Here is a 66,448-nt window from a genome sequence, read left to right on the forward strand (position 1 = left end):
ACTGCCTCCTCTGGCTGCACGCAGCTGGAAGCCCCGGGCTGGAGCAGTGTGGAGAGAGGACCGGGAGAAGTAGATAGAAGAGTCCCAGTCCAGGGGTGAGGTCACGGTCGTGGGAATGAGAAAGGAACAATACAGAGACAAATTTGACAGGACTTTTAGACTGACTGAATTTAGCGATGGGAAGAGAAAAGCCAAGGATGACATCATAGGTTCAAGCCTTGCTAGACTAGAATGGATGATTACATCAACTGAGCCTGTTTTTACTAACCGTTGTACTCCCAACGCCCAGCACAGTGCCTTGGCCATGAAAAACCTTCTATAAACATTTGTTGGAGGGGAAAAAAGGTGGATGGATGATGGAAGAAGCAAATTTTCAGGAAGATGATGTGTTATGTAGTCTTAGACACACTGAATTTAGAGTATGGTAGAAGAGCCCAGCAGGTGGTTGGAGATTTGAGTCCAGAGCTCTGAAAAGGAAGGGAGAAAGATGTACCTCTAAGAATCATCTGCACAGAAGTGGCAGCTGACACAGTGAGAGTGGATGAAATGGCATAGAGAGCAGGTATAAAGAGAAAAGAAGTGGGGTCTGATGACCACACTGGGGATCTATCTGCAAAATGGGACAAAGGAAGAAAGACAAAGGGAAAAACCAACAAAAGGAAACAACAATACTTACAACCCTTTGCCGTACTGTTATAGTATATTCACATAAATCTGCACGTCCCTGGTAAGCTCTCTTTTTCTTAACACTGCACAATCTTGCCCAACATAAAGATGATACAAATGCAAGCTGGAGACTACCACATACCTATCTGCCTCAATAAGATATTTTTTAAAGCCCCAAATCCCGGTCTTACTAGTTTTGCGCACCTTGAATCTAACAGCCAACCTTTTTAATTTAGAAATTAGGCTTATTCTTTCAAGCAATCATGTACTGAATACCTATTATGTATCCAGCACTATGCTCAGCAAAGTGGAAGTAAAAATCAGTCTCTGGTCATCAAGGAAATTAAAATCGACTTGGATTATAAAGAAACACTTGAGCATAAAACAATTAAAGTTCGGTTAAGAGCTGACCTATATGATTCGAACCAAATAGCATTTCATCCAGTGAGAATACCATTCAACGCCTATCGACATCTGCTCTTTCTTCTCCCTAACTCAGAAGATTGACAAAGGAGCTAAATTCTACAAAGGAGCTAAATTGTACTTCCTATTTAAGGCCCAACCATGCCATATTGTAAATTTCTCTTAACCTGTTCCATAAGGTCTCGTTAATCTTTGTATCTAGTGCCTCAAACATGGTAATCATTCAAATGTTTGTTAAATGAATGAATGAATCAGAAGCTAAGCCAAGCCCAGAACAGCCATATCAGTGTCCTTAACACTCTTCTATGGCAAATCCCAAACACTTTAAGGGTCAAGGAAGTTACCTAATATGACCTTTGACCCAGCCTTGGCCCCAAGGGATGACTGGTATTAAAAACTTGGTGTTGAGCGTTAAGACAAAGGCTCAGAAAAACCCCAGCAAATCTTAAAATGCTTTTAGAAAAGAGGAAGACAGAATATTAGAGCCCAATTCCTGAGGCATAAAATGTGCTCACTAAATGTTTGATGAGTGAATGAACAAAGGAGAGCTGAGGAAAGCCAATGAGCTCAAGAAGAGACCAAACTCAGGGGGGCAGGTGTGATAGGTGGGGCTGTATCTAAAGCCCGCTCTAGCTGACACTCAACGGAATCTATTTCCTAACTAACGGCTATTATGTCCATTTCTATGGATTAATTCTCCAGCTAATCCCTTCTTCACTAATCCCAACTTCCCATTAAAGGAAAACAAATCCTGTAAACCATACAATCACCAGTGCCTCCTACACTGGACTGTACATATTCATCACCTAGATATTTTGTTAAAATGAAGGGTTTGAATCATTACATCTGGGGTGAGGCCAGAGATTCTACATCTCTAACGAGTTCCCAGGTGATGCTATACTGCTGGTCGACAGACCACACTTTCCCAGCATCAAGAGCTTAGAAGACATTGCAGAGAATATGTATGTAGTCTTAAAGTCACAGTTAAGATACCTCCTGCTCCCACACTTCCTGGTTGTAAAATCTTAGACAAGTCATTTTACTGAGCCTGCCTTTGGAACATGGTGCTTACTATGTACCAGGAACTAATGCTTCGAATTTATCAACTTATGAATAGGACTTAAGTTAAACAACCTGTCCAATGTGGATACAATAAACCCAGATCATATTCTAGGAGTCTGATTCAAGAACCTGGTGCTTAATCACTGTATAAGACTGCCTTTTCAGCATAGCTCCCAGAGCCATTATGAAGATTAAATAATAATTGGTACTTAGCTCACATTTACTGAGCACTCATAGGCTCCAGACCTCTGTGTAAGCTCCCTTGGAAGCATACTCACTCATTTATCTTCATGGCAGCCCTAAGAGGCAGGTACTATTAATATCCCCATCGTACAGGTTTTAAAATAGGCCCAAAGAAGTTAAACAGCTTAAGGTCAGACACTAGTGCAGTCAAGGTGGGAATCCAAGCAGCCTCACGTTAGAGCCCGGCGCTCTTTTGCCACAAGCTAGCAGAGGATGCGGCCCAGGGTTCCGGGGACCAGATATCAGCTCGCCCACTCAGGGCGGTCTAACTGCCAGGTCCGCTCACTCCCAAAACAAACCAAGCCCTCGTCTACACGTAGCTTTACGTACATTTGTGGGAAGGGTCTTTCTCGGCCCACACCCCGGACCCCCATAAACAGGTCAGGGCTCTGGCGAAAAATAATTTGTCAAGTCCTAAGAAGAGCTGATTGGCTAAACATCTTGAGAACTGACTTACACTTAAACTGTAACACAGTCGCTCCGGGACCCCCTTAATCTGCGGCCCCCAAAACATGCACCGCAAACTGGACTCCGCGCGCCTACTCCGCCTACATCCGGGCTCGAGTCCAAGGGCCGCCTCTAATCCCATTTGCTCTCCAACACCGCCCTCTGCCGGCCTTTCCTTGGGTCGCCGGCATTGTGAGTCCCTTCCGGGTGTCCCGGAAGCAGAGCTTTCTCTTCCGGGACGAGCGTCTGGGCGACCGCACGTGGTTGTAGTGCCGGGGCTTGAACCTAGCTGGCAGAGAAGTGGTTGCAACTGTCTCCCAGAGAGAGGGAGCCGAGCCGGAGCCATGGAGGGTCAGAGCGTGGAGGAGCTGCTGGCAAAGGCGGAGCGGGACGAGGCAGAGAAGCTGCAGCGCATCACGGTGCACAAGGAACTGGAGCTGGAGTTCGACCTGGGTAACCTGCTGGCCTCGGACCGGAACCCTCCGACCGGGCTGCGGCACGCGGGACCCACGCAGGAGGCCGAGCTGCGGGCCCTGGCGCGGGACAACACGCAGCTGCTCATCAACCAGCTGTGGCAGCTGCCCACCGATCGTGTGGAGGAGGCGCTGGTGGCGCAGCTGCCGGAGCCCACCACTCGTCTGCCGCGCGAGAAACCTGTGCCCCGGCCGCGGCCGCTTACACGCTGGCAGCAGTTTGCGCGCCTCAAGGGCATCCGTCCCAAGAAGAAGACCAATCTGGTGTGGGACGAGGGGAGCGGCCAGTGGCGCCGCCGCTGGGGCTACCAGCGCGCCCGCGACGACACCAAGGAATGGTTAATTGAGGTGCCCGGGAATGCCGACCCCATGGAGGACCAGTTCGCCAAGCGGATTCAAGCTAAGAAGGAACGGGTGGCTAAGAACGAGCTGAACCGGCTGCGTAACCTGGCCCGCGCGCACAAGATGCAGCTGCCCAGCGCGGCCGGCATGCACCCTACCGGACACCAGAGTAAGGAGGAGCTGGGCCGCGCCGTGCAGGTGGCCAAGGTCTCCACCGCCTCTGTGGGGCGCTTCCAGGAGCTCCTGCCCAAGGAGAAGGCGCCCCGGGGCTCTGGAAAGAAGAGGAAGTTTCAGCCTCTTTTCGGGGACTTTGCAGCCGAGAAAAAGAGCCAGTTGGAGATGCTGCGAATAATGAACAGCAAGAAGCCTCAGTTGGACGTTACGAGGGCCACCAATAAGCAGATGAGGGAGGAGGACCAGGAAGAGGCGGCTAAGAGGAGGAAAATGACTCAAAAGGGCAAGAGAAAGGGGGGCCGACAGGGTCCTGGGGGTAAGAGGAAAGGGGGCCCGCCCAGCCAAGGAGGGAAGAGGAAAGGGGGCTTGGGAGGCAAGATGAATTCCGGGCGTCCTGGCTTGAGTGGCAAGAGAAAGGGAGGGCAACACCAAGGAGGAAAGAGGAGGAAGTAAATTTCACCCTCGGACCTGCTTGTAAACCAAGAACTGTACTTAATGTTAAGTTCTAGGTACAGTAGGGGGATACAGAAGATGGGGCCGCTGCCTGCATCGAGCTTCAGGTTAAAGGGCTAGGCTTGCCTCCTCTGAAGATGGTTGTAAATGTTTGATTCGACAAATTAATGCATTTCCCACAGCCAAAACTTTTGCTGGAGATTAAAGGATGTATTTAAGGACATACGAATTGGAAAGAATTTGTTTAAACTAGGAGTTCGTTCTGTTTTTAAATAGCCTTTTTTTTTTCTCTTTAAACTTTGGATGGGGTGTAAGGGAGAGAGTTGGTCATATTTCAGAGACTTTTAATAGATTGGTATCTGCATTATTTTGATAACAAGCTTGTGTATTTATCAAAGGAGAGGGACAGAAAGGTTACATTTTCAGAACTGTTGTAAAGGTTATTTAATAAAAGTGTCTATGTAATGTTGCTTTTAAATTTTTGGCTACTGGTACAAATCTTAAGTAAAGCTTGTGACCTGGATACCTGGCACAGATTATTTTCATTTACTTTCTAGAAAACATAGCAGCTAAATTATGATTTCAGTGAGACCACTTTTATTAGAAAAGCTCATACTTCTTTTGGTATCAGATATAATATTGAAAGTGTAGTACAACTGGTGCCTCTTTCAACACTGAAAACATTTGCTGTAAATGATAAATTGGGGCTTCACTAAGTAATAGTAATAATCCATGGGCTTCCCTGGTGGCGCGGTGGTTGAGAGTCCGCCTGCCGATGCAGGGGACACGGGTTCGTGCCCCGGTCCGGGAAGATCCCACATGCCGCGGAGCGGCTGGGCCCATGAGCCGTGGCCGCTGAGCCTGCGCATCCGGAGCCTGTGCTCCACAACGGGAGAGGCCGCAACAGTGAGAGGCCCGCGTACCACACACAAAAAAATAATAATAATAATAATCCTCATTAATCCTAATTTTATACTTAAAGCTTTATCAACATTTATGTCCCCAGTTTTTTTAAAGCTTCAAGTAGGTCTGTTTGGGGAAGAGAGAAGGAAACTCACAAAGTGCTTACTTGGAACATTATCTTTTGATTAATTTGTCAAATTGACCTGAGCTGGTTTGATTAGGAGGTGAAATGTTTACAGCTATTCTGGGTCTCCTTCCCTAATTGGTATCAGTAACTCATCTTCGTAAAAATAAATATCTCCTGAAAAGGATTCATAGTACATCTAGAATGGTTGGGGGGGGTTGGTTAGCGCTTTTTTGCTGCTGTTAGAGGTCTGAGGAGCCACTCTACTCTTGCTTTTTGGTCTGACAATTGATAGGAAATTAAAATTGAGAGATCGTTTGTCTCTCATTTTTTCACTGTTGTCTCATCTTTGTTACTTTTAGAAATTGCTATGAAAGAAAAGATTAATTCAGATTTCATAATAGGTTACTAAAACACAGATGTTCAATTGTAACTGTCTTAAAATACTTTGTGATAAAGTTAACTCTGCCATCATTGACCATTGTTTCCACTGGGACCTGGAAACTTGGAGCTTCTAAACCCTGGCCCTCCCTTCCCACATAACCGTGGAAACTTTTTAACTACTGATAAAACCATTTTACTGGTATCCTGAACGACTTCATCAAAAGCCAAACCATTCATAGACCATTTAACACCTTTTAAATTCTTCTCAGCTGTCCCGGATTTTTTGTTGTTGTTACTGTTTTGTTTGGGAATTTTTCTGGCTTTTGTTTTGTGACTTGATCTAGCAGTTGGACACTAATACTGGCCTTGTAAAAAAAAAAAAAACCTCGGGCTTTTTGCAAAGTTCTTGTTTACCATTAAAACAAATTTAAATGCAGTGTCTTAATTTATTCTGAAAATACTCTTGAGAAGCCAAAATAGCATTTTAAAGGAGTCAGAGTGGAAAAAGAATGCCCTTGTTTCTCCTTTTCCCCACGTCCCCGACTTGTGAAATAGTTAGAGACTTAGGAAAGTACCCCAAATCCCTACGGAGCAGTTACCTGTGTGGCAATTTCAAAGGTGGACGGTGAGACTTTGCAGCCGGGGCAGTCGTAGTTCCGACTGGTGGGAAAATGGTCCTCCGCCAAGGGCTGTCCCTGGGGCCGGAGACCGCGGCGCGGGGGCGCGGGGGGGCGGCGGAGGAGAGGCGGCGGCCGGGATTGGCCGGCGGCGGGGGGGGCGGGGCCGCGGAGGAGCACTCCGCGCAGCCATGGCCGCTTCTCGCGAAAAGGTCGCGCACTTGCTGAGGCAACTGCAACGCGCAGCGTGAGTGCGGGCGGCGCGCGCTGGCGGGCAGGGGATCGGAGGGTGCGGCCGAGCCCACGCAGCCCCCGGGGAGCAACTCGCTCGGGCCGGCACGTTCTTCGTCGTGTCACTTTCGAGAATTTGGGGACCGGGTACCGCAGTGCGCGGCGGCCTGGACGGCGCTGTGTACCAAGCAGCCAAGCAGCCAACCGGCCAAGCGCGGGGCGATGAGGCTGCTTTTCCTCTGCCTGATCTGCGGTTTAGGAGAGTAAGGCCCAGAGAGGAGAGCGCCTGGTCCCAGATCTACGCAGGCAGCGGAGAGCTTGGAACAGTGACCCAGAGAAATGCATGTATCCAATCAACACATATGTATCGGGTGTATGTAATGTGCCCAAAACTGTTCTAGGTGCCGGGGATACAAAGACGAAAGACTCTGCAGCAAAGTCTAGCAGGGAATTGCATGAGCGGACAGGAGTGAAACGGGCCTCTACAGAATACAGCGGACAGAGGCTGTAGAAGAGAGAGGGATGAGAGAAATCACCAGGAGCTTGACTCCCCGGCATGTACAGGGCAGTCAGGGTATTAAACGTTATGACACGTCTGACTCGCCCTCCAAAAATGCCGGGTACATAGTAGCTGCCTGATAAATACTTGTTGAATGTGCAGGTGCACAAGTCCGCCTGGGAACACATGGGGAAAAAATGAGCTAACAGGTGGAGATAAATAGGGGGAAGGAGGGGACTAGAGAGGAATTTCAGGCAAAGGGAAGAGCAACACCAGAGGCAAAAGCCGTAGTTCCAGGATCTAAAAGTAGCTAAAGACTGGACCTACCATGATAGGAGGACGTGAGGAAAGAAAAAACAGATGGCGAAAGACCATGAATTAGAAAGTAGCCAAATTTACTGGGCACTTACCAAGCACAGGGCGCTGTCCTACACACTTTACATGTACTACTACTAATAACTCTAATCCTTACGGCAACGCTATGCCAAGCTGTATTATTATCCTTCTATTACAGATAAAGAAATAAAGGCACGGAGAAAAATAATTTGCCCAGTGTCATACACTAAGCAAGTGGCACACCCATAATCTGGACCCAGGTGTTCTGGCTTCACTGTCCTTGTTCTCAGTCCTATGCTAAGGAATTTTAATTGTGTCCTGTAGATAATAGAAAGCTGTTGAAGCAATAGTCCTCACTGTGAAACATACTCTTTGAGATGCCCCATGAAAAAAGAATCCCATGGCCAGATAAGTTTGGGAAACTAACCAACTGCTGCATCACCCTATGGAGAGTCAGGATATAGGTCAGCACACAAAGGGCACTGAGAACTCCTGCAGGGAAGAAAAGAAACAAAAAGTTTAGCTGTATTTAAACTCTTTGTTCTAAACCTGTGTCATCACAGAACTCTTTATCAAGCAACCCCATTCATATCCCTTGGAACCAATGTCATGTAGAACGTGTTTTTGGAATAGCTGCATGCAAAGGAGGGTGGCATGATTAGAATTAAGCTGAAGCTTTCTGGTGGCAGTGGAGAGGAAAGACTGGAGGTAATTGTCAGGCTCCAGCTAAAAGGCACCAAGGAGCGGCAGTTGGTACAAGAGAGTAGATGTAAGAGATATGGAGGTGTAAGAAAAATTGGTTAGAATCAGCAGGATTTTGTATCTGATTAGTGAGACAGGAGAAGTGGGGGTTTCTGGCTGGGGCATCGGTAAACAGTGGGGCCATTTACCAACGTAGGGACTGTAAACTTTAGGAGGAAGATGATAATCATTTTGAGTTGGACATGCCTCACGTACATCCAGGTGAAGACCCCGAGCAGGTAATTGAATACATCGTTCTGGAGCTCAGGAGCGAGTTGGAAACACACCCACATATAGAGGGCAGTTGACACCGTGGATATAGAAGCAAAGGCCTTGACAAACTGTATTCCTAGAAGAAAAGGGCTGAGGATGAAGTCCTGGGGAGCAGCACTGTGTGGTGCTTTGTTCTTTGCATTTTTTTTTTTAATCCCATGTAGAAAGTGAGAGATTGCAGGTAAAAATCTTGGAAAATTGGGAAATGGTATCATTGGGCCCACATTTTGCCCAGGGAAAGTGTGCCAGAGCTGAGGTGAAGCTGTGCCCACCTGCTTTGGGCAGGGCAGCACTCCAGCTTCCTGAGAGACAACTCCCTCCACCCCAGGGCAGCCCACCACTCAGTCCACACACACAGCAGCTGTGCTGACGCCAGTGGCTCTGGCCTCATTTCCGTTACCTGCTGGCCTCTTAAGGCACTTGGATTTGCACAGGATTTGCACTCTGTCTGCTGGAAAAGGAACCAGCATTAAAGGATAGGAGGGGTGACAAAAGAGGTGAGGGGAAGGAAGGGAAGGAGGGAAGGACAGTTTGCAGTGCTCTTGTCCCCAGGGTACCGCAGGGAACCAAGCAGCCTAACATCCGTGGGACTTAAGTGTGTGTGGGGGGGGAGGGGCGGTCAGGCAGGGCAGATAATAAACAATAAACTAGTAAGTAAAACTTAGAGTATATTTGATGCAGCTAGGTACTAAAGAGAAAGAGAAAGCAAAGGGAGATGCGGTGTTGGAGGAGAGGATGCAATTTTAAAGACAGAAAACTTCAACTACTTACAGTTTCCTGTGGCTGCTGTAACCAATTACCATGAACTTAGTGGCTTAAAACAACACACATTTATTATCTTACAGTTCTGGAGTTCAGAAGTCCAAAATCAGTTTTCCTGGGCCCAAATCAAGGTGTTGGCCGGGCCACATTCCCTTCAGAGGCTCTAGGGCAGAGTCCATTATCTTGCTTTTAACAACTTCTAGAGCTGCAGCGCCTGCATTCCTTTGCTGGTGGCCCCTTCCTCCATCTTCACAACCAGCAACGTAGCATCTCGCTTCAGCGGTCACATTGCCTTCTTCTGTGTCAAATCTCCCTCTGCCTCTTTCTCAGAAGGACACCGTGATTACCTTTAGGGCCCACTCAGATAATCCCGGATAATCTCTCCATCTCAAGATCCTTAACACATCTGCAGAGTCCCTCTTGCCACACAAAGTAATATTGACAGGGTCCAGGGATTAGGACCGGAACAGCTTTGGGGCTCAGCTCAGCACACTCACTGGGGAAGTAACTGTTGCAGAAGGACCAGTGAAAGGGGGGCGCAAACCACGTGGCTCTCTGGGGACGTATCTGGAGGTGGAGCATGCCTGGCATGGTTTCAGAACAAGGTGTCTGGATCAGACTGAGCGAGAAGGAGATGAGGTCAGAGACACGGTGGGCATGTCGGGGTGGCCAAGGATGACCCTAAGGTTTCTGGCCTAAACAACCAAAGTTGAAGTTGTCATTAAGCTGGGATAAGGAAGAGGCTTTGAGGGGAAGACCAGGAGCTGAGTTTTAGGGAAAATGTGAGACGCCTAATAGACATTCAAGTGACGATGTCGAGTAGGAAGTTGATTCTGGAGTTCAGGAGAGAGGTCTAAACAGAAAGATTAAAGTGGGAGTCATCAACATAAAAGGTGATCCAGGCCATGGGGACCAGGTGAGGTCACTCGGGGAGTGAGTGAGTGTGGAAAGAAAAGAGAAGGATCTACGGGCTGAACGCTGGGACCCTCCAGCATTTAGAGTCAAGAGCATGAAAAGAAACTAGGCCAGGAGCAGCCAGTGCAGTAAGAAGAAAACCAGGGAATTGTGTCCTGGAAACCAAGGGAAGAAAGTATTTCCAGGGAGGAGGGAGTGAACGGGAGGATGAAAATGACAGGTCTGAACTGAGAACTGCGTGGTGTATTAGCACCGAGGGGAGGGCCTTAGTGACCTGGTAAGTTTGTCAGTGGAGACATGGGGCAAAAGCTCATTGGAAGATGGTCCAGAGAGAATGGGAGAAGAGAAATTGGAGAGAGCAGGTGTAGTCGGCTGAAGGGACTACAGTTGTTGGATGATGGTTGGTCTAATATGCGGAAGTCAACACTTTCCTACTGATGGATCAGATTTGGGGGGAGGGGGATTTTGATGACGCAGGAGAGGAAAGGAAGAACCGTTGGTAGTGATGTTTTGAGTCGCTGAGCAGGGCTGACGTTTAGTGCACAGGGGAGAGGTTGGCCTTTGCTAAGACCGTGGCCAGTTTATTAATAATACCAGGAGGGAAGCCAGAATAATCGTGCCAGAGCCAGATGGCGGGTAGATAAGAGCCTTGCTCTAACCCTGCGGATTTCAGGGGGCCAAGGATGCGTGGGAGAAAAGGAAGTGGAGTCAGTGGATGTAGGCGAGGAGGAGAGAACCAGAGGTGAGCAAGCAAGCCAGAGGGGTTAAGAGGTTGAGAGTTTTAAGCATGAAACTCTTAAATATGCTGACAAGGATCAAGTAAGGGGGAAGGCTAGGACATACAGAACAGAGGGAGGTCCCAAGAAAGCAAGAGGGGGTGGGATTCAGACCACAACTAAGGAGTAGGAATGATGAATTGAGGTAGCCTGAAAACTTGAAAAATATATAATAAAAAGAAGAGGAGATGGGTGGAAGGAAGCCTGTGCTCCCACAGTCCTTCGTGTTGGATAGCTTCAAGTTTGGATTTTTCCTTCCCTTTGAGTCTCTTTTCGTGTCCTGGAGGGGCGTAAAGCAGGGAAAGACCTCGAAAGTAGTGTGCCTTGTGAAGGACAACGCCAGGGACTTGCCTAATACCGGTTTTCCTGCGGGAGCGGGCAAATGGCTCAGACCCGCCGGGATGCTGTTGGGAAACCATTCCACGTGGCGTTCTCAGCCGTGCCCACCAGATGGCAGCCTCCGCTCATGGTGGCGCGCACACCCGCCCACGCCCGCTTTCACTTAATTCACAGTTTTTGAGATCTTGCCCGTCATTGAGTTTAACCCTTTTCCTTCTTTCCTTCCCCCTTTCCCCTCTCAGATGTGTTCATTCTAAGTCTGCAGGCGGGGGACAGGGGGGTGGTATGCACGCACGTACCTACTGGACCCACCGGGACAGGGTCCCCTGGGCAATAGAGAGAAGCATAAACCCTTTTGCGAGGCTCAGTCGGATGGCGAACAGCAGGAAGAGAAGCCGGAGAAGAGACCGTCCAAGAAATCGGAGGCGACCAGGACAGGAAGGGATACGGAGGTCAAGGGAGGGAAAGTCTCGAAAGAGGAGGGCGTGGGATATCCGTAGAGGAGCGGACTGAGAACTGAGCCGGGGTGAGGGATTCGGCGAGAAGAAGGTGACAGGTGTGACAGTAGGTGTGACAGTAATTTATGCGGACTCGGAGGGTGGGGCCGGGGAGGGGCCAAGCAGGCGGAGCCGAGAAGGGACGGAGGCGCGAGGTGATGACCAGGGTGGCCTGCAGGCCCACTGAGGGCTTCCGGAGGAAACGGCCCAAAGGCTGCTGGAAGAAAGACGAAACACCCTGAAGACAACGGGAAAATAACACGGGAAGTTCCGGGGGAGAAGGATGGGGGGATAGGGTGCGAGTAGTTTACACTGGGTCAATTTGGCCAAAGCTCCTAACCTAGGAAGAGCTGAGACCCCATCTTTTTTGGGGGGGGCTTAAACAATAGAAATTTATTCTTCCACAAATCCGGAAGCCAGAAGTCTGAGATCAAGGTGTCAGCGGGGTTGGTTTCTTCTGAGGTCTCTCTCCTTGGCTTGTGGATGGCCGTCTTCTCTCTGCGCCTTCACATGATCTTCCTCTGTGTACGCCTTGCGTTATATGAGATTCCATCTTGCTAGCAGGTTCGCTCTGGAGACTCTCCTTGCTGACTTGATGAAGCAAGTGGCCTTGCTGGCCCAGGAATTCCAGGGGCCATCTAGGAACTGAGGGCAGTCTCCAGTGGACAGCCAGCAAAAAGCCAAGGCCTCAGTCCTATAGCTCTCCGCGCCCGTTCCTCACGTCCCCCGGAGTCGCCAGAATGGGTTTGCGAGTTGCTGCGTTCATGTAGGTCCCGAGGCGGCAGCGGCCGCCGGGAATCAACCCGAGGAAGCCGGGAAGCGGACAGAAGTCTTTTGGGAGAGCGCGCAGCGAGGCCTCGGGTCCCCGGCCGGAGAGGCCCTCGGGCGATGCCGGAGGGAGTCCAGCGCCCGCCCCGGGGCCTCGCCTGGCCTGCCGGTGGGGACGGGGGCGAGGCACCCTCCCTTAAACCTTCCTGTAGCCCCAGAGCGCTCATCCCAGCTCCCCGCATTTAACTATAGCTTGAGAAATAAGTGGAAGAACGATCCTACAATGCTGGGAAGACTCTGAGTCAACTTTTTGTCCATGGTGATTTCTGGCTTTTTCTATCGTGGGGTGTTTGCCGTAGCTACTACTCTGATAGCCTCTTAAGACCAGAATGCAATGTGTGTTACTTTAAGGCTTCTTATATTCTGGTTTTCTGGTTTCACGCTACTTTTTCTTTTCGTTTCCCTAGATGCCAGTGCCCAAGTCATTCTCATACTTACTCCCAAGGTAATAATACATTTTGTGTTTGGCCACAATTTCGGTTTCCACTGTTGGCAATACATTTGGGCAAACTGTAAAGTAAGAGAATCAAGGCATGTGATAGGAAGATTGGTGAAAATTTTCACTTGAAATTGGTAGTATGCAGTTCTAATTATACTATCTCAGCTGAATGTATGCTACTGATTATGTTTTTGGCTCAAATATGTATTTAATGCTATTTACAATGTCTTTCTATTTTAAACAGAATTATTTGCCAAAGCTAAAAGTGGTGACATAAATAGGATTTTAGGGTTGTCTGAGTTCATCAAACAGAATTAATCAAGAGGCAATCTCTGAAAGGTGCTAATACATCCCCAAAGAAGAGTCTGAAGAACAATGCGGTTCCCAGAAGGAAAAAATTTGTTTGGATCAATTTTTAAAATAACACTCTATTTCTTAATAATTAAAAATGACAAAAGTTTTCAGTTCCTACAAACATCTTAATTCTTACCAACTCCATTGTCCACAGAGCAGTGGGCAGCTCATTGTAGCTTAACGTGCCCTCAGAATGTCACATGAATTATACTGACACAAAAACAGATTTCACCTCTTAGGAGAAAAGGTCAAATCTAAACAGTGGTAAGGGATGGAAGGGAGGGGCCTGCCCACACAGGATCCTAAGCAGAAACTCACAAAGAAGGCTGTTGGGATTAGAACAGATAGAATAACTAACTGAGGGCTTTTTCCTGCCTAGAGACTGACTCATCCTTCAGGACCAGCCAAGGGACCTCCCCAACCCCACCCCAGTCATTAACAGCCATCCACTAAGCAGAAGCATGCCGTGCCTTCCAGGCCCTCATGGACACATGCAGAATTTTGTCTTCAGCTGATTTTCTGCAATTCTTAATTGGTTTCAACAAAGAATCAGTAATTTTCCTATTTGGGACTATAAAATTAGTAATTTAGAGAAAGATAATCTCAGTGTTTTCTAGGATCCAATTTATGTCTTTTCCTAAATTTTAGTAACAGGAGTAATAGATTATTTCTTTAAAGCCTGTTGAGATCAAAGAAATTTGGATTAAGGATACCCTTGCCAAAGGTAGATTTTTGTCCCGTTGTGGTCTCTTTGTCTTGTAAAAAAAAAAAAAAAAAAAAAAAGGTAATAAAAATTGTTCTGTAGACTTTTTTCAATCTTATTGAAAGACTGTTCAAATAAATAGATGAAAACAAAGATAAAACCCACTAAGTAGAGCCCTCTTATTGTTCCAATATAACAGAAAATCATTTTTGCCATAACTAAACCTGATATTTTGTAAAGAAATATCAGTTTATAAAAATTTTTAAATTTCCCAAAGAAAACTAAATAGTTTACATGTATAAGCTTGAGAAATATAAATATCTCACTGTGATAAGTACCCCCATAGAGAAAATCTTAATTTAAATAAATTATTACAGTTGCTATAAGTGTAAGCAGGACTCTAATTAATGACTTTACTAATAGTTGTTCCCTAATAATAATTGAACTCTAGAGTCTAGAGGATTTTTTTCTAGTGGATTTTTACACATTATGTTTTCAAAAGTATATCTTAATTTCAACGGAGAAAAGATTTTAAGTAACTTTATTTTCACACAATCTGCATCAAGCTAGCATAACATTCTCTTAAAATGCAGGTTTTAATTTTAATCTAATAGGCAACAATGAAACCTGAAAAATGTATTTTAGGTAAGGCTTCAAGGGAAATGTTTATATTCACTGCTGAAAATCCAGTTCACTATCAAATGACAAAATTTTTGCTCTGTTTTTGAGGCCTACTCTGATGCTAATTTTTACATTTCTAGCTCCTGGACTTTCACCTTCTGGGAAAACAACAGATTATGCCTTTGAGGTAGATTTAATCATTCTTTCTTTCTTTTATGAATGACTTGAAAGAAATGCAATCAGAGTATTTTGCTAATGCATTATTATTATTATTTTTTTTTTTTTTTTTTTGCGGTACGCGGGCCTCTCACTGTTGTGGCCTCTGCTGTTGCGGAGCACAGGCTCCGGACGCGCAGGCTCAGCGGCCATGGCTCACGGGCCTAGCCACTCCACGGCATGTGGGATCTTCCCAGACCGGGGCACGAACCCATGTCCCCTGCATCGGCAGGCGGACTCTCAACCACTGCGCCACCAGGGAAGCCCTGCTAATGCATTATTATCTCACTTGAAGTCTGTTATTAATAGATGTTCCCTAACCTTATTATTTGATCAGCACCTATTTAGCAAAGTACTTTGTCAGGATAATGGAATATAAATCTTCTGATAACACGAGTAATGTGTAGAATACTGTTTTCTGTACAGCCATTAAAACAGAGCAAATTCCCAGTTCTACGAACTCTCCAACTTATATGTTGTATGATAAATCTCCTTTAGTTTTGTAAAAAACCCCAAAAGAGGTTCAAGTAATTGGTTGAAGCAAGAATAACAGAACAGTTAATTCCGATGAATTTTTATCATACTGTAATTACATAATTATTTGTATAAATCCCTGTCTCCTCCTAGTTCAGGGGTCATAAATTAAAATGTGACCAGAGGCCTGACAGTTAGTCATTCCAGGAGCAGGCTAGGGGAGGACGGTGCTGAGTTTGCTGAGAGCACAGGCCCATCTCAAGGGTGCAGCCTGCCCTCAGCCCCCTGTGATTGCAGCCACACTGGAATGCAGCCCGGTGCTGCCCGATGATTCAAGAGAGATAGAAATCCAGATGGTCACATTGCTTTTTATTTTTAATTAGATAATAAGAGTCATTATCGAAACCAAGAAAAAAAAAGAGAAGAAATTTAAACATAACATCCATCAAACAAAGATCAAACAAGTCTTCAGGCCAAAAGCGACCCATCATGCATTGGTATTAAAGCTCTTCTCTCAGCTGTAAACTTTATGAGGCCATGTTCCTCTTGTTCATAGTTGTGTTACCAGAGCCTAGCACATCCTGGAACATAGCAGACACTCAGTAGTGTTGGTTGGATGGGAGGATGGATGGATGGATGGATGGATACACGCATGCAAGGGTGGTTGGATAGATGAATGGTTGGAGGAGTGAATGAAGGCACTAAAACTACACAAAGATGACACCATTTACGTTGGAAAATAGGTAGATATTTGTTCATTTAAGTGTGGAGGCAAGAAGAGGCAAGCATTTCAAGCTGAGGGAGCAATTGAGAGATTGTGATATATTTGGGAAAAAATACATAATTCCAGTGTGACTGGAGCCATCGTTTGCTTAAAGAAGTATGATGAATGTGAGGCCAGATGTGATGACCTAGAAGGCCATGCTGGGGAATATATACTTTATTCTCTAGACAATGGGGAACCATTTCAGGGTTTTAGAAGTGAAATGACCAACTCCCTAAACACCCATCACCTAAATCTTTTTTTATTTTCAGATGGCTGTTTCAAATATTAGATATGGAGCAGGAGTTACAAAGGAAGTGGGCATGGCAAGTATTTAAGATTTCTACAGTCTTCTACTATAAACGTTACATTGATTTTATTTTATTTTATTTAGGCTTTTTAAAAAACATATTTATTTATTTGGTTGCGCCGGGTCTTAGTTGCAGCATACGGGCTCCTTAGTTGTGGCATGCGAACTCTTAGTTGCAGCATGCATGTGGGATCTAGTTCCCTGACCAGGGATCGAACCCAGGCCCCCTGCATTGGGAGTGCGGAGCCTTATCCACTGCACCACCAGGGAAGTCCCTGTGTATTTTAAAACAAATACAAATCGACAGCAGTTGAGTCTTTTGTTTTGGACTCAGTGTTAAGTTTGCCAGAAGTATCTAGTGTAATCAAACCTAACTTATACATTACTTTTGTTACTGTAGGACCTACAAAACATGGGTGCTAAAAATGTTTGTTTGATGACAGACAAGAACCTCTCCCAACTCCCTCCTGTACAGACAGTGATGGATTCCTTAGTGAAGAATGGCATAAACTTTAAGGTTTATGATAATGTGAGGGTGGAACCAACCGATAGAAGGTATTCTTTGATTGTCGTTAAATTTACTTTAAGCAGAAGTCAACACATACCAATGTTGATTGAAACTTGCCCCAGGCCTTATTTAATGGCTCGGCAATTTATTTCTGAAAAACCCGACATATGGCCTTTATTTTCCCTTCTCCAAGCTTCATGGAAGCTATTGAATTTGCCAGAAGGGGAGCTTTTGATGCCTACGTGGCCATGGGTGGCGGCTCCACCATAGACACCTGCAAAGCCGCTAATCTGTATGCATCCAGCCCTGACTCTGATTTCCTGGACTACGTCAATGCCCCCATTGGGAAGGGAAAGCCTGTGACTGCGCCTCTTAAGCCTCTGATTGCAGGTAAAGACTGTTTGTCTCTTTTATTTTGCAACTGGCAAAAGGCCTCAGGAAAGACACAAGCCAGTAATTTTGGGGTGTATGTTTTCCAAAGTTTCCTGATTTCTTCATTTCCATATAGTACCTCGTTTGGAGATCGAAACAGCGAGCAATTCATTCATCTTTAAAATTCTGAGTTTCATTATTGCACAGACAGAGAAAATTTGGGTCAGTAGTAGGAAAGTTTGCAGAGTTAAGCTACGAAGTCACTATGTGGAAGAGAAGGGAAGGTCATCGTCTATAGATTATTAGATCCTCCTGTGGGCAGGTTTGTCTTCTGAGCCCCTCTCGGTTTTGTCCCACTTTGCCAGGCACTGTGGAGTCTAAGGGGAACGTTCCCTTTTATTTTTCTGATGTTGACTCAACCCTTTCTTCCACCTAATGGCTCCTCAGCTGACCTGGGGCTTTGTCTCTGCCCTGGGACATGTGGCCAGCGTGGCCTCGTCACTCTGGGCGACACCTGCTCTGTGGCTGCCAGGGCACAGACACGCACATCCAAATTAGGATCGCTTGTCTGTTCCACACGGACCTTGGGATCTTTCTGTCTTGTCTTCCCTCCCATTTTATGGCTGTCAGCATATCACTGTCTAAAGTCTTACAGCTAAAATGTACTAGCCGGAAGATATCAGGTTTTTTTACAATTTAATTTAATTTAATTAATTTATTTGTATACCGCAGGTTCTTATCAGTTATCTATTTTACACATATTAGTGTATACGTGTCAATCCCAACCGCCCAATTCATCCCACCACCCCCACCCCCAGGAAAGTATCAGTGTCAGTCTTGTCCTCTCTCTCCTCCTGCCCTCCTGCTCCCACTGTGAACGGGCCCTGTGAAGGGGCAGGAGTGTGTTGACAGCAGATGAACCACTTTGACGTGAACGAGTGAGCAGCAGGGAGCAGCATAATTGATGTCTGGCAAATGGAACCCTCCGGTGAAACTGTGTCAGCATCACACAGAGGGGTGATTAGTAAAGTTTAGACACTCGACAGAGCTACAAAACCGCAGAGTCCGGCAAAGGCACAGTGTTACTGTTCTTGCTGCCAAGGGGGAATAAAGATGTCTTTTAGAGACGGCAAATACGAGTTTTCTTCCCAGAGAGGCCGAGAGGCCTGCTTTTGAATTCCCAACTGCAGCTGCTTAAGCTCTGACGCTAGAGGAGCCCGAGGCTCCCAGAACTCCTCCCTGTTATTACAGAAACAGACATCACACATACACGTTAAACACACGTGTGTAATAAAGACATGGACATCATGCATACATATTAGGCGTACATACATGTTAGTGCCAATACGGACATCAAACATACGTGCTAACACGGTGCACACATATCAAGTGCACATACATGTTAGGTTTACATGCATGTTGATGCAGACATGGACATACATGCTAAACATGCGTGCATATTGATGCAGACACTGCCATCACACACATGTTAAACACGGATGTGGCATGTTAATGCCAACACAGGCATCAGACCTGTTACTCACATGTTAATGTAGACACAGTCATACACGTTAAGCATACATGCATGTTAATACAAATACAGACATCAGGTGAGCAAACAAGCGCAGCAAAGCTTTCTCCTCTGACCTTGCTCCTTATTTCCTAAGACTTAATTATCTCCACTGACCTTTATTTAGATGCTTTATTAAAATTGACATTTTTTTTGTTCAAGTCCCAACTACCTCAGGAACTGGGAGTGAAACTACTGGAGTTGCCATTTTTGACTATGAACGCTTGAAAGTAAAAACTGGTAAGAACTTTGCCCATAAAAATTTTTTTTTAATTCTCTCTCTTACCTTTCAACTAACTCCACCCCCTTTTCTTTAACCCTAATATTTAAAATTCAAGGAGTTACAGAGTTAAGGAAAGGGTATGTACATAGACACATTTTCTTTCTTTTCCCACATACATATTAAAAATATGAAGCAGTCTAATAAACTTGTTTTTGAGAATTACCTACAAAAGCTTATTGAAATGCCATGAATCTTAATTGGCCATTTTTCTGCCCAAGTTAGTGACTATAGATCAGTGATAAATGGTTATTCCCTTTCTTAGACATCTTTTTTACATTCTAACTCAACTTCATTGAGGTGTAACTTTTATATAATAAAATGTATACATTTTAAGAGTCTAGTTTGATGAGTTTTGACAAATATATAACACAGGTACCCACCACGCCAGTCAAGATACAAAACATTCCCACTTCTCCAGAAAGTTCCCTCATGCTCCTTCCCAGTCAATCCCTCCAGCCCCATTCCCAAGTAACCACCATTCTGCTTTCTACCTTCTTTGTCACCTTTATCCTGTCTTCTTCTCTGACTCTCAGCTAATGTGGGGGAAATGTCCCTCTCCTTGAGTCTGGTTCAATATCCTTCTTCCAGGCCTTCATAGTGGAATAGATTGGCATTGAACTGCACATTTATGGTAACTTCTCTTTTTAATTACATTATCCTTTGACATTGTTAAAGACAATAAAAATAGAAACCAGCATTTAAATTCGACCTTAAATTTTTTTAAAGACTTTCCTGTCGTATTATCTACTGTGATCCTTACAACAGCTCCGGGAGGGATGGAGGCCCTGTGTTATTAGGGTCTAATCTTATAGAGAACTCAGAAAGGCCCAGACACGTACCAAAGACGTGCAGCAAATCACAGAGCAAGGACCCAAACCAGTGGTTTGCTAGTAAACCAGCTCTCCAGAATTTAGTAAGTAAATAAGCCCTGATTTGGAGTGTCTGTGCGGTGTAAGTACTCCACCATAGCAGATGACGTCACTCAACCTGGAGCTGGGAAGACATGGGTATGTGGCTCGTGTAAACTGCAAGGGGCTTTGGCCGCTGAAAAACCTGGTTTCTGACCCCAAATCTCTTCCCGCCGCTCCTTGCTGCCTCCCTATATGAGAATGAATCTTATCTCATATTTTAATTTTTTTTTAAAGGCTAATGAGATCTGGAGACTTATGGTGTTTTTTTTTTTAATTTATTTATTTATTTATTTATTTTTGGCTGTGTTGGGTCTTCGTTTCTGTGCGAGGGCTTTCTCTAGTTGTGGCAAGCGGGGGCCACTCTTCATCACAGTGCGCGGGCCTCTCACTATCGCGGTCTCTGTTTTTGCGGAGCACAGGCTCCAGACGCACAGGCTTAGTAGTTGTGGCTCACGGGCCCAGTTGCTCCGTGGCATGTGGGATCCTCCCAGACCAGGGCTCGAACCCGTGTCCCCTGCATTAGCAGATTCTCAACCACTGCGCCACCAGAGAAGCCCTCATATTTTAATTTTTTTAGGATAATTTGTTACCCTAAAGTTATTTAATTTTTTAAAAATTGTGTCCGTACCTATAGCCTCTGTTGAAAATCCCTGCCTTAGGTATTGCTTCGCGAGCCATCAAACCCACACTGGGCCTGATCGATCCGCTGCACACCCTGTACATGCCTGAGCGGGTGATCGCCAACAGTGGCTTCGATGTGCTTTGGTAGGTACCCATGCCACCTGCAGGGGCTCTTTCGGTACTCGGTTGACGGACAGTATGTTACTGCTGAAAGCACTTGTTAAGCACTCACTGATTGTGCTCCACAACAGCGCTGGCTTTGGCTGTCATTATCCCCTTTCCTGAGTGACAAAGCTAAAGCTGTAAAGATGAGGTGAGGTCCTAGGTGAGCCACAAACCTGCTGTTTGGGATGGACTGGCCCAGCCACAGCTGCAGCCACAGGGACACAGGGAGAGGAGCAGCGGCAGCTGGCAGGCAGCATCTCAGGCCCACAGCACTGCCTCTGCCGCACTAACCAGGGGATGCCAGGGCTGCAGCCTCAGGCACACAGCAGGGGCAGGAGCGCCCACCGCCGGAGCTGGAAGGGCTCGCTGTCGGCACTTGACACGCATCATCACTTCACCACAGCTCTGTGCCGCACAGAAAAGAAAACTGGGCTGGAGATGTTGAGCAGCTCGCCCGGAGTCACACCACGTGCTCCCCTGGCTTCATCTGCCATGTGCTGACGGCTCCCTCATCAGTGTTTCTGCCACAGGCCTCGCTCCCGAGCTCTGGGCCCTGTGTTCCAGCGGCATCACGGGGACCCACGGGTGCTTCACATCCACCTGGTCCAAAAGACCCTATTCCACCCATTTACACATGCACATTTCTTCTCATTTTAACATCTCTGAAATCAAGGCATATCTGTATATCTGTGGCACGGCAGTATGGTTTTCTTCCTCAGTGGTAGTTTTTTTCTTTTTAATGGTGCATCTTATAAAGCATGGCATCTTGAAGTTGATGAAATCTTACAATTCTCTCCATCCCCCCACCCCTCACAGCTTCTCCTCCTGGGTCCCTGACCTCAGCGAGCAGCAGGACCCAGTATGGACTTCTCCCTCGCCGCGTGCCCACACCGAGCCACAGAGCCCCGCCCTTGTCTGACTCAGTCTCTCCCATCTGCTCCCGCCTCAGCTCAGGCCTGCCCCAGCTCTTGCCTGGACAGTATCCAATCTCCTTATCAGTCTCCCTGCTTCCATCCCACAGTCCTTCTGTCTGTCCTCCATACTGGCCTCAACAAGCTTCCAGAATGCAATATGACCACCGTGCATACACACGGGCATTTATACACACACACACACACACACACACACACACACGCACACATACACCTCTACCTTACAAGTCTGTCATTGCCTGTCCACACCTACTGTCTGAAAGCCAAAGTCCCTGCAATGTCCCCAGTGCTGAGCACTTTATCTGCTTGGAGAACTCTTCTTTCACTTTCCACTGGAGCATTCTGTCATTGATGGAGCCTTTGCTGGCCCTCCCCTTCCCTCCCCTCTCCTTGAGAACCACTCTGGCCTTTGCTCTTACCCGCTGGGGGCCTGTGTATTGCTTCAGAGGCACCGCTCTTCACACGCCAGTCTCCCTCACTGCACTGCGGGCTTGTGCGCTTCTCCCTCCCTGCTCCTTGGCACAGGGACCGTCTCAATTAACAACTGTCGAGTGAAGTTCACACAAGCAGGAGGCAGCAGAGCTAGGGTTCACATCCAGGTCTACCCAAGTCCACCGTCTGCTTCTCTTACTGCATTACACTGCCCGCCAAGAGACTGGAGAACACTGTGTCCACCTCCATCCTGGCCAATGTTGTCAGTACTCTGAAGAGTTGTCCTCTGATAACTTGGAAATAAGATTACCCTCCCTAGCTGTGAACTGCATAATAAACATATAACAGCCTAAAGCAGTCATGTTTAAATGAATGACTCACAGGCCCAAAGACTTTGCTGTCAGTAAAAGCTGACAGTGGGCTCAGGAGAAAGGAGAGTGAGGGCAGTGGCCCTTCCAAGGACTGACCACGGGAGAGCGCACGTGGCCCGAGGAGTCTGCCCCTGAGGCCCAGCAGCCTGGTCTGAAGATGGACACACCCATGTATTCAACCTTAGAGGCAGTTCTCCTCGTGAGGGTTCCAGGGGCTTTCTGACCATAACTGGGCATCCACAGACTTGCCAGTAGGGAGAATGGATACCTAGAAGGCTCAGGTGACTGTCCCCCTCAGCAGTTATATTTCTTGTTATAAATCAATAATCAGACTTCCAGGTTTTACACATCGTTTCTGTGAGCTCAGCTCAGTGAATCTGCCCCTTAAAGACAGATCTGATCTTGCGCCCAGAATCAAGATGCACAGCAGGGCAGAGGTTTAACTCTGCACCTTGGTGGACTCATCAGCACCCCATCCACCCCATGTGGACACCTCCTTCTTGCCTTGCCCAGATTTCCTGTTTAGAACCACAAACCCATAGCTTTTGTCCACCAACTAATTCTTTTTGAAGTTCTAATACTTTTTCAAAAGATGTTATCTGCTTCACACATGTAGAAGAAAGTAAATTCTCCATTCTAAGACTGAAAACTACAACTCATGCACAAAGTAGTTCATGTTATACTGTGTTCCCAACAAATCCTTGATCTAGATGATTGTGTTTATTGTCATCTTCTGCAGTCGATTAGCTAGAATTCATGGCAGGCCAGTAGGTAAAGGAAGCTCTGATGCTTTATTCTTTTTTTTTTTTTTTACAACTTTATTGGAGTATAATTGCTTCACAATGGTGTGTTAGTTTCTGCTTTATAACAAAGTGAATCAGTTATACATATACATCTGTTCCCATATCCCTTCCCTCTTGCGTCTCCCTCCCTCCCACCCTCCCTATCCCACCCCTCCAGGCAGTCACAAAGCACCAATCTGATCTCCCTGTGCTCTGCGGCTGCTTCCCACTATCTATCTACCTTACGTTTGGTAGTGTGTATATGTCCATGCCTCTCTCTCGCTTTGTCACAGCTTACCCTTCCCCCTCCCTATATCCGCAAGTCCATTCTCAAGTAGGTCTGTGTCTTTATGATGCTTTATTCTTAAAACAGCCAACCCTGAATTTAGAGCATGTAAGAAGAAAGAATTAGATTTTTTGTTCAAGCCAAGAATTAATAATAATGGTGAATGATAAGTTTTACAAAGTGCTGGTACTTTACATATGTGAACTTAATTTTCACAGCAGCACCATGAAGAAAGACTATGATTTATCCTCATCTTAGAATCACAGGGAGGATGGTGACTCCCCTCAGGCCCACAGTGGGAAAGTCTGGTGCCAGAATTTACATCTGGGGGGCCGACCCACTGCACTGTACTCTTATAGGAGGCTAGTGTAACTATGACCCTTCTTGGATGGGTAATATGGTGTTTGATCAATGCAAGGTATAAAATGGTAAATATACTTTAGAAGGAAGTCATTTTTCAGATTCAGTGCTTTTCTTCATGACTTAAATGTTTAAAAATTCAACATCATAAAGATGTACTGGCACTAGAAAGGAACCATATGTAATCTTACACATACTGGTCAAAAACACTGTAGTGCTGTTAATGTCAACTTCACTGTGTTAATTGCTATAATAAGCAATGACTGTCGTGGACAAGAGGCTGATTAGTGAGATGAGTTGTGATGATCAGCACTACAAAGCATATCCACAGGGGGGTGCGTACAGAGCATTCTGAGACAGTTTGTGATCTGAATGCAGGAAAGGAGGAAAAGGATGCTTTCAACTGTGTATTTTAAATATTCCTTGTTAGTCACGCCCTGGAGTCCTACACTGCCCTCCCGTACCACATGCGGAGCCCCTGCCCTGAGAATCCCATCACTCGGCCAGCCTACCAGGGCAGCAACCCCATCAGTGACATTTGGGCAGTCCATGCACTGAGGATCGTTGCCAAGTATCTGAAGAGGTATGTCGCCCAGAGGGGATGGAAACAGAACAGAAAAACCACTCTCCACCTTCACGTGAAATGTGGCGCACCAGATCCTGAAATGTCCTGAGCAAGCCTGCTCACCAAAAAAATCAGTCACTGTACATACAGAAGCACCAGAGACCAGCAACCTCTGGAGGGAGCCCCATGAGGACAGATGAAAACTGGATCCTTTGATCTGAAAAGGGAAAGATCATGAGGGGACAACCTAGGAGCCCCTAAGTTATGAAGGATGCAGGTAGAAGGTTTATTCATCAAAGCCTCAAAACCAAACCTGGGGGAGGGGAGATGTCCTTTGAGATCTGGCTACCAAGGGCAGAAATGAGAACCACAGATGAGACAGATGAGACAGATGTTGGCCCTGTCCAGAGGCACACGGGGTGGACCCATGAGCAAACGCACATGAACTCAATTTAAGAAATAACTGAGTAGAGATGTCTGTCCTGGGAGATATGAAAGCCTTCCTAAAAAGATTCCTAAAAGGTTTGGAAAGATTTATGCATGAAATAGCCATAACAGACTCCTGAGAGAGAGCAAAGATATACTTAGAGATGAAAACTGATCCCTGAGACATTAAGACTTGTGCAAAGTCGAACTCCCCTTAGTAGTTATACACAACGGAGGGCAAGAACAGGGCAGGTTAGGACTCGATGTGAGCGCGGTGCCTCCCCCGGCCTGGAGGGAGAGGAACCCAGGACAGCATTTTGTAGTAGAGGTAGGGGAGGGACACAGAACTACCTCCAGCTCGGAGCCCAGCAGGGAGGATTTGTCTGGGTAGAAGCAGATGCAGATGAGGGCCAGCCAGGTGTCTGACGGGGACACAAGGCTTGGCATGGCCGCTGTGGGAGGTGAGGGGGTGAAATGGATAGAAGAGAGGCTGAAGCCCCATCACCTTCTGTCTCACCTCGTTACCTGGGAATAAGGAACGAACACTGGGTTTTGGAAAGAGACACCAGTGCCTAACTCTTCCAGATGAAAGGAGGAAAACGGCTGTGGCACTTTTATTTCATAGCAAGAACCCTCACTCCAGGCAGGATCACAAAAAACCACGTGGGAAGGGGTGCCCTTGGCTGTCTTAGGGTTCCTCCCTGGGGCAGGGTTTCCAAGCCCAGGAGCAGGAAGGCTGAGCTGCATCTGAAAGGGGCCTTTGAGAATTGGCTTTTCCAAAGGGGCACTGAGGAGGGATGGAGCAAGTAAAGGCTTGTCCTACAATAACATCCCACTTCCACAGTAGTAAGGATTAAAATAACATGTGCAATTCCCACAGACACCAAAAGAGGTCTCCAGTGGGTCCGATTTGAGGTGGTATCACAGAGAGAAAGATGTCTGGGCGGCTCATTTGGCCAGTAAGTAGCCCCGGGCGACAGGGACTCACTTCAGCAAACCAGCCTGGGCCCTGTGCCTTCTGAGTATGTGTTTACTCTGAGTCCACTCACAGCCGCAATCAAGGTCATTGACAAGTGAAGAAGAAGAATGAGTCTCAGAGCACTTTTCTTGAGCAGCTTTCATAGTCCAAGGGTCAGTGCTTTCTTCCCCTGGCACTTTTATCACATGAGCAGCCTGACAGCATATTTATTATGCTTTTGCTCAAACTGTTAATGAGAAAATATGGTTCCCTTTGGTTTTCGTCTAGAAGACAAGGTGTCATTTGAATAACTTGCCTAATTTTTCTTCCTATCGAGTAGCATTTCTTTTTTTCCAGATCTTTCCCTAAGGCGGCTCTTTATTCACTAGGAAATGCCAATGTAGATGTGTTATTGTTAGGTATTTATATCATCCACAGGGCTGTCAGAAATCCTGATGATCTTGAAGCAAGGTCTAATATGCACTTGGCAAGTGCTTTTGCTGGCATTGGCTTTGGAAATGCTGGTGTTCATCTGTGGTGAGCAAATTTGAGATTTTATTTCTTCACCTAAGCTACTGCCCTTAAATTTTTTAAATGTTTATAATTTAGGACATGTGGTCAGATTTTAAATATGCTATAGAAAGAAGATATTTAACTCAGTGTCCCATAATATTTTCTTAATTCAAATGCAGTTTATCGGGTCATAGATTTTTTTCTTTTTGGTAACAGCTTTTTCGAGCTATTAATTATTCACATACTATATAATTCACCCATTTAAAACTTTCAGTGGTTTTTAGTATATTCACAAAGTTGTGCTACCATTACCACAATAAATTTAGAACATTTTATCACCTTAAAAAGAAATCCTGTACCCCTTAGCTGTCGCCCACCAATCCTCCTATACCCCCAGGTCTTAAACAACTACTGATCTACTTTCTGTCTCTACGGATTTGCAAATTCCAGACATTTCATATAAATGGAATCATATAACGTGTGATCTTTTGTGCCTGGCTTCTTTCACTTAGCATCATGTTTCCATGGTTCATTCCATGCACGTATTAGCACTTCTTTCCTTTTTATTGCCAAGCAGTTTTCCATTGCACCGATATACCACATTTTATTTATTCATTCATCACATGAGGGACATTTGTGTTGGGTCCACGTTTTTGGCTACTATGAATATTGCTGCTTGAATAATCATGTACAAGTTTACCTGGTGGACATATGTTTTTATTTCTCTTGAGTAAATACCTAGGAGTGGAATTGCTGGGTCACGTGGTAACTCTGTTTAAATTCTGAGGCACTGCCAGGCTGTTTTCCACAGTGGCTGCACCATTTTACATTCCCACCAACAGTGGATGAGGGTTCTGATTTCTCCACATCTTCATCACGTGTCATGGGTTTTTAAAACGTCAAATGCAGGATATTTTTTCTCCTAATCTCTCTCAGAAAGAAGGGGATTCGAATATTTGTCAATAGCCAGAATTAGTCTTTTGATCAGAACTTTATTGGTATGTTGCCTTAAACTTGAAAACCAGTGAACACGGAGAATTAAGAATTGGCCTTTGCTAGGGGAGTGCAATGAAATGTTCACCCTCAAACTCTGCTGCTGAGAGGAACATAGATGGGTCGACCTTTCTAAGAAGCAACTGAACAAAATCTGCCCAGAGCTTGGAAAATGTTTATACCCTTTGCCCCGCTGATGTTACTTCTAGAAATGTAGCCTAAAGAAATAATCATGATATGATCAAAGAATATCCTTATAAGGATATTCACCTAGAAGTTATTTATAACGGAAACATTTAGGAACAACCCAAATTCCCAACAGTTTGGGGATGGTTAACTGAAGTTTAGTACTCAAAGAATAAAATATCTATTAAAATAATATTTTAAAAGAATAGAAAATGATATGGGGAAATGTTTATAAAGAATATTAAGTAACACGGGCCTCCCTGGTGGCGCAGTGGTTGGGAGTCCGCCTGCCGATGCAGGGGATACGGGTTCGTGCCCCGGTCTGGGAGGATCCCATATGCCGCGGAGCGGCTGGGCCCGTGAGCCATGGCCTCTGGGCCTGTGCATCCGGGGCCTGTGCTCCGCAACGGGAGAGGCCACAACAGTGAGAGGCCCGCATACCGCAAAAAGAAAAAAAAAAAAAAAAAAAAGAATATTAAGTAACAAAAGCAATGTCAAAACCGGTGCACAATACGATCATAAATTAAACATATGCATAAGAAGACTAGAAGGAAATATTCTATAATGGCTATCTTGAGGAAATAGGATTATGGATCATTTTTCTTTTTTACAAAGAATATATATAACTGTTAAAATAAAAGAAATCAAACTAAAATATTGGCTATTGTTAGAAAGGTACTCTGAAAGTTACATGAACCCTTTCACATCACGGAAGCATGCTAAGCAATATTTTTCTGAATACTATGGAGCCCGGAAACAGTAAAGCACGTCCCTAAGTATCCAACAACTCAGAGAACCAATAGCTTCTGATCCGCCTCGTGAGAGATGACAGGCATGGGGCGCCTTTTTTTGGATAATCATACAATTCACCAAAATACTTCATCTGTCTATGAAATGTAAATCTTTTAGCAAATAAAAACAAAGTCATCCAATAACCCACATTAATAGACTTACAGACCATTTTACTATTGTAAAACATTTCATTTTCAAGACATTAACGGTAAATATATTAACTTGTCACAATGTGTATCTTCTGGGTCATCTAGTAAATTATCATATTGTCCTGTTTGTTCACTAACAATTCGAGAGGACAAAGAGTTTTCCCATTAAAACCAACCAAAAACTCCCCACAAATAAAAACGAAAATGCCTTTTCTGGATAGCCTTTCAGGCTGAAACAATCACGTATAATTCAACTCCCATTAGTATGTAGCATTTAAAACAAGGTATCCATCATTGGCAAGACAGATCACTGGCGGAACAAGCTTGCATGTCTAGTGCAGTACATCTTGGCTCATAAAATTCCCACTGACATCTTCAGTTTGTGAAGGAACACACTGCCAAGGCAGTGCAGAGCAAGATAGAAAATGCATACCCTGAAGATTATTAAAGAAACTCCAAAGTGAATTCTTGATTTCTTCAAGATCATGAGCTTAACCAATGTGCTTGGCCAGCAACTTAAGCATCAATACTTTTTAATGCATACAATTCTATGAGCATTTGAATTTTAACATTTCAGAAGTTTTGTGAATGAAAACACCAAATATCAACGGCATAATAATGTATCCTCATAGGAATCAAAGAAAACAGAATGTCTAACTTTGTGGGTTAATAATATTGTCAAGAGACTGTGAAGGGCTCTCCCATAGAGTATTGTTAACTTGAATTTCTGGTATCTGTATGTCAACATAAGGACTTTCTTTCTTTTCTAGCCATGGAATGTCTTACCCAATTTCAGGCTTAGTGAAGACATATAAAGCAAAGGATTATAATGTGGATCACCCACTGGTGGTAAAATCATAATAAATTCTTTAATTTAGTCTTAGATTCCTCTCAATTGCCATAAATGTATTTTGTCAATTCTTGATTGCTTGGAGTACAAGGTAAAGTAATTTAATATCTAGAATATGCATGTTTAAGACTGGCTTTGCCACGTCGGTCACCGTGTTTCCTTTCTCCCCAGCCTCATGGTCTTTCTGTGGTACTCACCTCCCCAGCAGTGTTCACTTTCACGGCACAGATGTCTCCTGAGCACCACCTGGAGATGGCAGAAATACTGGGTATGAACCGTTAATCATAAATCTGTGACCCACATATGTGGAGCATTTCCTAGGATGCTTCTGAAGATAAACCATAAAGAATAATACCAAAAAATATTGCTTGGGCTAATTTAATAATGAAATGTCAGTGACCTGCCCAAATTCCTATCTAACACTAAAATTCTGTAATTTTGTGTTTCTAAGAGTCTATTAGCAATGAAATGGAACCAAGTACTGCTTACATTAAGTTTACAGTAATAATATTTCCACTGTTTTCGTCCCCAAGGAAAGTGAAACTGTTTATATACTATTCATGTTGTATATGGTTTTTGTTTTGTTTAATAGGAACTAAAAATGAATCTAAATCAGGAAGTAACAGTAAGTTCCCAGTTACAGAGAACCTAAACAACTAGAAACTTTGTAAAAAGTTCCCCAAAGAAGAATTTGTTTGCTGTTTTGTAGGATAAATAATGTCTATAATAATATACCCACAGTGCCTTTTAAATCTTACAAGAAATACAGTTACATTTAGGGTCACTTCAGTGTTAAGTAAAATATTGGTATTTTTCTAATACAAGAATTCTTTTAAGTAAACTTAAGTATTCAATTAACTTTAAAAACATCTCTTCCCCTACTTGTTTTAGAAAGGGAAAAGCTAAAAAGAAAACTGCATTATGCTCCTCTAGCTCGAGCCGTTGGAGAGAGTAGTTCCAAGAAGGTAGGAACGACACAGATACCTTTCCGAACGTGTTGCTTCACCTCCACCTCCCACTGCTAGATCTCCCGGCATGTACGGCCAGAAACATGGCACCTACTTTTCCAAGGATCTTGTATCCTTTTTCCCTTTTGGACTGGGGATATTGTTCAGCTCTATGTTGCGACTCAGATCCTTTGTAAATATGCAAACAGTGTAAACAGGCAGGAGCCCAAATAGTAGGCTAGATGTATGGTAAACGGGAAAATTTTAGAGAGCCTAAACCTAACATTCCAGGCCACCAGCAAAACTACTGAGAAAGCAAGGCCTCTATTAGACAAAACCCAGGCCAGAGGAACTACCGATACTTTCCTCTTGCATAGGAATTTTTGGTTAATATTATTCCATATTTAGCCATTAAATATTTTTGTTTTAATTTTTACTGGAATATAGTTGATTTACAATGTTGTGTTAGGTTCAGGTGTACAGCAAAGTGAATCGGTTATACATATACATATATCCACTCTTCTTTAGATTCTTTTCTCATTTAGGTCAATACAGAGTATTGAGTAGAGTTCCCTGTGCTATATAGTAGGTCCTTATTAGTTATACATTTTATATATAGTAGTGTGTATATGTCAGTCCCAATCTCCCAATTTATCCCTCCCCCACCTCATCCCCTGATAACCATAAGTTTGTTTTCTACATCTGTAACTCTATTTCTGTTTTGTAGATTAGTTCATTTGTGCCCTTCTTTTATATTCCACATATAAGTGATATCATATGATATTTGTCTTTCTCTATCTGACTTACTTCACTCAGTATGACAACCTCTAGGTCCATCCAAGTTGCTGCAAATGGCATTAAATATTTTGATTCCCTATGTAATCTTAGATTGTCTTAGCTTTATACCAATGTATTCTCTTTCCTACCTTCTCTTTTTTTCTAAAACACTTCACAGGAAAACCTGGAGCTTTGGATGACAGCAGTCCCGGGAACATAAGAACCTCATAAACCCTGTATCATGTGTCACCCTCCACTTAATCCATATTTGAGCTGCCGCTGTGTAATACAGACTGGCCTTGTCGGGCAAGTTTTACCTTCCATCCAGCTGCTCTCCCAACTAGCTCTGTATCTGGTTCTACTTATACCTTTTCCTGGATAACATAAACAGGTTGCTGTCAGAGAACAGAAAGGCTAAAACTGATTTAATAAAATACTTCAGTATGGAGTGAGCCATACCTTCTAGTCTCTTTTTGACCTATACAGAGAAAGTGGACTTGGACTACAGCATGAGGCATCTTGGATAATAACTAATGCTACCTTCTGTTTACAGATTGCGGCACGTCCCGGCGATGAATGTGTCCAACCAGAATAGATGGGGGCGTGGGGCATGGGTGCCAAGGGTTTGGGATTGATTCCTTCATCTGGGAACTTTCACGGCCACTCTGCCTGAGGCCAGAACCCCCGGCTCTTCCAGATGGACATCTCTATGCTTTTGTGTATTAATTAGTAATTATGTCCAAATTCTGCCCTTACAAATCTCCAACCCCTGGCAACCTTCTTCCTCGTTCACCGATATCATTATCTACATGTTAAATACCGCTTTCTAAGAGTCTCCTTATTCTTAATTCTGCCTGACAGGTTGTATAATATACATTTAGAGGGACCTGCCCTTTGGCAACAGAGTCCAAAAACGTTTTCTAGCTAGAGAGAGGAAATATACTCCTTCCCTGGCCACGCCTAATCCATTTTTGTCACTTTCCTCCTTTTTGGCAGTTAATGGTGGAGGTTTTTGAACTTCTGTAGATCCTTGTCTCACAAAGTGTTTGCAAAGGGTTTGTCTTCTTCTCCTAAGCTGTCGCCTTGAGAAAGGACATTGAATGTGTAGACCTCTAGATGTCAGCAAATTCCAAGCCTTGAAAGTTACATAAGCTGTGTTTTCTCCTACAGATGCTCATTCCTCCTCATCCAAACACCAGCCTTCTTTCTTGGTCTCCTTCCTGTGCCTCTTTTCTGGGCCGTTTCTCTTCTTCCCACCACACAGAGGGCGAGCAGCCCACTGGAAATGTGAGAGCCAAGTTAGCCCCCCTCCCCGCTCTCCGACTTCTCTATGGAGGCTCTGGGGGCTCCCAGGATGGCCTGTCTTCTGCGGGGCTGACAGCTGAGCCGGCCTCCCGGCTGGGGGCACAGCAGTGCCCTTGTCCTCAGTGTGAGGGGCCGGCAATAGGTTATGTATTCAGCTATCTTGTGACTGAATCACACCCAGGGCCAGCTTCCTCCTCGCTACAGTCAGTGCTTTGTGTCTTCCAGGAGCCGACACCCGCACTGCCAGGATCCCAGATGCTGGGCCCATCTTGGCAGACACGCTGCGGAAATTCTTATTCGATCTGGATGTGGATGATGGCCTAGCTGCCATTGGCTACTCCAAGGCCGATATCCCCGCACTAGTGAAAGGAACTCTGCCCCAGGTAAGAGACGCAGCCCATCCTCACTGCTTCTAAGAAGCACCAGGCTCCAGGACAGACACCGTCCATTTGGGGCATCTTAGGGAAGGAGATGACAACCCAGGTCTCTCCCTACCAGGCAGCAGCTCTCCCCTTCCCCAGGGGGAAGGGGCCAAGGCTCCCTCGCCTTTATATTCTTCCATTAAACTGTGGCTTACGTGAAGCTTTGACGATGTAATGAAAGGATCCTTTATAAAAATTTAAGGCAAAAACAACCAAGTTTATCTTGAGTATAGCAGAATTTCCCTTTTCTCCATTTCTGCTCTTTTAAGAGTCCCCTATAAAACTATGTGAAGCTATTCCAAAAGGGCCACTAATATTATTTTCCATTAGAAAGAGTTACAAATTCTACTATTTTGTGAAGAATAGACATGGCTTTTAAATTAAGATGATTACAAAATCACTTTTTAAACATATTTGGGAGATTATATATTTTATACATATGTATACTTATTTGTGTCACTTTTGAGTCTTATTTCATTTATTTATATGCTCCTAAAGAATTTAAACTGAAAAAAAAAAGAATTTAAACTGAGCAGCTATCATTTATATGGTAGAATTATAATAGATGTAAACTTTCCCCTCTCAAGCTTCTCATGAAAAGAGTTTATCCCCCATTGGACCTCTCTTCCATTTAGGATCAGATACCCTTGTGTTATAGGATCAGATACCCTTGTGTCTGGTGCTATAACACCAGAGCCTAACAGGCCAAGACCCTGTTTGTTGTAATTCACCATAAGACAGAGAGCTCTGAGCCAGGAGATGACACCATGCTCACCAGACCCAGAGCGCTCACTAAGTCCTCCTGTCCAAAATGCGAAAGGCAAGGGTCACTTAAACACTATGAGGATATTCGGGAAAGACAAAAACTCTAATTTGAAAAGATACGTGCAATGCTCATAGCAGCGCTATTCACAATAGCCAAGACATGGAAGCAACCCAAGTGCCCATCAACAGATGACTGGCTTAAGAAGATGTGATATATATACAATGGAATATTACTCAGCCATAAAAAAGAATGAAACATTGTATATGCAGCAATGTGGATGGACCTAGAGAATATCATACTAAGTGAAGACAGAGAAAGACAGATATATGATATCACTTATATGTGGAATCTAGAAAACATTACAAATGAGTCTATATACAAAACAGAAATAGACTCACAGACATAGAAAACAAACTTATGGTTACCAAAGGGGAACAGGAAAGGGGGAGGGATAAATTAGGAGTATGGGATTAACAGATACTAACTACTCTATATAAAACAGATAAGCAATAGGGATTTACTGTATAGCACAGGAAACTATATTCAATATCTTGTAATAACCTATAATGGAAAATTATCTGAAAAAAAGTACATATATAACTGAATCACTTTGCTATACACCTGAAACTAACACAATATTGTAAATCAACTATACTTTTTAAATTTTTTATTTATTTATTTATTTATTTGGCTGCATTGGGTCTTCGTTGCTGCGTGTGGGCTTTCTCTAGTTGCGGCAAGTGGGGGCTACTCTTCATTGCGGTGCGCGGGCTTCTCATTGTGGTGGCCTCTCTTGTTGCAGAGCACGGGCTCTAGAGCGCAGGCTCAGTAGTTGTGGTGCATAGGCTCAGTAGTTGTGGGGCACGGGCTTAGTTGCTCCACGGCATGTGGGATCTTCCCAGACCAGGGCTCGAACCCGTGTCCCCTGCACTGGCAGGCAGATTCTTAACCACTGCGCCACCAGGGAAGCCCTATATTTCTATTTAAAACAACAACAACAACAAACAAACACTATGAGGATAAGGCAGTTCTCCCCAAAATTAAGGCATTCATGTATCTATCCCTGACGTTGGAACAGAGTTAACAGCTAGAATATCCACTCACACAGCATCCTGCTTACAAGTGGCAGTGCTTCTGCCTCAGCCCACTTCAGTTAAGCAAAGGCCTCAAACTGGCTTCTTCCCCTCTTAGCAAGTACTTAGAATGTTTAAAACCTCACCACTCACATAAGGTATTTGTGTGGACTGGGTTCACAGACTTATCTGTCCATAGGAGCAAGGTAAATGATAGCAATGAACAAAGTAATTTAAGGCACTAGGGAATGGTGGGGACTTTGGTGAACTGGAAAGCACATGACCCATCTCATTGGGTGAGCAGCTTTTCAGCTACTGTCTATTATCACCAAGCATAAATTCAGTTCCCAGTGTTGGCAGAACTTGCATTTTTAAGAAAAATCAGCAATTGGGATGTTTGTGTTGAATTCCCTGATTTCCCAATGTACAAACAAAACATGGCCCATGGGCCACAATTTAGGGTCAGGCCCAGTGGGCTCAGTTGCATCCAAAAATATAAATGAATGAGAAAAAGAGGAGTCTCAAAGTATAGCAGAGACACTAGTTCTAACCCACAGTCCTAACCTGTAAGTCGAAGGGACTAAATAAAAAATATGACCATCACAATCATTTTTTCCAAACCTATAAAAGTTCCATGAAGGTAGGAGCCTGTCTGTTTTGCTCATCTATCTTCTATAGCACATAACCCGGGCTAGTGAACATTGAAAGGAGCACATTCCTGCAACCCTCTCCTCTTAAATCTTCTGTCCTTGTTTTTGGGCAATTTCCTTAGACTTAATAGGACTCAGCCAATGAAAAGGAGCCATGAAAGCCTGTCCAGGAATACCAGAGACCAAGTGGTCACCACGATTTTGATGTAGCCTCTGGCTCTTATAGCATGGTCCCAGCAAGAGTGTCCACTCTTCAGGGGGTCCTCTGAAAAGTTCTGCTTGTTTATCCCAGGAAAATGTTCAGGCATATGTGTTTATCAACCTCCAAGAATGGTATTCATGAGTTTCAGATAAAACTGGATGATATTCTTGGCCATTTAATTGCTGTGGCAATGCATCTTCCAGTCATCAGCACACACTGGCAGGTGTGGACGGTTTTAATTCTACTGTACTCAGGCTTCCACTTTCAAAAGCTGTTCCAAACAGCAACAGATCCAGATTAACACTTGAGACCATCCTCTAAAATAGCAAGTTAATTAGGTATCATTCTGAATGCCTCAGTGCACATGTCATACTGGGAAATCACAGATAGCAGAACCTTAATTAGACAAAACTAATTTCTTAGTTTCACAAAGGATGCAAGGTAAATTGAATCTTTCTAATACAAGTCATGTCTATAAAGTAGGAAACCAGGATTTCCTCAAGCTATGTTCATAAAGCAGCCCCAAGGTGGATGCTGCCTTTTTTTCCTTTGATCATGTTTTCACGATTAGGAGAAACACAGTTAATTTTAATTCACTGGCACTAGTTCAGTTTTGAAGTCAATATGACAGATTTATATGCATATATGGGGAAGGGGGGAGTATTCATAGGACTTTAGAAGGAATATTGGAAATAAGCTTGTCTGTTTTGCAGTTGAACTACTGTTGGGTTCTTGTTTAGTTTTTTTTTTTTTTTTAGTGAACATTTTATAGGAATGCTATGGCAACTTCAGAATTTTACACATGCAGCAGACAAATCTTCACTTATTAGTATTACCGGATTTAAGGTAGTGAGAGGGATATACTCTTCCTGCAAAGAACATCACCAGAAAGGATATTTCATGCAGTCAACATTTGATAAAGCTTCTTTTATGTTCAGCAAAGACGGATCGGTTTTCTCTGGAACAACCAGGCCAGTATTCTTAACCAAACACCACAGCCCATACTGGTGGCAGCAAATAGCAGCCCTGTGTACAGAGGTTTCCAACTGCCATAGCCGGGCTGCTCGGGGAGCAGGCAAGAATAAATTAATCTTCCAAGCTGGATTTCTGAAACCTCTGGAAAGAAACATTTACATTTCCCATCAAAACATTTCATTACCGAGGAGAGCTGTCTACCAAAATGAGCCCTTCCACTCCCTGGCAGACAGGCCCGCTAAAATGTTATTTTATGAATGTGCTAAAAGTAGTAGTCTGAATTTATTTCACTGCCCATGTTAATCAGTTGTCCTTCGGTCTTATGTGTCTATAAATAATAGCAGTGCGGAACACATCTGAATCCTGAGAGGTTGGCTCTTATATGGCACAAGTGATACGTGCAAGGATATATCACAAACTTTACGTCCTTGCCCCTGTTGAACCAATCATTGGGGGATAGAAATGTGAACGAGAAACTCACCTCAGCTTGGCCTGAGCTGAGAGTCCTGAGCTACTTCATGCAAGATGAACAGGGTTGTTTTAAGGGCGCTTGAGCTCATCAGATAAGACTCTCTGCCATTATAAACAGAATAATGTGGCAACTTCGGCCATAGCAAATACCGAACTTCCATTCTGGACCCTGCCACAAATGTGTGCGTAAGTCACCGTGAACAAGTCTCTGCCTTGCTATGGATTTTCACAATTCTTTAGGGTCTCTACAAGATGTGCTGGGATATGAAGCTTTACCTTGGCTTCACCTATACTCTTCAGCACTGTCCCCCCATCCTTCTCCCATCTGTCCATCCATTCTTTTTTTTAAAAATTGTGTTAAAACATACCTGACATACAATTTACTATTTTAATCATTTTTAAGTGTACAACTCAGTGCCATTAAGTACATTTTACAGGGCTGTGCAACCATAATCACTATTCATTTTCAGAACTTTAAAATCATCCCAAAAAGAAGCCCTGCTCTATTGCCAAATGGTAAACAGTAACTCCCCACTCTCCTCTTCCCCCAGCCTCTGGTAACCTCTATTCTACTTTCTATCACTGTGAATTTGCCTATTCTAGGTACTGCATGTAAGTGGAATCATACAATATTTGTCCTTTTGTGTCTTCACTTAGCATAATGTCCTAAATGTGTCCGAATTTCATTCCTTATTATGGCTGAATAACATTTCATCGTATGGATAGGCCACATTTTGTTCATCCATTCATCTGCAGATGGACACGGGTTGTTTCCACCCTTTGGCTATTGTGAATAGTGCTGCTGTGAACATCAATGTACAAGTATCTGCTTTAGTCCTTGCTTTTATTTCATTGGGGTATATACCTAAGGAATAGAATTGTTGGATCACAGGGTAGTTCTGTGTTTTTTTTGACAAACTATCAAACTATTCTCCATAGTGGCTGCATCATTTTACATTCCCACCAACAATGCACGAGGGTTCCAATTTCTCCACATCTTCACCAACACTTGTTATGTTCCGTTTTTTGGACAGCCGTTCTGACAGGTGTGAAGTGGTAACGCGTGGTTTTAACTTGCACTTTCCTAATGACTAATGACATTGAGCATCTTTTCACACGCTTATTAGCTATTTATATATCTTTTTTGAAGAAACATCTATTCACGTCCTTTGCCTATTTTTGAGTTGAGTTGCTTGGGGTTTTTTGTTATTTAGTTGTAGCAATTATTTGTATATTTTGGATATTAATCCCTTATCAGATATATGATGTGCAAATATTTTCTCCCATTCTGAGTTGTCTTTTCACTCTCTTAGTAGTGTTCCTTGATGCATAAAAGTTTTTAATTTTGATGTAGTCCAGTTTATCTATTTTTTCTTTTGTTGCCTGTGTTCTGGTGTCATATCCAAGAAATCACTGCCAAATCCAAAGTCATGAATATTTTCCCATTTTCTTCTAAGGGTTTTAAGGTTTTAGCTCTTACATTTAGGTGCGTTTAAAGTTAATTTTTGTATACACCCTTCCTTCTTTTTATTCTTCCTTTCACCTGACAAATACTTATTGATGTCTTACTATATACCATGAATTGTATGTGATACAGTTTAGAAAACAAAGTCCCTTCCCTCCCTCGTGGAGCTTATGTTCTAGTAAGGAAGACAGACAATGGTCATCTAATCAAATCTACAAATAAGATACAAATGAAATCGTTTCAGATAATGATTAGTGGTCTGAAGGAAACCTGGGTAACGAGATAGTGATTTCACATGGGACAGTGTGGCGGGAACTCCAGCGAGTGTGGTCAGAGAAGGCCTCTGATTGGAGGTGGAGGCAGCCAGGTGAAGATCTGGGAGAAGCATTCCAGGCAGAGGGGAAAGGCCCTGAGATAGGGTGAAGATTCACATTTTCACGGGACTGAAGGGGGACCAGGGGTCTAAGTGAGAAGAGCGGGTGGGAGAAGAGTCGGAGCTGGGGTTGGAGGACATGGTTTTGTTCTAACTGCAGTGGGACGTCATCAGAGGGTGTTAAGCGAGGGAACGGTGTGACCAAACTTGCAATGCGGAAAAATCATTCTGGCTGCTGTGGGGAGAATGACCTCTAGTGGGTGAGAGTGGAGCGAAAAGTGGAAACAACTCTAAGAGGCCTTTCAAGTAGGACAGGAGCATGAAGTGACCATGGATCGGGAGGTGAGAAGTGGTGGGTTTTGGGATTTAATCTGCAGGTAAAGCCGACAGACTTGCTGATGGACTGAGCTTGTAGGGAAGGGAAGGAGGAATCCAGGATGACTCCTAGGTTTTCCCTGAGTGACTGGGTGACATTTCTGAGAGAAGGAAAAATGGAAGGTGGGGGAGTCAGAGTCCTATCTCGTATGTGTGAATCTTAAGATGCCAATATCCCCCCTCCCATCATCTTTATCAATCCATCCTGTAACTACTGAGCACCTGTTTGCCACGTGGGGCGCTGGGCACAGCCCCCCCCCCATGGAGCTTCGCTCTCCTACCAAGTGCTGTCCCACACAGGTGCTCATCACAGAAGACGGACCCAGAGACCCACAAACATGCAACCAAAACACCGGCACGTTTCTTAATTTCATTTAGGCCTGGAAATTTGGGGATTAAGGAGCCACTGACGGGAGTGTCAATAGCAGTAGGAGGGCTTCCCTGGTGGTGCAGTGGTTGAGAGTCCACCTGCCGATGCAGGGGACACGGGTTCGTGCCCCGGTCCGGGAGGATCCCACATGCCGCGGAGCAGCTGGGCCCGTGAGCCATGGCCGCTGAGCCTGCGCGTCCGGAGCCTGTGCTTCCGCAACGGGAGAGACCACAACAGTGAGAGGGCCGCGTACCGCAAAAAAAAAAAAAATAGCAGTAGGAGGTGCTGGTGTCTTTGCTGACTTGACTCAATATTCCCTGGAGAAAGTAAGGAAATCACTGAATTCATTTGGGAAGGTAGAGATAAAACCTTAGTTAATATTTTTTTTTAAGAAGAGTCACTTGCTGCCCATAGCCTGAAAGTTAATGTCCTAGTGAAGTCCTTTGTAATATACATGAAGTCCAAGTTGCAAAATATACGGTCTTTGAAGCCAAGGATGACCCCGTCCGGTCCTCCCTGGCTGCACACGTGCCTGGGACAGTGCCCTCCGCACAGGGAGAGCCTGGCAGGGGCACCAGACTGGCGTGGTTTGGTCACTGTAGGAGGTGTTTCTCCTGAGGCTGGTTGGGTTCTGTACATTTGAGCAGAAGGCTGTTCTCAGGACCTCAGGCAAGAGTAATGGCTTTGAAAACTTCGCAGCAAAGAGGCGTCGCTTGATAAACTTCTGAGCCGGGAATCAGCGAGTAAGACGCAAACAAGAAATATGACTTTTAAAGCTATGACTATTGTCAAGTCACTGTTTCTCGTGACTGAGTTAATTTACATACCTAGTAGCTTTTACAAACTGTCTTTGCAAAGCCCTGAGTAATTCTTTTTGTTTACTGTTTCAGGAAAGGGTCACCAAGCTTGCACCACGCCCTCAGTCAGAAGAGGATCTGTCTGTTCTGTTTGAAGCGTCAATGAAACTATATTAATTTTCATTTTCACTGAAAGAATTAGCATTGGCCGTCGTAATTCTGAAAACAGAAGTTGATCTAGCAAGAGCTTTGTCTTTTCACCTCCACACATAACTTCCCTGTTACCAGCTTGAATGTGATATAATTTTATCCTGTAGAAGATTCCCTGATGCTCCAAGTCCAGCTACTTCCATAGAACACACTGGACAAATGCCCACCATGCTGGACCCTCAGCCAGACTTTAGAGGTCCATGTTCCTGCCCCAAACCCTGCAGACTACACCTGCTCCATGTATCAAAAGGGCAAACACTCAGCATCTACCAAAAATATTAATGTGTATATCCTATGCCCAGTGATCAACCCCACATCTAGAAATTTATCCTATAAAATACTACCACAAGTGTGTAAAGAAATATGGCAAGGATGTTTCTGGCAGTGCATTTTCTAATAATAAAAAATTTGAAAGAACTTAAGTATTCATTAATATATGGATAAATAAATCATAGTATGTTAAATAATGGAATGTTTTTGTGCTACTATTAAGAATGAGAATAACTCTACTAGAAATACGTCCATGATAAACTGCTAAGTGGAAAAGAGTAAGTTGCAGGACAGTTATATATTAATATGGTCTGATTTTTACTTTTTAAATTATATATAAATATGTCTATATATATATATATATATATATAGAAAGAACATTACACATCAAACTTAAAAGGGATCACTGAAGAAATGGAATTTGGAGGATAGAGAATTAAGAGAAAATGTTTATATTTTATACTTTCACTTTTTATTTTACAAACATCTGTATTGTTTGCATTTGTTACAATAAGCACATATTTTCTAATTCTAAAAGAGGAAGAGAAAAGAAAGAAAAATATCACTTTGCTGTTTTAGGTCAGACTCATAAAAATACTAGTAACTAATATTTAAAAGGTAAAAACAAATCCAAAGGGGTAAGATATTAGAGATGGATCCTCTGGTGGAGCAATTGTTCTTTTGCGAAAAACACAAACAACCTACATGGTAATTCCCTCTTTGGAAAATGGTTCTGGTGCTCAGAATAAATTAATTCAAAAGCAAGCCGTTTTGAGGTTTACAGACTTCAGGATGCAAGTTGAATCCTGGTAGCTGGGTCATCTGCCTCCTGTTATTCCCAGCCTGCTGAAACGTCTATGGCTCGTTTTTCCTCACAGTGGTGAGTGTACTGCTCGAGCTTTGGCAGTCTAGATCTCAGTGTACTTGCAGATTTATCCATATTTTAAACTGGATTAAAGTTTTAATCAGAAAGTATATCAAGTAGAGCATATAATTACATATATAATTATATGTAATTACTAGGCATAGGATATATGCATATATAGTATATAATTATATAAAGTATATAATTACATCAGGATTTTAAAAAACATGAGAAGGGCATTACTGTGCCATTTAACCTGCCTGGCCCTACTTTATCTCTGTAAACATCTTTGTTTACTTGGGATTTTAAAAATAACATTTAAATATTGTTTATTGGGAGTCTTTCTAATTACACACATAAGATATGTTCAGTACCAAAAACCAGTAGTACAAAGAGACACACAGAAGAAAATATTTCTTCACATTGCACCATCCAAAAGAAAGCCACTGTTAAAAAATAACAAAATTTATATGTTCTCCCCATAATTTTATACACATATATAGATACATTATAGATAACTATGAGTGTGTGTGTGCGTATATATATATATATATATATATATATATATTTTTTTTTTTTTTTACTTAGGAACGGTATCATTAAGGTATCGTTTTAGTTCCTACAGAGCATTCAAATTCTTTATGCCAAGTGCCCAAAAGGCAAGCACAAGAGGGTCCCGACAGAGTTTCATCTCTACCATCAGACTATATCTAGCTAAAATTCCCTCCAGCTTTTCAGGAGAATTATGGAATCTGAGAGCAGAAGCTTTGTGAATAAGGCAGAGAACAGTGAAACTGCCAATCTGAGATCCTTCAGGAAACTTTAGTAAAAGTTGTTAACCAATGTCTCAAAATACATTTGGCGTAGCAAAAATATATATGTGCCCCACCCCCTCAAAGAAAGTCCAGGTAAATTCGAGACCTCTTGTAATATATTTTGCAAGGTGATGTGGCATCATTAGAACAGCATAAGACTAGGGAGTCCAGGGGTCCAGGGCCCTGGATTCCACTCCAGCCCCTTGGTCTGTCTGAGTCTTACTTTATTCAACCAATTCCTCTCCAAGCCTGAAAATACCATAGCTAGATTTTATGTACTACCTTGTCCTTAACGTGAGATTTTGAGTTTGGGAAATTTAATGTAAAATCTTTTTAGATATGAAAAAGCATTCTTTATCTCTCTGAAATATTCGATGCCATTTCCACCAGGAACCAGATGTCTCACTGTGACTCACCAGGAGGAGTGTTTGGCATTCATACTGATGATGACTTTGTAGAGGAAGGATTTAAAGGTCAAGCATGAAGAAACAGATTTAGGAAGACTTCGTGTTTTTTATCCTAATACCCATCATTCTGGCCCTTACAATTTGAGAATATACAAAAGATGTGTTTCTTGACTTTACCAGCTACTAAAAGAGTGTGAGAGATTATATCCATTTCTGTAGCAAAAATATATAATTGTTTTCTGAGAAAACAATTAAGTACATTTTTCTAAGTCAAATCCTATATATCTATTGATTCCCTTAAAAGCTCAAACAGTCCTTAGGGGTCACAGCTTCATTTATATGGATTAATGTACTTGCTAAGGAAAGGAAAATTAAAGGAACAGTATTCAAAAGTTTATATAATATTACTTTCATAAAATTATCATATATGGTGGCATTTTCACTTAAAATACATCATTCCTAATTTATTTCTTGATACAAAATTACTAATTTGTTTCAAGCAGGTCATGTTTCTCTGATTTTTGTCAAGTGCCATAATAAATAGCTGGCGTGTTGCACTCCTGTCCCTCCCCTGTGCACAGGGAGGGTTGTGCTGGGTTTGGCATTGTTAGTGTAGCTGTGGACACAGCTGTAGGGTATTTTCCAGTGGTCAGTGAGGTAAGTCTGCTCTTGTAAAATAGAGACAAAGTACAGTATCAAAATAGAGAGAGAGCAAGAATTGCTTTTCTGGCCTTTTAACCCTGAGAAAGATTAATGGTTGTTTGCATTAGAAACTACCCTAATCAGGGACTGTTGCCGCCGGGGAGTGGGTATGAGAAAGGGGGCTATTCACCTCCGGGTCAACATTGCACAGGTTGCTGGGTCTCTGATGAGCAGCAACCCCGAGCCGAGACAGCTGCCCAGGCTCCTCCATTAAATGCCTTGTCCTCTGGGAGCTGCTGAGGAGGCCAGGCCACATCCCGCCATCACCATCACAATGGCCTGCGGGAGGCAGTCTCCAGGGACAAGTCGCACTTTGAATGCGCAGAAATTGGCTCTTGAAGCCCTAGGTTGAATTACCGGCAGCTGGGGGTGGGAGGGTCTAGTTTCTCCTGCTATTATGCTTTCCAACCACCCCAACTCTCAGAATAAACGCATACCCTCCACAGATTGCAATAACTGTTTGCAATTTTGGCCCATGTGAAATCCCTCATGAAATTATGTGCAGGACAGCTAACTTTGTGTGTGTGTGTGTGTGTGTGTGTGTGTGTGTGTTTCCCAGCTCCCCACTCTTTTTCTTTTTTGAATTTTATTTTTTTATACAGTGCGTTCTTATTAGTCATCCATTTTATACACATCAGTGTATACATGTCAATCCCAATCTCCCAGTTCATCCCACCACCACCACCACCCCGGTTTCCCCCCTTGGTGCCCATATGTTTGTTCTCTACATCTAGGACAGCTAACTTGAAAGTAACTCCATTTCATTCTTTCTGGCTTTAAAATTGGCTTTTTTATTTGAGTGCTTTTAATTGGTTTTCTAACTTTTAAAATTGGAAACTGATTAAAATAATCATGAGCAAAAAGGAAAAAAAAAACTACCATCATGCCATTACCCAAACACAGCTGTTATCATCTGCTATATTTCTATCTTTTTCATTTGGGTGGTGTAATCTCTAGGTCTTTTCCCCTAAGGAATGACATTTTAAGTATTTTCTATGTTGCCACATAATCTTCATAACCATTACTTTAAAAGGCAGACAAAAGTTTATTGAATAAGAATTTAATAATTTATTCTTATTATAGGGCACCAAAATTACTTTCAAATTTTTACTCCTACCAATGCCACAGCAATGAATAAATGAAAAGTTGTATGTGGTTTTTCTCATATGCTAAATTAACTTCTTAGGTTAATTAATCCCCGAATGGAATTTTTAAAGTATGGACATTTTTATGGCTCTTGACTCATATTATCAAATTAAAAATACCTCACTATTGTTTTATGATGGTATATCTTAACAGTGCACATGAGCAAATTCAAATTCTCAAAATTATGAAACTCACTTCAGTGTTATATTTTTGCATCTTAAGTGAAACTGTAAACCACCAAATCTACTTTTTTGTGTCACTTATATTTTTTTCCCCTTCCAAGCCTATGGGCCTGTGTTTTTACATTCACGGTCCTCAGTTTTGCTGGCCAAGGAAAAAAAACCAAAAGAGCAACATATAAATGTCCTTTTCTATAATGGTGTTCTAGAATCGTCTGGGGCTCTGAGTGAAAAGACTGCAACATGGGGAGGGAGGTAAGCGATGCCAAGGAATCACCCACCAATATCCCTTCCAAGGCTCTAAGTTGCTCCTCTAATCAGAAACCTCCCAGACCTGTGCAGGTGTGTGCATTGGTCCCACCTTGGCTTTGGCAACATTACTGGGGACCACGGTGAGCTTCATCCCAAACAGGGCATAAGAGAAAAGAATGTGTGTAAAGCAACATATACATTAATGAGATGTCAAAATAGTACCAACAAGCTGAGTGGCCACCTGAGTAAGGACAGGCTAATTTTCTTTCATTTTTTTTACATCTCGTTTAACCACTGCATACTCAGCACATAACTCAGTACCTTGACGAAGCAAGTTCCCAAAGGAGAAGGAAGGGGAACATGGATTTGGGGGAGAGGAGGAGGCAGGGATGGGGTTTGTTTGGGGAGTGGGGGTGAGCTGGGGAATGATTACAAAAACATAACATTTAATTGTATTTTTTAACCAAACTATTGATAATTTATAAATAAAAATATCAACTCTTATGAAACACAGTGGCCTATTTGCTAGGGCATCTTCCACAGCTGGCAACAATAATAAACTAAAGACAATAATAAGTTTATTTATTGGGTAATTTATTGAGCCCTTAGCCTGTGCCAGACTCTTTGTCAAGGAGTTGCCTACTACGAGAAGCACTGCTATTATCAATTTTTTTTTTTTTTTTTTTTTGCGGTACCCGGGCCTCTCTCTGCTGTGGCCTCTCCCGTTGCGGAGCACAGGCTCCGAACGCACAGCCCCAGCGGCCATGGCTCACGGGCCCACCCGCTCCGCGGCATGTGGGATCTTCCCGGACCGGGGCACGAACCCGTGTCCCCTGCATCGGCGGGCGGACTCCCAACTACTGCGCCACCAGGGAAGCCCTATTACCATTTTTGTACAAATGAGGAAATTAAGACTCATGTTAATAAAAACAAACAGCCCAACTTCACACAGCTGGTAAGTGGCAGAGCCAGCTCTCGATCCCAAGGTTCTCCTGACCCTACATTCCCACCACCAAGCTCACTGCCTGTCCAATGCCTTCTGTTGTCAGAGACTTCCCTGAATCCCATTTACACACTGTAGATGCTTCTGTACGACACAGTACCTTGAACACAGTAGGGACGCCATAAGTATTTGTGGAAGAGAGGACTGTACTTCATTAAAAGAGGGAGAAGGAGAAGAGAAAAGGAGATTCTGCAAGCCTTCGACATGTCAGAGGGGAGTCAAGCTGGCCGAGCTGGTGGCCACACGGATGGGTGTTAGAGGTAACAGAGCTGCCTTGGGGTGAAGCCAGCCCTGATCGCCACTGACTGAGTAACTTGGGTGATTCACTCAGATTCTCTGAGCACAGTCTTCACCTTACAGGGTGGTTATAAATGTCTACAGGGAGTCATGTGTGGAAATGCCTAGAACAGTGCTCGGCCTACAGTCTTTGCCCAGCACTTGTGACTTCTCCTCCCTCCCGGAACACTAAGCTGGCATCAGATCTCTACACGATGTCAGCTGGGCACCAAGGGCTTCCAAACTTCCCTCAGGACAAGAGTGACCTGGGATGCTAGTTAAAGATAGAGATCACCAGGCTCTTCCCCCATCCCCCAGAAATCCAGATCCTGTCAACCCAGGTTGGAACCCATGGATCTATTATTGGTTGGGTAAGTTTCACTTAGGAAAATTAAACTGCACTTGGACCAGTTTGGCAGCCTCTCAGCATTAGGTGGTGACAGAAACAGCACATCAGTCCCAACCTTCAGTGTGCACAGAAACTTCTGGGGGGCTTGTTAAACCATGGGTTGCTGGGCCTGGTCCCCAGAGTTTCTGATTCAACAGGCCTGGCTGGGGAGCAAGAATCTGCATTTTGAACTAGTTCCCAGGTGATGCCGCCCCTCTGAGACCACACTTTAAGAACCACTGGACCCATGGATTGCAATTTTCTCATGTTTCAAATGCAGGAAATTCCAGCTGGAATTAGTTCTACCCAGCGTGTAGCAGGACCATGGGTCCGTGGTGAGGGTCAGGACAGGACCAGGACACTGACCACAGGACATACCTCTCCACCAGACCAGGGCCCCCAGCCCCAGGCGCTGGGCCCCCTCTTCCCCGCCATGACAGCCTTGCCAAGAAGCCCCTGTCTCCCTTGTTTCCACTTTCTTTTCAGGCTGAGGCCTTTCCAGGGTGTGAGGACGTTCTGCCTGTCAAAGCCCAAGCAGAAAGGAAACACTCACGAGTGACTGTGGCGCTGAGGAAGGCCACGGTATTGGCTGCAACCACGATGGGACTATTAAAAAATACACTACGTACCAGAGCTCTGAGTTTCATTTCAGTGTAATTGGTATAAAGAACATAAAACCCCCAGCTACGATGTTAACAGACTGGTAAGACCACGCTGAATTATCTCTGTTTAAAAAAGAAAACAAAAACTCTCCTCGTGGGGCTTCCCTGGTGGCACAGTGGTTGAGAATCTGCCTGCTAATGCAGGGAACACGGGTTCGAGCCCTGGTCTGGGAAGATCCCACATGCCGCGGAGCAACTGGGCCCGTGAGCCATAACTACTGAGCCTGCGCGTCTGGAGCCTGTGCTCCGCAACCAGAGAGGCCGCGACAGTGAGTGGCCCCCGCTCACCACAACTAGAGAAAGCCCTCACACAGAAACGAAGACCCAACACAGCCAAAAATTAATTAATAAACTCCTACCCCCAACATCTTCTTAAAAAAAAAAAAAACTCTCCTCGTTACGCTCCTGTTTAAAAAGTTATTCTGGGAAAAGTTTCCATTTTACCTGGAAAGTGGATATAGACAGAGTAAATACATATAGAGTTGTGCATGTAATTACTGGTAAAGAATCCTTGGATATGAATTAGAATAAAATGAGCTGTGCTTCAAGGGACAAAGAGAAGGACGGCTACTCACATCCAGTTAGGAAAAGACAACCCAGGCATCCTGAGCTCACTCAGAGGCACCCCAGGCTTCTCTGCTCTTCCTCCTGACCTCCTTGAACTATCATGTGCCCGCGAGCAAGAGTGTCGGATGCTCTCCCCGGAAATGAGCAGAGGCTGGGAGGGCTGGTTCCCTGTCATGCTACCGAACCACCAAAGTCTGTGGATTTAAGAATTTTGCCTTGAAAGTTGAAATCGAGTACAAAGAAAAGGATATTCCCTAAGTTTGTGGAGGGGCAGAGATGGAACAGCTCTCAAACTCTGCCTGAATGCCCTCTATGCCCCTGCACTGGGATGGGAGCTGCTGCATAAATGAGACCCAGCCTCCCCACTCAAGGGACTGGAACACGGAAAGTTCCGTGGGAGCAGAAATACCGTGAGTGGGTGACCACTCATAGCCCCTACCCGTTCTGGGCCCTACAAGGAATTTTGGCTTTGCTAGCTTGGGCCCCCAGCCTTCTCTGGGGGAAACTGGGATACCCAGCATGATGGACTGGATTGTTTTTCCCCCAAATCATGTGCTGAAGCCCCAACCCCCAGTACTTCACATGTGACTGTATTCGGAGACAGGGCCTGTAAAGAGGTGTGTGGTTAAATGCAGTCCAATGGGTGGACCCTAATCCAATCTGACTGGTGTCCTTTTACGAAGAGGAAGTTTGGACACAAAAGAAGCACCAGATATGCACACAGGAAAGAACATGTGAGGACACAGCAAGAAGGCACCATCTGCAGGTCAAGGAGAGGCCTCAGGAGAAACCAAAGCTGCCAACACCTTGATCTTGGACTTCCAGCCTCCAGAGCTGTGAGAAAATAAATTGCTGTTGTTTAAACCCTGTGGTGTTTTGTTTGGGTAACCCTAACAACTAGGGTTTGCTAGCAAAAGAGGGGAAGCCTTGAAGATTTTACATCAGAAAGGGCTAAAAGCCACTGGCAGAAAAAAAGATACTTGTAAATCAGAAGGCAAGAAAGAAAGGACTGGAGGCCCCAAGTTGTTTAGAGTCTTGCGGGAGTTTAGGAGAGAGGAAGAGATTAGGGGCAGCTGCAAGCCAGGCATTAGAAGATAAATAGGGAAGAGAGGTTTGGTTTGGTTTTTAAAGGTTGGTCCTGTGTTATGAATAGAACTCCCTTTGGAGCTTCTTAGTAGATGGTGATGATGATACAGATTGTTTTAAAATTATCTCTGCAGGTCAGACTTTTGCGATGATGGTTTTGCTAAATTGGTCCAAGTTAAGTGGTGTTACGTTATAATTTTAAAACAATGTAGTAAGCATAGTGATTAAAAAAAAAAGAAAGAAACCAAGTCAGGGAAGGTTTCATGAAAGAGAGGACTCCTGGGTTGAACTCTGAAGGAAAGCAGAGTTAGATGGGAGATAAGAAGTTGGAAAGATGGTCCAGGTAGAACGAACAGCATAAACTATAGCACAGAGTAAAAACACGGGGTGTGCGAAGAGTGTCACAGTTTGGTATTGTCAGAGTGTCATGTGCAGGTCAGGAGGTGGTAAGTTGAGGCTGGAGAAGTCAACATGGTGCCCAGTAGAACTTGGAACGAATCCAGTAAGGTACTAAAAAATAAATAAATAAATAAATAAATCATTAGGGACCAGCTGGAGTGCCAGAGACAGATGTGTATTGGAGGTCAGGCACTCAAGACAAGAAGCTAGATTAAGAAGTGACTGATAATAATTACAGAATAACGAAAAAATCATGATAAATAAGCTAACATTTCTTTCATCTTTCTCTAGATCTTCTTTTAAATTTTCATTTTGAAATAATTGCAGATTCACATTCAGTTGAAAGCAATAACACATAGAGATCCCACATACCCTTTACCCAGTTTCCCCCAATATAACATCCTGCACAACTGTAGTATAATAGCACAACCAGGAAACTGACGGTGATACAATCCATCCACCTTATTCAGACTTCACCATTTTTACATGCACTCGCTATGAAATTTTATCACATGTGCAGATTATGTGACCACCACCACAGTCCACATACAGAGCATTTCCATCACAAGGATGCCCTGAGCTACCCTTTTAGAGCTACAGCCACTTCCTTCCCTCCCCCATCCCTGACAACTGCTAATCTATTCCTTTTATCTATAATTTTGTATAATTTAAGCTAGGAATCTTTGAGATTGACTATTTTTCCACTCAGCATAATTCTCTGGTGATTCATCCAGGTTGCTGTGTATACCAGTAGTTCCTTCCTTTTTATTACTGAGCAGTATCTCTTTGTGTGGATGGGCCACGGTTTGTTTAACCACTCCCGAAGGACATTTTGGTTGATTCCAGTTTTTGGCTATTATGAATCAAGCTGCTCTGAACAGTTGTGTACAGGTTTCTGCATGAACGTAAGTCTTCATCTCTCTGGAATAAATGGCCAAGAGTGCCATGTGGTATGACTTGGTTAGTTATGTAAAGAACTGACAAACTGTTTCAGGGGGCTACACCATTTTACATTCCCACCAGAAATGTCTGAGTTTCTCCACATTCTCATCATCATTTGGTGTTACCACTATTTTTTTTATTTTAGCTGTCCTGGTGGGTAGGTAGTGAGCTTTCATTGTGATTTTAATTTCCATTCCTCTAATGGCTAATGATGTGGAACATCTTTTCATGCACTGATTTGCCATCTGTACATCCTCTTTGGTGAAATGTCTGTTCATGTATTTTGTCTGTTTTCTAATTGGATTGTTTACTTTCTTACTGTTGAGTTTTGAAAGTTCTTTATATATTCTAGATATAAGTTCTTTGTCAGATAGGTGGTTTGCAAATATTTTTTCCCAATCGATTGCTTGTCTTTTCATCTTCTTACAGGGTCTTTCACAGAGCAAAAGTTTCAATAGTTTTTCTTTTTTTATTGAAGTATAGTTGATGTACAATATTATATGTTATAGGTGTACAATACAGTGATCCACAATTTTTAAAGGTTATACTCCATTTGTAGTTATTACAAAATATTGCAAAAATTCTTAATTTAATGAGATCCAATTTATCACATTTTCCTTTTATGCATCATACTTTTTGTGTAGTCTAAGAACACTGACTAGCCATAGACCTCTAAGATTTTATCCTAAGTTTTTTCCTAGATGTTTTAGTTTTATATCTAAGTCTGTAATCCATTTTGAGTTAATTTTTGTATAAAGTATGAGACTTAGGTTGAGGTTCTTTTTTTCCCTATGCCTGTCCACGTGCTCCAGCACCATTTATTGAAAAAGCAATCTCTCCTCCACTGAATTTTTTTACCTTTGTCAAAAATCAGTTGGGCTTATTCATGTGGATCTACTTTTGGTTTCTCTAACCTGTTCCATTGATCTATATATCTCTCTCTCCATCAATACCACACTGTTTTCATTACTGTAGCTATCTAGTAGGCCTTAACATTGGGTAAAATGATTCCTATTTTATCCTTCTTTTTCAAATGTGTTGTAGCTATTCTAGATTCTGCACCTTTCAGTATAAATTTTATAATAAACTTGTCTATGTCAACAAAAATATCTTTCTGAGATTTGATAGGAATTGCATTAAACCTATTGATAATTTGGGGAGAACTGACATCTTTAGTATGTTGAGTTTCCAATCCACAAACACAATATGTCTCTCCATTTATATAAATCTTTGAATTCTTTCATGAGCATTTGTAATTTTCAGGACACATATCCTGAACAGGTTTTGTCGTATTTATACCTATATACTTCATTTTCTTTGAAACAACTATAAATGGCATTGTTTTTAATTTCCCTTTCCACGTGTTTATTGGTAGTATGCAGACATGTGATTGATTTTGCATGCTTACCTTGTATCCTGCAACCTTGCTGAGCTCACTTATTAATTCTATAAGCTTTTTTGTAAATTCTTTGAGATTTTCTATGTAGACAATTATGGCCTCTGCAAATAGGGACAGTTTTCTTTCTTCATTTCTCATATGTACGCCTTTTATTTCATTTTCTTGCCTTATTGCATTGCTAGAACTTCCAGTACTATGTTAAATGGGGGTGGTGAGAGCAGACATCCTTCCCTGGTGCCTGATCCTAGGGAGAAAGCATTGAGTCTTTCATATTAACTATGATGCTGGCTGTAGAGTTTCTGTAGATGCTTTTTATCAAGTTAAAGAATCTGTGTCATCTTTTTAAAATATTATAACATAGTAGCTTTTCTTACTTCCTGGTGTTTATGCTTAGATAATTTATTGGAGTTCGGTTATTTCTGTAATCAAAGGATAAAATGATCTCCTCCATGTCCATTATAATCCTGTTAACGTACCCATGCAGGTATTGTAATTTCCATGTATCACAAAACTTTTTAAAAATAGAGACTCCAAGAGGTTAATTGATTTGCCCAATTTACATGTAAATTAGTAGAGTCAGACTGGGTCCTAGGGCATTCGTTCAATAACATTTACTGTGAGTCTAATATTGATAATATGGTTGAACTCTGATGTGCCAGGCACTATACGTGCTTTACATGCATTATGCCATTTAGTGCTCACAACAGCCTGATGAGGCAGATATTACTATCATCCCCATGTTACAGATGATAATACAAAGCCTTAGAGAGGTTGGATAATTGAACAAGGTCACCCCACTAGCAAGGAGCAGAAAGTGATTTGGACGTAGACACAGATCTTGGTCTTGAAAACCACCCAGTGCCAACTCCTGTGCCAGGTTTTAGGGATACAACGCTGGATGAGAGACGGCCCTTCCCTGAAGGAGCTCACAGTTGAGCAGGGGAAACAGATCAGCATATTTGCAGCTTGGCTCCTGAAGAAGCCATAGCCCCAGTTAGTGAGATATCTTTCCATTGTTAGAGGAGCTCAATAATATTTTTTGAGTGAATGGCCAAGCAGAAGGGAGGAAGGGAGGAAGGAAGGAAGGTTTTATTCTGGTTTCTTGGACAGATCTAATGTTGATCATATTTTATGTAGAAGGTAGTTCTTTCTAGTAGAAAGTACCTTATACTTTCTAGAAGTAGAAAGAATTCCTTAAACCTAAATATCTACCTGCCTCTAGCCAGCCTGGTCAGTTTCCATAATTGTGCTGGGTAACAATCACTGAAAACTATCAAATATAAAGAAAAGGACTGAAGCATCATGGAATATCAGAACGAAAAAGTAGCAGGATCTGGTCATTCAGAAAGAAGAGCAAATCCTTCACACACAGCTCCATGGAATACCCAGGTTAAGCCACAACTGCTGCCCAGGACAGGCTTTACTTTCCAAGTAACTTTGACCTCAGTGTTCCCAAAACTCCACCATCCCACAAGACCACCAACACCAAGCTCACCTCTCCTTCTTCAGAGTCTCATCAGCAGGTAAGGTTTCCTACAGGGCAGAGACTCAAGGAGACATTGTGGAGGATGCTCTCCCCTCCCCACTGTGTCCTTTCTCCCCTCCCATCCCCAAATTATCTCCCCTCCTTTTACTCCTCTTCCTGTTTTTCCTCTGTGCTATTCTATGACCACTGGGAATTATTCATTTCCAAAGAGGAAAAAGAGAACCACGAGTTAACACTGATTGAGTGTAGATTCTGTAACAACTTCTAAGCACTTTACTTATTTTACAATTTTGACATTTCAACAACCTTATGAGTTACTACATCTTCCTCTTCACCCCAAAAGCAGACACACACACACACACACACACACACCTTGTTCAAGCCCACCATCTCTCACCTGGATCACTCTAGTCGCCTTCTTTTTTTTTTAATTAATTAGTTAATACATTTATTTTTGGCTGCGTTGGGTCTTCGCGGCTGCATGCGGGCTTTCTCTAGTTGCGGTGAGCGGGGGCTACTCTTTGTTGCGGTGCGCGGGCTTCTCATTGCAGTAGCTTCTCTTGTTGTGGAGCACGGGATCTAGGCGTGCGGGCTTCAGTAGTTGTGGCACGTGGGCTCCAGTAGTTGTGGCTCACGGGCTCTAGAGCGCAGGCTCAGTAGTTGTGGCGCACGGGCTTAGTTGCTCCGTGGCATGTGGGATCTTCCAGGACCAGGGCTCGGACCCCTGTTCCCCTGCTTTGGCAGGCAGATTCTCAACCACTGCGCCGCCTGGGACGCCCTCTAGTCGCCTTCTTAATGGCTTCCCAGCCTCCACTTCTTAACCCCCTGAAATCCATTCTCCATCCTGCCCTCAGGATGGTTTTGATAAAACACAGATTGTCGGACAGCCAATGGCCTTCCCTTGCAGTCTCTCGGTGGCTTCCCGTGGCCCTTACGAGGAGGCACGCGCCCTGCAGCAGGCAGGCAGGACGTCCAGGAGCTTGCCGCCGCCTCCCCGCCCACGCGCCTGTCTCCCCATGGATCCTTCACTGTGGCCACACCCTTCTCCCTGGGGGAGTCAAAGAGCCCTCCTCTGAGGTCTCCTCTGAACTCCCATAACATCCTCTGCATGCCTGTACCATGCTGCGAAAACGTCTTACTCTGTGCACATTTATTTTCTTGTCCGTCTCCCCCTCTAATCTGGTTACAGAGGATAACATCATGTCTTAATTATCTCTAGAGCCTTACTGCCTAGCAGAATAGTGTACATGTACAGCTGTAAGTTTCCAGTAAGTATTTGCACAATAGAGTGGAAAGGAGAGAACGAAATTCTCATTAGCCAGATTCTCCAACTTGTTTACTTTTCTCTTTTTTTTTACATTTTTTTTATTAGTTTCTGCTTTATAACAAAGTGAATCAGTCATACATATACATCTGTTCCCACATCCCTTCCCTCATGCATCTCCCTCCCTCCCACCCTCCCCATCCCACCCCTCCAGGCGGTCACAAAGCACCGAGCTGATCTCCCTGTGCTCTGCGGCTGCTTCCCACTAGCTATCTACCTTACGTTTGGTAGTGTATATATGTCCATGCCTCTCTTTCGCTTTGTCACAGCTTACCCTTCCCCCTCCCCATATCCTCAAGTCCATTCTCAAGTAGGTCTGTGTCTTTATTCCCGTTTTACCCCTAGGTTCTTCATGACATTCTTTTTTTAATTCCGTATATATGTGTTAGCATACGGTATTTGTCTTTCTCTTTCTGACTTACTTCACTCTGTATGACAGACTCTAGGTCTATCCACCTCATTACAAATAGCTCAGTTTCGTTTCTTTTTATGGCTGAGTAATATTCCATTGTATATATGTGCCACATCTTCTTTATCCATTCATCCGATGATGGACACTTAGGTTGTTTCCAGCTCCGGGCTATTGTGAATAGAGCTGCAATGAACATTTTGGTACATGTCTCTTTTTGAATTATGGTTTTCTCAGGGTATATGCCTAGTAGTGACTAAGAATAGAACTACCATATGACCCAGCAATCCCACTACATTTTTTTTTATTGGAGCATAATTGCTTTACAATGGTGTTAGTTTCTGCTGTACAATGAAGTGAATCAGCTCTATGTATACATATATCCCCTCCATCTTGGACCTCCCTCCCACCCACCCCCATCCCACCCATCTAGGTCGTCACAGAGCACCGAGCTGAGCTTCCCGTGCTTTATAGCAGCTTCCCACTAGCTATCTATTTTACACATGGTAGTGTATATATGTCAATCCTGATCTCCCTCCAACTTTTCAAGTGAATTAATACAAAGCCTGTGAGCCCCAGATCCTCAGCAATAACCAGTGAGTGCTGGAACTAACATCTTTTGCCCAACATATCCTGACATAAAAAAACCTGACAAAAAGCAAAAAGTGTTCTAGGACCCACTTTTTAAAGTCCTGGTCCATTGAGAATGTTGGGAGGGCGGCTTGGGGGGCCCACAGAACTTAGGAGCCTCCTCTTACAGATCAATGGAGAGAACCCCCCAGCTGAGCCAATAAGGAACAACTTTATAAAGAACAGACAGTTATTTAGCCATACAAAAGAAAATCTTCCTACCGGTAGTAACGCCATTAACATCTTAGCAGCTTTTGCATTATGAATCTGACACTGCTTTCTTCTTCAAAGCCCAATCTGAGTGCTTTTGATTTTTTTTAATGAAGTAATAAAGCCATCAACACACAATAAAAGCTATGCAATATTTATAATCAGGTGTCTCTAGAGTATATTTTCTGTTGAAGAAAAGATTGAGTTACTAGGCCTTCCCTTTCAAATCCCTTAAAACCTCAGCTTTAGAATGAGAGACTCAAACTCTTCTCTCGGGTCTTAATTTTTATATGGCTTATTACTAATTTATCCCCTCTAAAACTCTAAATCTCCTCAACATAGCTTCAGCTCCTTCCACCGGCTGAACTGGCAGCCGGCTGATCTTTTTATTGGTGGGTAATGGATTTAGTTTGCTGACACAGGGAACAATGAGAGGATAAACAATTCCATTTGTGGCCATGAAATTCCCCATCTGTTGAGGTCGTTCAGGCCTGGAGAGGGCTGGGCGGAGCAAGCCGCCACGCCTGATGTTAATGGCATCCGTCACACAGGCTGAACCTGTGGCTTCATAAATCAAGAGCTAACAGCATCTCTGGTTGCTCTTGTCATTAACTCGCCAGCCGTTGAAATACCCAAGAATTTACCGTAACATTGAGCCTAAAGACCTGATTTGCGATTCTGATCTCACCAAGAGACCAGAGGTAACAAGGGAAGCCAGAAATCATTTTCCTAAGTCAAAGAAAAGAAAAAAAAAAGAAAAAACTTTCAGATGCACATTCAAATATTTGTGAATGAAATACATAATACTTGGAATGGGTTTCAAGATACAACCCATTGGTTGGGGGAGTGGGAAGACGGATAGGTGCAAAAAGATTGGCCACGAGCTGATCACTGGTGAAGCTGAGTGACGGGAACCCGGGGGTTCATTATACTATATTCTTTACCGTTATGTTTGTTTAAAATTATTCATAATATTAAATGTTAAATTATTCAGAAGTTAAAGTTAAAAGAAATACTTGAAGATAACTGGGAAATGGAAGCTTCCATTGTTTAGCATAAGCATGTTTGCCTAATTCTTCTTTTCTTCAAGAGAAAGAAAAGAATTGTGCTCACACAATAGCTGGAGCATTTAACAAGGCAGATCAGCCATGGCCACCAAGCAGGAAAGCGACACACCTCGGAGGGAGAAGACGGCGCAGCACCTACTGTGGTTTTTAAGGAAGCCACGCCTCCCACAGCCCAAGCGCTAAGGTCGGGAGCCCACGGTGCTTGGGAAGCCTTAACAGTCCCCCCACACCTCCCTCTCTCTTTTCATTTTCCTCTGTGGCGAGTTACCTACTGTCACCATCATTTCTGCGTTTGGTAGCCTCTTTCCACGGATGTTCAGTCTTAGGTGCTTTAATTCGGCGGCAACTTTTTTTTTTTTTTTTGCGGTACATGGGCCTCTTACTGTTGTGGCCTCTCCCGTTGCGGAGCACAGGCTCCCGACGCGCAGGCCCAGCGGCCATGGCTCACGGGTCCAGCCACTCCGCAGCATGTGGGATCTTCCCGGACCGGGGCACGAACCCGTGTCCCCTGAATCGGCAGGCGGACTCTCAACCACTGCGCCACCAGGGAAGCCCACGGCAGCAACTTTTTGTCAAAGAAATAGAAAATGAAAGAGCAATGGGAAGGGAAACAACCAAAGGAAAGTGACGGCGCCTCGTGCAAAGGACCCATTCAGTGCATTTCTGCTAAGCAAGTCCCTCTTAATGCCACCGAGGGCACACTACCTCAAGTTCAGCTGGATTCCCCAGAGGAAGCTCTAGGTGTGTCCCCATTAATCCTGAAATTGTTGGAAGGCCGGAAGGGGAGAAAGAGAAAAATGCACGTACCTATCAGCCTCCCCACCTCTAAACCCTATGCAAATAGAACGTTGCTCTAACTTACTCAAGCAAGATATAATCACTGAACACCTACTCTGTGCCCAGTACTACGCTGGGCACTGGGGTTACCATATTGAACAGGGCACATGGCCTTCTGGGGGCAGGCAGACAAATTAACAAGCAACCACTACTCAGTACAGTGCTGCAGTGGAGTTCAGGCCCCTGACCTGCCTTGGGAATCTTCCAGTAGAAGTGATGCTGAAACTGAGCATGTCAAGGGCAGAGTCCAAGAGTCAGCAGAGGGATTTGGCTGGTGGAGAACCTCTAGAACCATGGCTACAGAGCCTTTGAAATGTGACTAGTCCAAATTGAAATGTGCTGTAATATAACTAAAATACACATAGATTTGGAAGACTTAGCATTTTAAAAAGTCAATATGATTAGAATATAATATTTTTAGATCTATGAGGTAAATAAAATATATTATTAAAGTTAATTTCCCTTATTTCTCTGAACTTTTTAAGTGTGACTACTACAACATTTTTAATTAGATATGTGGCTAGCATTTTACTTCTATGGGCCGGTGCTGCTGTAGTGGTTCAGCGTGAGCTGGGGAACAGTATGGGTGAGAGGCACCTTGAAGGAACTGAGGGAACGTACAGGCCCCTGGTGTCAGCAGAAAAGGGACAAGAGTCATTTAACGTCTCCCCTTGAATATCAAACTTCACAGGGCCAAAACTTAGCTTCCGATCCACAGTGAATGCTAGAGTCGCCACCCTGATTCTCCAGGACCAAGACACTCCTCTCCCCTTCCGAGTGCTGGTGACTGACAGCTCACAGCTGAGGCCCCCCAGAGCTTGCCCTCCACCAGGGAGGACTGCCTCACCCGAGATCACACCCCTTCCGAAGGCGGCCTCCATCCAGTGCTAGTCGAGTAGGAGGCCACTTAGGAGGCCTGCCCAACCACCTTGCCCCAGTTTGGATAACTCTGGAGGCTCCTTCACGCGGCTGGCTGAGTCCCTTGTTGGGACCACAAAGCAGCTCAGCAACTCTCTCTGCTCCATCTCACTTCCTTCACTTCCACCCCCGGGGCTGATCCTGTGACCCCTGGCCAGCAAACTTCCTGCACACACATCTCAGCTGAGTCGGCTTCCTGGGAACCTGACCTGCAATGGGACCCCCTCACCCCCCAAATATCTTCCTCTTTCACTCTTCCTCTGGTGCCATCATTAACTCCTCTCTTTCTCTCACACCCACAGCCTACTGGTCAGAAATCCTATCGGTTTTACCCTAAATTATATCCAGAATTTGACCAGTTCTCACCGCCCCTTCCACCACTGCCCTGGTCCAAGCCCCCATGACCTCTCACCTGTGGTACTGCAGTGACCTCCCAACTCCTCTCCTGCTCCTGCCCTTGCCACCCTTCAGCACCTCTCAACAGAATGAAGCTCTCAAGTCAGGTTATGGAGCAGCTCTGCTCAAAGCCCACCGATGACTTTCCATCCCACTCAGAGTAAAGGCTAAATCCTTGCTACGACCCAGCATGACTAGGACAATCTCAGTTTATACCTAATGTCCCAGCATAATTTTAATAGCAATTGCTTTCACTTTCAAAATTAGCCTAGTTTGGGGCTTCCCTGGTGGTGCAGTGGTTGAGAGTCTGCCTGCCAATGCAGGGGACATGGGTTCATGCCCCGGTCCGGAAAGATCCCACATGCCGCGGAGCGGCTGGGCCCGTGAGCCATGGCCGCTAAGCCTGCGTGTCCAGAGCCTGTGCTCCTCAATGGGAGAGGCCACAACAGTGAGAGGCCTGCGTACCGCCAAAAAAAAAAAAAATTAGCCTAGTTTGGATCATCAATTATATGGTACCTCCTATAAGGCCCTTCATATGAAGGAGCCTCCTGCTATCTCTTGGACCTTATCTCCTACTATCCTCCCCTTGTTCACTCTATTCCAGTGACTCTAGAATATTCTGCAAACAAGCAAACTCCTGCCTCAAGGTATTTGCACTTGCTGTTCCCTTGCCTGAGATGCTCTTCCCGCAGTTACTTGTAGCCTAACTTCCTCGCGTCCCTCGGGCTTTGCTCAACATCACCTTTCTGATGAGGTCTTCTCTGGCCACCCCATTTAAAATTTCAAACCTCTACCTCAATCCTTCCTATCTTTCTTCCTTACTATATTTTTTTCTCCTTTTTTACCCTATCACTGTTTAATATGTTGTATATTTTACTTATTCATCCTGGTGTCTTAGTCCATTCAGGTTGCTATATACCACAAACTGGGTAACTTGTAAACAATAGAAATTTATTTCTTTCAGTTCTGGAGACTGGGAAGGCCAAGATCAAGGCACCAGCATAGCCATGTTCTGGTAAAAGCCCTCTTCCTGCTTCATAGCTGGTGCCTTCTTGTTGTGTCCTCGTTGGTGGAAGGGGCTAAGGAGCTCTTTGGAGTCTCTTTTACAAAGGCACTAATCCCATTCATGGGAGCTCCACCCTCATGATCTAAGAACCTCCCAAAGGCCCCACCTCCTCATACCATCATACTGGGTATTAAGATTTCTACATATGCATTTTGGCGAGGCAGAAACATTCAGACTATAGCAACTGATTATCATCTGTCTCCCTCAATAGGAGATAAGCTCCATGAATTTACACTTAATCATCCCCAGTGCTTAACGCATAGTAATTGTTCGATAAATATCTGTTGAAAAAAATGAATGAATGAAATATGGATGAACTTCAAAAAGAGTATGCTAAACAAAAGAAGCCAGACACAAAAGGTCATATATTGTATGATTCCATTTATATGAAAAAAACAGAATAGGTAAATCCGTAGAGACAGAATGCAGATTAGTGGTTGCTAAAGTCTGAGAGAAGGGAGAATGGGGAGTGATGACTTAATGGATACAGGGTTTCCTTTTGTTTTTGCTTCTTTAAAAATTGAGGTAAAATTCACATTACATAAAATTAACCATATTAAAGTGTACATTTCAATGGCATTTAGCACATTCACAATGTTGTGCTACCATCACCACTGTCACCACTACCTAGTTGCCAAACAGAGGAAATCAAGCTACAATAATAGGTCAAGCAAAAGTTCTGTCATTTTCGGGACTTCTCTGGTGGTCCAGTGGTTAAGAATCTGCCTTCCAATGCAGAGGACACGGGTTCGATCCCTGGTCGAGGAACTAAGATCCCACATGCCACAGGGCAACTAAGCCTGTGTGCTGCAACTACTGAGCCCACGCGCGCCCTGGAGCCTGCGCACCACACCTAGAGAGAAGCCTGCACGCCACAGTGAAAAGCCCGTGCAAAGTACCGAAAGATCCCGCATGCCGCTGCAAAAGTTCCCGCATGCTGTTGCAAAAGATCCTGCATGCCGCAACTAAGACCCAACACAGCCAAATAAATAAATATTTTAAAAGTTCTGTCATTTTCAAATGATTTTCTTCCAAATAAATGTGATATGATAGATTCCTCTTCCTTCCTGAACTTTTCCCTGGATAAAACCATTGCAGTGTCTAAAAGCATACACTTTGGGGCAGTCTGCTTGGCTCTGATCCTGACTCAGCATCTAACAGTTACAAAACCTTACATCAGTGGTTCTCAACCAAGGGCAAATTTGCACCTCAGGTGACACTTGGTAATGTCTGGAGACAAGTTTGGTTACAACTGATGGAATGCTACCAGCAGCTAATATGTAAAGGCCAGGGAGGCCACTAAACATCCTATAATGTACAGGACAGTCCCCACAACAAAGAATTATTGGGCCCCAGATGTTGAGAACACTGCAGTTGAGAAACTCTGCTTTCAACCAATCTCTGAGCTATTTTCTCAATCAACTGTTTTTCAACCAATCTCTGAGCCTCAGTTTTCTCATCTGTAAAATGGGGATATTAGTTCTGGGCCGACTTACAGGGTTGTGAGGATTAAATAAAATAGTGAGCAAAGGTGTCATAGCATAGTGCTTGGCACATAAGTGTTATTTTAAAAGTATTATTAGGTGAAGCCTGTATCTGATTATCTCGATTATTGCAGAACCAGGAATTAGGTGAACCTTATTCACCTAATAAGACCAGGTGAAATTTGCCTTCTTCTCCAACTCAAGCCCTAGATGCAAGCTTCTAACATGGAAGCATCACAAGGAGATGGAGCACTCCAATAGGCTTGCCTGATTTAGCAAATAAAAATACAGGACACACAGTTAGATTTGGATTTCAGTAATTCAAATAAATTTGTAATTTCAGTAACAACAAATAAGTTTAAGTATGCCCCATGCAATGCTTGGCACATACTTATACTAGAAAAACTATTTGTTATTTCTCTTAAATTAAAACTTAACAGGGTAACCTGTATTTTATCTGACCACCTACACCCCAAATCACATGCCCTCTGATACGGAGAGTCTTCTTCATGCACAAAGCGCATCACTTTGCATAAGTTAGAGATCGAAACCACCTCTCTCTCTCTCTGAGGAACTGAAAGGAGAATGTGCTATACCTGCTATAATTACAAATGTATCCCCAGTTTCACGAAACAAGCCACTGAAGATGAAACACAGAGGTTTCTCAGAGGCCCACAGCCTGGTGCCCCCCAGTCTGCAAAGACTGGTGCTGGGTGTGGTGGTGGGGAGTCCAGGTTTTAGAGCCATGACTGACCCGGGTTAGGGACCTTCTTCTGTAAAATGGCAGTAGACCCACCTCCCAGGGGTATAGTAGGCTAACGTATAAAATGCCTGGTACACAATGGGTGATCGGCAGTGATATCACTTGCATGGTGTCTGGCTCATGTGGGGTGGTAAATATGAAGTGAGTGACTGCTGTATGGGGCCAGCCAGGAGGCCCCAGGCCACCAGTCCTGTTGGAGGTCCGCCCCACCTCTGCTCAGCCACTAAATCTGCATCCCTCAAGTGCTTTTAAAGCCACATGCTCCTGGGCCCCATTCCGGACCTTTGGAATCAGAAAGAATGGGCATGGGGCCCAGGAATGAGGATGTTTATCAAGCTGCTTAGCAGGTCTGGGTTAAGAACCAGGATGAAGAACCGTGGATCCAACTCTTGGAGGAGGGCTCTGACAAGCACCCTCTTCTTTTTTCTGTTCATCAGAGGTTCTTAGACTTTAGCGAGATCAGAAGCCCTGGAAGAGCTTGTAAAACACAGATTGCTGGGCTGTACCCCAGAGTTTCTGATTTAGTAGGCAGGGTGAGCCTGAGAATTTGCATGTCTAACAAGGGTGAGGCTGATGCTGCGGTCTGGGGACAACTTGAGAGCTACGTCGCTCCATCCAAACCCCAGCTGCATATCATCATCACCGGGGGTATTTATAAGTACCTATGTCTGGGCCCTAGAGAATCATATTCAAGTAGTCTGGTGGGGGACCTGAGCTCCTCAAAATTCTAATGCATCTGGGTCAAGCATATCTGCCCTCCTTAAATGAACTCCATGCGTAAACCCCAAAGTGTACCTTGGAGCCAGTGAGGAGGGCCTCTCAGGAGCTCCCCGAAACTCAGCCTCTTAGGCCTCACCCCCAGTATGCGGAATCAGAGTCTTCATTTTAACAAGACCCCCTGGCAAACCCATCACAGTAAAGTCTCAGAAGCAGTGCTTAGGCTCCGGCCTAAATGGAATGTCTTCAGAGAGGGCTGCTTCTAGCACCTCTGCCAGGGTAGCTCTCCAGAGCCCTCAGGTTGGAGAGAGAAACACAGAGGTAACACCACTCAGCCTCTCCCATTAGCCAGTCAAGCAGGTAGCCAAGCATGCAAGAAAGTCTTCCACTAACATTGATTGACTGCCTGCTGAGTACGTGTAGAAGCAAAATTTTAAAACAGAAGTGAGTGCGCATCCACACACAAACAGCGTCAAACTCTCCGCAGTGAATTCCCCTAACCTGGGAGAAGAGGACCCCTAGGGCAGGAAAGACTCTGTTAACCTAGGCTCAGCCCGGTCCTGGACAGGGGTGGCGACCAGGACTCAGAGGTGTGGTGTATACTTACTACTGTGCACAGATTATAGAGTTTGTATTCCAACATGAGGGCTCAGCCATCCACCCCTCCACGGATTGTAAAGTACCTGAGCTAGGAGGACCCTAACTGTCAATCACAATCAATATTCTGGACTCAGAATACAAAAACCAAACAGGATCATTCTGGCAAAAAATTAATAATGTCAGATTTCACCAAGGGTGTAGGGAATAAGTCCCTCATATCCTATTGGTGAAAGTGTCAACTGATGAGAATTTTTGGAAGGCAATTTGGAAAAATCCCTCAAATTTTTAAATATGCATATGCTATGACCCACACTCCCACAACTAGAAATGTAACCTACAAAAATATTAGAAGAAGACATATATAAAGATACATATATAAGGATGCTCTTTGCAGCACTGTTTCTAATTTTAAAAAATTGAAATAAGCTATGGGTCTATCAAGAAAGGAGTGGATAAATTCTTACAATGTAGTAGTCTCCTGCACATTTAAAGAATGGGAACTATATATGTCCCCACATGAATGAGTGCATGCATGTATGTGCATATGTGTAGTATAGTTCCATTTCTATTTTTTAAAATTATACATACATATACATGAAAAAAAGTCTGCAAATACACCCACCAATCTGTAAACAATGATTGCTTTTAGGAAGTGAGGCTTGAATGGGGGAAGTGGATTTCACTTTTTTCGTATACCTATCTACAATTTTTGAATTTGTTTTAATAAGCAGGTATTATTTTTATTATTTAAAATATATTTCAAACAGGTAAAAATGATTTCTTAAGAACTGTTTATCTCTGGATGTGTTTCCTAACATAAGCTCATTTAGTTACATGTTTCAGTCTTATTCATTAGACATAGTACAATATACCCTAAGTTAGTTTAGGCTTTCTTAGAAAAAACCTAACCCAGCATGGACCCCTTGAGATCAATTCCAGGTAATCCTGACTGGATTCTGGGTGCCCCAGAGGGTTCTTAATTTCAATTTAGTATCAGGTCCTTGAAACTACATTTGTATCTTTTAGCCCCTGCCCTTTAATATTGCCTCTTATTAAGCATGTGTTAACCAAAAGCCAGGATTTCTTTTTAATAAATTGCTGTTAAACCAGGTCACCCCAATTCTGTACTTAATTTTTTTTAATGTAAAGGGAGATGTTTTCATTTAGTTTTGTTAAGTTTCATCTTGTAGTTTTTATTACCTAGAGTCTGTTACATAATTTGTCTTCAACATAATTTTGGATCTTACTTTCTACTGTACTAGGTACTCCTCTAAACTTTATATTATCTAAAAATGTAATCACTGTGAGGTTACAAAACTTATAGACATATCTTTTAGACATGACTCTGTTTAGCTGAAAATGACCAAAACCTACTTAAACTTAAGCACAAAGGAAATCTATCAGATGGAGATGGAGGTATCTTATTGACCATGAGACAGGAAGACCACGGGGCCTGAGAGAGACAAGGCAGAAAATGGGAAACTATCAAGCCAGGGCAATACTCCCTCCCTCCCTCCCTCCCCTCTGTCTTTTTCAATCTCTCCACATCCACCCCTCGCTCTCCCAACACTCCCCTCACCCCCAGCCCTCCCACTGGCCCTTACCTGAGTGCAAACAGAACCACAGACACACCTGCTGTAGGCCAGGGTGAAAGGATCTGCTCCCCTCCCCCAGCTAAAACTCTTTACCCCGAGTTTGCATCTGGGCCTCGGGCCCCTTCCAGAGCAACAGTTCCATTTCTGTCCACTGGCTTGCCCTTAACTCTGCCCCCACTGGCCCTGAAAGCCACCTCACATGTAAAAAGTCAGCACCTTCCCTCTGGCCTCAGGCCAAGGCCCAAATTTTGTTTCCAGGAAGCAGCAGTTTGGGCTATATGTTCGCTCTGGTTCAATCAAATGTGGCCAAGGGGACAAATTCAGGTGGAACAAACATGGCTCCCCAGAGCCATCCTCTGTGGCTGGGTGCAATTCTCAGAGACATAGGTGTAATGCTGACAACCACCCAATGAGTAAATGCCCCAGATTTGTCTATAGTAGAAATATCAGTGGTCACCAAATCCAAGTCTAAGAGAGTATGGCTCAGGTTCCCCCTAGTTCAAAGTAGGGGGGATGGCTCTGGAGGTAAAGAATGGACTACAATTTAGTGGTTAATTACACTGCCTTTGGAGTCAAGTGACAGTTTAAATTCTAATTCTGCCATGAACTACATATTTTAATCATGGGCAAATCATTCAATCTCTTTATGCCTCAGTTTCCTCACCTATAAAATGGCAAAACTAGTTCGTCTCATTGAGTGGTTGTAGACATTAAATGAGATTATATATCAGGCTTCCTGGCTCTTAGTATGCATTTAATAAATGCCAACTATCATTATTAGTATTACATCACCATCTGGCCGACAGACACATGAAAAGATGCTCAACATCACTAATTATTAGAGAAATGCAAATCAAAACTACAGTGAGGTATCACCTCACACCAGTTACAATAGCCATCATTAAAAATTATACAAATAACAAATGCTAGAGAGGGTGTGGAGAAACCCTCTTACATTATTGGTGGGAATATAAATTGGTGCAGCCATATGGAAAAC

The 66,448-nt window shown here is 43.8% G+C and overlaps 2 protein-coding genes across 13 annotated transcripts; both read left to right on the forward strand.

The window, feature by feature from the left end:
* The first annotated feature begins 3,083 nt into the window (after positions 1-3,083).
* Positions 3,084-5,031, forward strand: RRS1 (ribosome biogenesis regulator 1 homolog). The gene has a single exon (XM_081258727.1). The coding sequence runs from the start codon at positions 3,186-3,188 to the stop codon at positions 4,281-4,283; it is 1,098 nt and encodes a 365-aa protein (XP_081114853.1). The 5' UTR covers positions 3,084-3,185; the 3' UTR covers positions 4,284-5,031.
* Positions 5,032-6,484: 1,453 nt separating this feature from the next.
* On the forward strand, positions 6,485-41,002 carry ADHFE1 (alcohol dehydrogenase iron containing 1). Of its 12 annotated transcripts, none has more exons than XR_014017743.1 (16): positions 6,501-6,558; positions 8,292-8,357; positions 12,916-12,953; positions 14,766-14,812; positions 15,699-15,812; positions 16,351-16,404; positions 16,789-16,943; positions 17,090-17,286; positions 19,001-19,078; positions 20,692-20,797; positions 24,412-24,564; positions 26,369-26,467; positions 29,334-29,412; positions 29,585-29,681; positions 31,316-32,424; positions 32,668-32,756. XR_014017743.1 is itself a non-coding variant. In XM_081258307.1 (16 exons), the coding sequence occupies exons 2-16, from the start codon at positions 8,299-8,301 to the stop codon at positions 40,556-40,558; spliced, it is 1,518 nt and encodes a 505-aa protein (XP_081114433.1). In that variant the 5' UTR covers positions 6,505-6,558; positions 8,292-8,298; the 3' UTR covers positions 40,559-41,002. The 12 variants fall into 12 exon arrangements, 9 of the variants coding, with proteins under 9 accessions (XP_081114437.1, XP_081114440.1, XP_081114433.1 ...); XM_081258307.1 differs by lacking the exon at positions 31,316-32,424 and adding an exon at positions 40,475-41,002 and having other exon boundaries at positions 6,505-6,558; positions 32,668-32,825; XM_081258311.1 differs by lacking the exons at positions 8,292-8,357; positions 31,316-32,424 and adding an exon at positions 40,475-41,002 and having other exon boundaries at positions 6,485-6,558; positions 32,668-32,825.
* Positions 41,003-66,448: the final 25,446 nt, after the last annotated feature.

This window comes from Mesoplodon bidens (genome assembly GCF_964165515.1).
Source record: "Mesoplodon bidens genome assembly, chromosome: 16".
NCBI lineage: Eukaryota > Metazoa > Chordata > Mammalia > Artiodactyla > Ziphiidae > Mesoplodon > Mesoplodon bidens.

Excerpts from the sequence above, each read along its gene's own strand:
- RRS1 (XM_081258727.1), top strand. The coding sequence starts at position 3,186 with ATGGAGGGTCAGAGCGTGGAGGAGCTGCTGGCAAAGGCGGAGCGGGAC.
- ADHFE1 (XM_081258307.1), top strand. The coding sequence starts at position 8,299 with ATGATAATCATTTTGAGTTGGACATGCCTCACGTACATCCAGGTGAAG. Across the intron at positions 19,079-20,691 it reads ACGCTTGAAAGTAAAAACTG|GTATTGCTTCGCGAGCCATC; the intron begins GTAAGAACTTTG and ends TCCCTGCCTTAG. Across the intron at positions 29,682-32,667 it reads GGAGATGGCAGAAATACTGG|GAGCCGACACCCGCACTGCC; the intron begins GTATGAACCGTT and ends TGTGTCTTCCAG.